Source organism: Mirounga angustirostris, unplaced genomic scaffold (genome assembly GCF_029215605.1).
Source record: "Mirounga angustirostris isolate CCGP_5_RB_7025 unplaced genomic scaffold, mMirAng1.0.hap1 SCAF_13, whole genome shotgun sequence".
Classification (NCBI taxonomy): Eukaryota; Metazoa; Chordata; class Mammalia; order Carnivora; family Phocidae; genus Mirounga; species Mirounga angustirostris.
In genome coordinates, this window is record NW_026991721.1 from 58,036,049 (window position 1) to 58,108,137 (window position 72,089).

The following is a 72,089-nucleotide window of genomic DNA, read 5'->3' on the forward strand; positions in this document are numbered from 1 at the left end:
AATTATTTTCCCCATGTAAAAATGAAGAAATGGAAGTGAAGTGGTTACATAATTGGCCCAAGGTCACACTTTTGGTGACAAAGCTGAGCTTTGGAGCCTGGGCTGGTTCTAAATACTTTGATTTTAACCAATGCTTTTTAACTCTAAATGGATAGGTGAGTGCAGAGAAGGTATTCAAAATATTCAAGCCCTGGGACAGGCCAATTAGAAGAGACACTCTATCAACAGAATGAACATTGGTTATTATGCCCTTTGTTTGTGTGTCCACTAATCATTAAACTTGGGTTATTGAATGGTTTAAATCCCTCAGTTTGCACTGGAAAAGAACCAGACGTTCTAACAATATACCATCTCTTGCAGCCCTGCTCGTGGACCAGTGCTCTTTAGATTGGAATGCTTAGCATGGCTAGCAAGATTTTCACATGTATATCCCTGTAATTGCCTGGGCATCCCCCTTTGCTTCTGTATCTTGGAAACACCTGTTTGAATTGTGCATTTTCTCCCCCCGAGTCTCAGTCATTTCATGGCAAACTTACCCAGGGCTGTGAAAATGTCTACCCCATCTGTTGAAGCGCTTTCTGTGGGAAGACTATTTTTCTATTAGTCCCAAAGATCCTAAATGGATAGCATATTTTATCAGGTTTTGGACGAACTCCTGGAATGAACTGTGTCTTTCCAGAGTTTCCTGGGGATCTAGAATCTTGTGACAGAAGAAAAAAAAATTAAACAGGATAATTAAGGCCTCTGCAGCAATGCTAATCACAATAAATCATTCTCTTTTTCTGTATAGCAGATCTTTGCAAGGTAATGTCCTCTTGGCGCATAGCTTTTTATGCCAAGAAGTATGTTTAATTAGTTAATGTTCTTGAAACTACCAACCCTCTCAATTTGCCAGTAATTGTGTAAGGTTGTATTAATGGCCAAAGGTTGGAGGCTACTTATGAGTATCCACATTTTTAACAGAAGCTGTCTGCCAAACATGGTTAATGTCTCCACCACAGAGCTGAATGTATTAGTGTCAGTTTTAGACCAGTTATCAGAGCACCCTAGTGCCTTTGTAAGATTGCAAGGGACATACAAGGGACTCACAAAATTTTGTATTCTTTTTTAGTTGCTTTTTGTTTTTAATAGACTATTTTTTTTAAAGATTTTATTTATTTATTTGACAGAGAGAGACACAGTGAGAGAGGGAACACAAGCAGGGGGAGTGGGAGAGAGAGAAGCAGGCTTCCCACTGAACAGGGAACCCAATGCGGGGCTTGATCCCAGGACCCTGGGATCATGACCTGGGCAGAAGGCAGACGCTTAACGACTGAGCCACCCAGGCGCCCCTAGACTATTCTTTTTTTTTTTTTTAATTTTTTATTTAAATTCAGTTAACCAATGTATGGTACATCATTACTTTCAGATGTAGTGTTCAATAATTTATCAGTTGTGTATAACACCCAGTTCTTTAGAGAAGTTTAGGTTCACAGCAAATTGAGTGGAAGGGACAGAGATTTCCCATATATCGCCTGTGCCCACATATCCATAGCCTCCCACCATTACCAACATCCCCTACCAGAGTGGTTCATTTCTTATAATTGATGAACCTTCACTGACACATCATTATCACTTCAAGTCCATAGTTTACATTAGGGTTCACTCTTGGTGTTGTGCATTCCATGGGTTTGGACAAATTTATAATGACCATGCATTCACCATTATATAGTATCACATGGAGTATTTTCACTGCCCTAAAAATCCTTAATGTGCTGCCTATTAATTGCTCAAGGACTCTTCCCTAGCCTCAGGCAAGCCACTGATCATTTTACTGTCTGCATAATTTGCCTTTTCCAGAATGTTACATAGTTGGAATTACACAGTATGTTGCCTTTTCTGACTGGCTTCTTTTACTTAATAATATGCATTTAGGTTTCTTTCCTAACTTTTCAGGGCTTAATAGCTAATGTCTTTTTAGTACTGAAAATACTCCATTTTGTGGTTATATCATACTTTATTTATCCACACCTACTCAAGGACATCCTGGTTGCTCCCAAATTCTGACAATTATGAATAAAAGCTACCGTAAATATCCGTGTGCAATTTTTGCATAGATATGTTTTCAACTCCTTGGGTGTGTATATAAGGAATGCAATTGCTGGATTGTATGGTAAGAATATGTTTAGTTTTATAAGAAACTTCCAGACTGTCTTCCATGGTGTCTGTACCATTTTGCATTTCCACCAGCAATGAATGGGGGTTCTTGTTGCTCCACTTCCTTGCCAGGATTTGGCAGTGTTGTCATGTTCTGCATTTTGGCAATTCTAAAGTCATTATTGTTTTACTTTGCATTACCCTGATGACATATGATGCGGAACATCTTTTCATATGCTTGTTTGCTGAATCACTTTCTTTTAAGTTATCATTTTGTATGCCTGTGTACAAGTTAGCAACACTCCCAAGATATTCTGAATGCCCAGGAACAGTCATGGGCTCTGAACCAAATACTATTGCACTAGCCTCAGTGAATATATTTATTCAGCAACTCCTTTCCTACCTGGTTCAATGTCATGATTTCTGTGACACTGGCAAATGCCTGGTGAGCAAACTCATGGGTGATCCATTAAATGCCGCTTCTCTCTTACTTTTACTCTGTGCAAAGCTTTCCTTTATAAACTTTACAGCTACCTGTTCAGGGGTCAGAAAGCTCTTGAATGAGACTGGACCCCTGGAATCTCCAGGATTTTTCTTTGGTGCAGTTAAGAATGAAGCTAGACTGCAAAGAAATTGCCCTTCATGGTCTGCTTTTCAGGGCACAAAGGGTTAGTGGGACACAGGTGTGTAGAGTTCTCTCCTAGGAGTTTGATTCTCTTTTGGGAAAATGGCTCTTACCAGGCAACTTCTGGGCCCCTTAGAAAGGCTGCTTTTCTGAGAGCTGATACCTGAGTATTCGCTATGAGTTTTCTTGGCAAAAGAGAACTTTGGTGTTGGCTTAAGGGGACAGGACTGATCAGGGAGTGTTTCCCTAGCCTTAGGACAGAAGGATCTTTCTGCCCATAAGTTTGTGAGGTTGAGATAATATCTCTCTCTCTCTGGCTTTAAAAGATTTTCTCCTGCCACCTTGGATGACTCTTCAAAGAGCAGGGCATAGGAGCAAATGACGTACCTTTCCAGACTCAAGATTTCTTCTTTGCATGAGGTCAGTGTTTTAGTGCATTGAAATCTTTTCTAAATACATCAAGAATTGTACAATCTTCAGATAGTTTATGAAACCAACAGGTCAGAGAAAATTGGTGAACTTGGTAGTACATATTCAACTAATTCATATATTATATATATTCATGTATTATATCAATTTTAAAACAATGTAATAAAATATACATTAAAGTCATGAAATTATGAGCATGTGTTCATTCAACATATTTTAAAAATTGAATTCCTTTTATTTTTTATTATTTTATTATTTTTATTTTTTAAAGATTTTATTTATTTATTTGACAGAGAGGTAGTGAGAGCAGGAACACAAGCAGGGGGAGTGGGAAAGGGAGAAGCAGGCCTCCCACTGAGCTGGGAGCCTGATGTGGGGCTTGATCCCAGGACTCTGGGATCATGACCTGAGCCGAAGGCAGCCGCTTAATGACTGAGCCACCCAGGCACCCCAAAATTAAATTCCTTTTAAATAAGTAGTGGCAAAACAGAATTTGAAGTCAGAGAGAACAGTTTAATTCTTGGATTTGCCATTGTCATGTTGGATAAATGTGAGAAAGCAACATGATTCCTCTGAGCCTTGGTTTTCTAATCTTAGCTTCAGTTTTCTCATCTGTAAAAAGGAGCTCATAAGACCCAGTGCATTTTGTGATAGTGATGGATGCAAAGCTTTGTAGTAGGGTCAGTCTATATGTTCTTGGTAGCCTGGTTACAAGGATGCGTAAGTCATACAAGCCCTTGTCTTGTCTTGGAAGAATTCTCCATTGGGGAGAAAGAGACATTTAAGTATATCTTTCCATGAATAGTTATTTAATATTTGCTCATTAGTTTTAGTGCAAGAAGACCCAAGGGGGGTTAATACTCATAGAATTAAAAAAAAAAAAAGCTATTCTTTTCCCACAAGCTTTACTAATGGAGTTTCCTGCATTAGAATAGTCCTACTCTGTTTCCCTTTCAAAAAGAGACCTTTAGAAGCATGCAAAGCAGTGGAAAGAGGATTCAGAGAAAGAGATACAATGAAGTAAATGGTTTGTTACATAGTAGGCATTTAATACATTATCACTATTGTTATTACATAGAAGACTAGTTTGGATACTTAGATAATCCATTGGGGTCTCTTAATTTATTTAACTGTAATAAAAAGAGCATTAACTTGAGACCCTGCTTCCTCATCTTCAAAATAAAGAGGATATGATTTAAGGTCCTTACAACTTCACATAGAAAAACTTATTTTTATCACCAGGTCTGTCTTTGAGCAAAGTCATAGTACCAAGGATAAATACCAGATTAATCAGAAAAATGTTAGCTGATCTCCTATTTTAATATATGCCCATATGGTTATGAACTTTATTCATAATTCAAAGGGGCTATCTGTCAGGAATCACAATATATGCCTGATATTAAGTGTCTAGGGCCTATTACTGTTATCAGATACAATGAATTCATTCATTGAACAGATACTCTTAGAAACTGTTTTGCCAGGCATTTTTCCTGGCTCTGAGATCAGAGGTCTGACAAAAACTGATGAGAGCCTTGTGTTTTCTTTCCTGGGAGTTATTTTCCCTTAGTGGCATGCTTCTGCAGTCTCATCACTAGGTGCTGCTACTGTCTTTTTGGAAAATACTGCTATTCTCCAGGGCTCTTTCTTCTGACCTCCTTTTCACTGCTCCTGTGACTTTAAACAAGCCATCAGTTAGACAGCTCATAAGCCTTATTATCAAGGCAGGAGTCCCTTTGTAGGGAAAGTAAAGGTAAGTACATATTCCCGTTCTTGCATGGAAGTCACAGGTGAAAAAATCAGGTTTGTCTTCCAACTGAGGTCCAAGCATTGACACAAAACTCATGGATTTTATTTTGTTATACATTGCCCCACAATTCAAAATTTCTTTTTCTTTTTTATTTTATTTTATTTTTATTTATTTATTTTTTATTATTTTTTTAATCTTATGTTAATCCCCATACATTACATCATTAGTTTTAGATGAAGTGTTCCATGATTCATTGTTTGTGCATAACACCCAGTGCTCCATGCAGAATGTGCCCTCCTCAATACCCACCACCAGGCTAACCCATCCTCCCACCCCCCTCCCCTCTAGAACCCTCAGTTTGTTTTTCAGAGTTCATCGTCTCTCATGGTTCGTCTACCCCTCCAATTTCCCCCGCTTCATTCTTCCCCTCCCGCTACCTTCTTCTTCTTCTTTTTTTTCCTTAACATATATTGCATTATTTGTTTCAGAGGTACAGATCTGAGATTCAACAGTCTTGCACAATTCACAGTGCTTACCAGAGCACACACCCTCCCCAGTGTCTATCATCCAGTCACCCCATCCCTCCCACCCCACCCCCCACTCCAGCAACCCTCGTTTGTTTCCTGAGATTAAGAGTTCCTCATATCAGTGAGGTCATATGATACATGTCTTTCTCTGTTTGACTTATTTCCAGAGCCAACATTTAAAACTATATTTACCTTACCCTGCAACCATATTAGTGACTTTCTGTAATTAGAGGAGAGAGTTAACTCAAGGTAGTCCTGCACAGGACCTGCAGAAGGCTCTTACAATGGGACTGGACTATTGTTTTTGTATAAGAGAGAATTACTATCAAGAAATGAGGGAGGCACATAGAAAGTTACCCTAAAATAGTAGCACAAGTCTTTCTTTAAAAAAAACCCAACACACACACAGACACACACACCTACCTCATTTTATAGGACTAAAAGAGTTCACTGAGATTCTTCCAATAGTCACCTGTGTAATCTGAGGCCACACAACCTGAATTAAATGCACAAGGCTGTAATGTGTCGAGATCCTGATATATTTCCAGAATCCCTTGTCAGTTTACAACTCTTGGATTTAATTTTATCAAAAAATACCTATTGATTTCCCACACTGCACAATACAGGGCATGGTAACAGGAATATAATGATCAAAAGCAATGGTCTACCTGCCAGTAGCTGATTTCAGTTGGAGAGGCATATTTTCAAATAACTTATGATCATGCAATGGAATTAATGCTATTCTAGATGTATAAATAAAAAAGAATGTTACTCCAGAGGAATAAGTAATTCTTTCTGCCTTGACATAGAGAAAGTGATGCCGCAAAATCCTTCCTAAAGATAATATACTAATGTTGAATTTATGAATGGATCCATGGAGCAAACAATATGTCTAAAGAATTTAGGCTCACTCAAAGAAGAGTGGGAGGTATATGAATTAAACAAAGCACAGCACTATGAAATAACTTGCTATATTTGGTAGTTTGGTGAAGTAGGAAAGGTCCAGGCGGATCATATCAAAAGGTCCCTTGGGAAGAAAGAAGTTGGGCAGCAGGAGAAGTAGATTTCAGTCAGACTGAGAAGATCCTTGACTGCTGTAATAAAGGGGGAAAGAGTTTTGACTTCATGCTGAAGGCAATGAAGGCCTCTGTATGAAGATGTACTTTTGAGAGATCATGCTGGCATCAATATGGAGAAAGTATGTAAACACTTGAAACTCAGGACAGGGAAATTACGTATGAGAAAATTGCTGTAGTTCCTGCAAAAACTAATGAGACTGTTATTACAATAGAGGTGATAGAAGTGGAAGGTAAGGATGGTCAGTCAAAGGACATTTTAGAAGTCAAACCCATAAAGGTTTGTAGATTGGCTGGCCTAGACAGTTGTGGTAGGCAGTATTCTAAAAGGGCCCTCATGATGACTGTCTTCTATGAGTACAGTGCAGTATGCAACCCACCCCTTGAGTGTGAGTGGGCCTCTGAATGTGATGGGATGTGTTGCGTTGTATGTATGGCAAAGAGACTTTGCAGATGTCAGTAGGGTTTGTGATGACTTGATGTTGAGTTAATCAAAAGGGGGATTATTCTGCTGGGCCTGCCCCAATCATGTGAGCCTTTAAAAGAGACAAGAAGCAGCAGAGAGATTCCTCTGCTGGATTGGAAGTTGCCCCCTGTCATGTGGTGAGAGGTCCACATGACTGGGTGGAGGGCAGTCTCTAGGAGCTGAGAGCAACCTACAGTCCACGGCCAGCCAGGAAGAGGAGACCTCAATTCTATGCCACAAGGAATGTAATGCTGCCAACAGTCTGAATGGGTCTGGAAGGGACCCTGACCTCTGGATGAGCACACAGTCCTGGCTGAAAGCCTGATTTTAGCCTTGTGAGACCCTGAGCAGAGATCCTGCTGATGCTGTGCTCAGATGTCTGACTTGCTGAAATGTGAGGTAATGAATGTCTTGTTTCAAACCATGACTTTGTGCTAGGTTTTTATGCAGCAATAGAATGCAACAGAGTTTGCTTCAGTTCAAGAAAAAGCAAATTTCAGTGATAGGTGTGAACCATTTAAGAGAGAAATGAGGATAGACAAATGTTTAGTAAGTTGTTGGTAAAGGAAAGGAGATATGTACAACAGGAAAGAGACCATGTTATGATTAGGTTGAGAAAGAAGTTGAAATATTTATAGACTGTGGTAATGGTACAAATGAAAATGAACAAATTTTAATAAAGAAAGAAAATTGGTGGGGTTATTTCACAGGGCAGAAAGAAATCTATGTATTTTTTATTTTTTCAGTGTTTAGAAAAAATCCAAATTCCTTACCCTTTGATGGTGATAAAATAATTCTATACTGGATTCTTGCTACCTTTAAACACTTTTAGCACTTTGTATCTCAGATCTTCATGACATTTCTGATATCTGAAATGACACTTGGACATGCTTAGGATACTGTCACGGTGATTTTTACTTATCATCCCTGCACAAGTGTTCTTCATGTGCTCAAGGAAGCCTTTCTTGACCTTTCCCCCACATGATGTTCTAATATAGTCAACCTGTGTATTTTAAACACAAACTCATTATTTTATATATCACATTGCATTTTATTTGCTCATTTACATTTTTGTTTTTCTAAGTATCTTATCCTTTTTTAAGTATCCTTGATGGCAGGTGCCATGTTTAATTTGTTTCTGTATCCCTCTATTGGTTTACAGCATGCATTCAGTAATTTAATGTTAAACTATACAAATATCTAGAATTGATTCAGAGGCAACATAGTGGGTAGGGTTGTCTTTGGAAGTGAGCAAGAGTTCTTTTTCTTCTGAATCATGTAAGAATGAAGAAGAAAATCTTAGCTGTGGAGGAAGAAAGGAATATGAAGAAGAATATGAAGAAGTTATTAACCAGCAGTCATTGCCAAATTCAGACTTAGATAATATTTTCATCTTTTGTCTCAGCTCAGACAATAAGACCCATGACTAAGGAGGAGTGGCATGCAAATAGATGTGGGAGAGGAAGGAAAAGAAATGATTATATAATATTTTAAATTTAATTTTTAAAAATATAATAGCTGGTACTTGGTGACTTTTATATCACAGTGAAATACCCCCTGAGTTTTTCATATACATTAACTAATTTAATCCTTATAATAATTCTATGGGGTATGTATGTTATTATTACTTTAGAGATGGAGAAGTTCAGGGCACACATAATTTAGGAACTTATCATGTGAGTAACTTAGCCAATATATATATCAGTCCATGCTTTGAATGCATCAGCATGTAGAATATGCAGTCCTAAAAAATTGATTTGGGATGTCAAATAAAAATTTAAAACATCAAAGTATCCATAATACTTACCTTATTTTTTTAAGATTTTTTTTATTATTTATTTTTTTAAAGATTTTATTTATTTATTTGACAGAGACACAGCGAGAGAAGGAACACAAGTAGGGGGAGCCGGAGAGGGAGAAGCAGGCTTCCCACGGAGCAGGGAGCCTGATGTGGGGCTCAATCCCAGGACCCTGGCATCATGACCTGAGCTGAAGGCAGCCGCTTAACTGACTGAGCCACCCAGGCGCCCCTAATACTTACCTTTGAGACCTTCTGTACTCAAATAGTTCTGTTTGTAATTGTCTTGATGGCTTACACTAGTTATGTGATATGAAAGTTAATTAGATACAGTTCAAGTTATGATACTACAAATAAACTGTATGTCCATACAGGATATTATTACAACTACTAACAGCTACCAGATAGTAGGGCTCAACAAATGTAGGCTATTATGACTGGAGATATTCAACCTGCTTCAAAAAACATATCCAGGAGATGAAGAGAACATTCTTTTTGGGCCCTCAGAAGCCAATTTACTTGATTTACTATACCAGAATCCCTACATGTACTGTTTGTTGTTCATCTAAGATTTCATACAACCCAATATACACATTTCAAAAAGTATTTATTGACTGTATCCATGTAAAGTCAGGAAGTGATGGGTGTAGTCTGCTTAACAATGAATTTAAATAAGATGGTCACTGCTAGATTTGTTTATATACAAATTCCGTATCCTCACATAATTGTTCATTTCCTGTTTTCTGCTTCTTTATTAGATGTAATCTTAGTTTTCTTCCTTTATTTTTAACCACTATTCATAAGGTCTTTCTATAATACAGATGTTGTCCTTTCTAAATGTTTACTAGGTGAAATAATTACTTTCAGGTCAAATTCATTATAAAAAAATACAGTTTATCATTGCAGGATGCAGTTTGAGTTCAACATGTCAACTTTCCAGAATACCACATCCTCTTCCATCATTTTCCTGCTAACTGGTGTTCCTGGGCTGGAAGCCTTCCACACCTGGATCTCCATTCCCTTCTGCTTTCTCTACATAACCACCCTCTAGGGAAACAGCCTGATCCTCTTTGCCATTGTCACCCAGCCCAGCCTCCGTGAACCCATGTATTATTTCCTGTCCATGCTGTCTGCCACTGACCTCGGCCTGTCCATATCCACCCTGGTCACCATGTTGGGTATATTCTGGTTCAACTTCAGGGAGATCAGCTTTAATGCCTACTTGTCACAGATGTTTTTCATTCAACTTTTCACTGTCATGGAATCCTCAGTGCTGTTGGCCATGGCCTTTGGTCATTTTGTGGCCATCTCTAATCCACTCAGGTATGCCACCATTTTAACTGATTCCAGAATAGTTCAATTTGGAGTGGCAATTGTCATCAGGGGGACACTAAGGCTGACACCAATGGTTGCACTTCTTAAAAGACTGTCCTTCTGCCACAGCCACGTGCTCCACCACTCCTACTGCTTCCACCCTGATGTAATGAAGCTCTCGTGTACAGAAACCAGGATCAGCAATGCAGTTGGGTTGACAGCCCTGATCACCACTGCTGGAGTGGAATCCATCTTCATTATTTTTTCCTATTTTTTAATCATTAAGACTGTCCTCAGCATTGCATCTCCAGAAGAGAGGAAGAAAGCCTTTAGCACATGCGTCTCACATATTGAGGCAGTTGCTGTATTCTATATTCTGTTGATTAGTCTGTCCTTTGTACACAGATTTGGGAAACAGTCTCCACTTTATGTACATATTCTGATTGCCAGTGCCTACCTGCTAATCCCCCCCTGTGCTGAACCCCATCGTCTATAGTGTGAAGACCAAACAGATATGCAGAGCTGTGTTAAAAGTTCTCCAGCCCAGTGCAACAAAGGAATAGATGGGGTTTTCACCTTTTTTTATTCCTTGTTATTGTATAGATGAGCAAAATGCCCATCATAGAAGTTAAAATCATGAGACTTATGTTTGGGATAAAAGCATCTCAAAAGATCACTTTAGCTTTAAGTAAGAAGACCATGAGCTAAGAGAAAAATTTAGGCTACAATTATCTATCATTATTTACTCAGGCAACCACAATGATATTAACATTTATTCATTTGTGATAAAAGGTTTTCAATTATTAGATAACCAAAATGTTTGTTTTAAAGAAGAAGGCAGGAATAAAAAGTGTGTTAACAATAGCCGGTTACTGAATTTTATCATCTAAATCTGACACATGAAATTGGCGTTGCCCATGGTTATGGAATTGTTCCAAATATTTTTACTTTTTCTCTGCCTCAGACCTATATAACCTTTTATATAATAGCTAGTGTTATCTTCAATACATGTTTTACTGCTTTGTCAGTAACCTGAACTTTTTTGATCAAATGTTCTTACTTTCTCCCAACTCTTCAGGGAAGATTTATAGCATAAGCAGCCTATGAAAAATAGCTCTTCTTTTTTTATTATTATTATTTTTTTATTCTTATGTTAATCCCCATACATTACATCATTAGTTTTAGATGAAGTGTTCCATGATTCATTGTTTGTGCATAACATCCAGTGCTCCATGCAGAATGTGCCCTCCTCAATATCCACCACCAGGCTAACCCATCCTCCCACCCCCCTCCCCTCCAGAACCCTGTTTGTTTTTCAGAGTCCATCGTCTCTCATGGTTCGTCTACCCCTCTGATTTCCCCCCCTTCATTCCTCCCCTCCCGCTACCTTCTTCTTCTTTTTTCTTAACACATATTGCATTATTTGTTTCAGAGGTACTGATCTGAGATTCAACAGTCTTGCACAATTCACAGCGCTTACCAGAGCACATACCCTCCCCAGTGTCTATCACCCAGTCACCCCATCCCTCCCACCTCACCCCCCACTCCAACAACACTCAGTTTGTTTCCTGCGATTAAGAATTCCTCATATCAGTGAGATCATATGATACATGTCTTTCTCTGTTTAACTTATTTCACTCAACATAATACCCTCCAGTTCCATCCACGTCGTTGCAAATGGCAAGATCTCATTCCTTTTGATGGCTGCATAATAACTCTTCTTTTTAAAAAAAATTTAAATTCAATTAGCCAACATATAGTACATCATTAATTTCAGATGTAGAGTTCAGTAATTCATGAGTTGTGTATAACACCCAGTGCTCATCACATCACGTGCCCTCTTTAATGCCCATCACCCTGTTACCCCATCCCCCCACCCACCTCCCCTCCCTCAACCATCAGTTTCTTTCCCATAGTTAAGAGTCCCTGATGGATGGTCTCCTGCTCTGATGACTTACCATTCCATTTTTCCTCCCTTGCCCTGTGATCCTCTCTGCTGGTTCTTATATTCCTCATATGAGTGAAACCATATGATAATTGTTTTTCTCTGACTGACTTATTTCGCTCAGCATAATACCCTTCAGTTCCATCCACATTGATGTAAATGGTAAGAGTTCATCCTTTCCATAGTTTGGCTCTTGTGGACATTGCTGCTATAAACATTGAGGTGCAGGTACTCCTTCAGATCACTACATTTATATTTGTTTCCTGCCATTCTGACTGGTGTGAAATGGTATCTCATTGTATTGTTGATTTGTATTTCCCTGATGCCAAGTGATGCTGAGCACTTTTTCTATGTCATTGGCCATTTGTATATCTTCTTTGGAGAAATGTCTGTTCATGTCTTCTGCCCATTTCTTTACTGGATTATTTGTTTTTTGGGGTATTGAGTTTGATAAATTCTTTATAGAACTTGGATGCTAGCCTTTTATCTGATATGTCATTTGCAAATATTTTTTCCCATTCTGTAAGTTGTCTTCTAGTTTTGTTGACTGTTTCCTTAGCTGTTAAAAGCTTTTTATCTTGATGAAGTCCCCATAAGTTCATTTTTATTCTTGTTTCTCTTGCCTTTTCTTGATTAAAACTCTCCACAGTATAGGGATAGAGGCAACATACTTCAATATCAAAAAAGCCATCTATGAAAAGCCCACAGTGAGTATCATTCTCAATTGGGAAAAACTGAGAGCTTTTCCCCTAAGGTCAGGAACACAACAGGGATGCCCATTCTCACCATTGTTGTTCAACATAGTAGTAGAAGTCCTAGACTCAGCAATCAGACAACAAAAAGAAATAAAAGGCATTCAAATTGTCAGAGAAGAAGTCAAACTCTCACTCTTTGATGACATGATACTTTATGTGGAAAACCCAAAAGACTCCACCCCAAAATTGCTAGAACTCATACAGGAATTCAGCAATGTGGCAGGATATAAAATCAATGCACAGAAATCAGTTGCATTTCCATACACTAACAATGAGACAGAAGCAAGAGAAATTAAGGAGTCGATCCCATTTACAATTGTACCAAAAACCATAAAATACCTAGGAATAAACCTACCCAATGAGGTATAGGATCTGTACTCTAAAAATGATAGAACATGAAAAAAATTGAGGAAGACACAAAGAGATGGAAAAACATTCCATGCTCATGGATTGGAAGAATAAATATTGTTAAAATGTCTATGCTACCCAAAGCAATCTACACATTCAATGCAATCCCCATCAAAATACCATCCACTTTTTTCAAAGAAATGGAACAAATAATCCTAAAATTTGTATGGAAGCAGAAAAGACCCCACATAGCCAGAGGAATGTTGAAAAAGAAAAGCAAAGCTGGCGGCATCACAATTCCTGACTTCCAGCTCTATTATAAAGCTGTCATCATCAAGACAGCATGGTACTGGCACAAAAACAGACACATAGATCAATGGAACAGAATAGAGAACCCAGAAATGGACCCTCAACTCTATGGTCAACTAGTCTTCAACAAAGCAGGAAAGAATGTCCAATGGAAAAAAGACAGTCTCTTCAACAAATGGTGTTGGGAAAATTGGACAACCACAGGCAGAAGAATGAAACTGGACCATTTCCTTACACCACACACAAAGATAAACTCAAAATGGATGAAAGACCTAAATGTGAGATAGGAATCCATCAAAATCATAGAGAAGAACAAAGGCATCAACCTCTTCGACCTTGGCTGCAGCAACTTCTTACTAGATATGTCTCCAAAGAAAAATAACTCTTCTTAATTCAACACAATGTGTATGGTTTTTTTTTTTCCAGAAGTACTAATGTCATGTCTAATGATTAATAAGTCTGTTTTGTTTTTGACAAATATAATCTCACAAGTACCAGGAACCAGAGGCAGAGATATTTTAATCTGGTTTGATTTGTGATGCTTTATTGGACTTTCTCTTCAAGGAATGTTGAAGTGGGTATGTTAATCATGCTCTAGTTAGGAAGACAGAAATCATACCAGTGGTTAACACTGGGAGTATTTAATCCAAGGAACTTGATAAACAAGTTTAGGTGGACTGAAGGCACAAAAGGAATACAGAAATAATAGAGGTAATAATTGCAGATGTTACTTCCACCTGTATGTCTATGGGAACAAAGAGGAGTTTGAATTTATGAAAACCTAGAAGCTTGGTGGAAGCTCTTCCTAGAGCTGACACTCAGACCCATATGAGAAGGTGCTATCCTGCTGGTTGTAGTATCTCAGGAACTGAGAGAATGGGTCACATAGAATCCAAGACCGAAACCGCTGTGAAGGGGCATTTTATAGCTGGAGCTCATGCCTTAGGAGCAAAGAGGAGGATCCCTCAGGGACCTGAGAGTCAGATTCCTGAAAAGCACCCCACTGGTGTCTGGTTCTGTTTCTTCCAAGGAAGCATGATGAGATTTTGCTGGGAGTGTGGGAAAAAATAAAACTAGAATGTGGAACCAGTGATGTTGGCATTGTTGTGTGACATTGACAGGAATAACAAGCAAACATGCTGGGATACTCATCCTTCCAGTAGCTTCCAGTTTCCTTTTAGCATATTCCAATTAACGGAACATAGCAGGGAACCAGCTGGCAAATGATAATCGTGCTTCCTGATTTCCAGCTTTCATATCAAAGCATAGTAGAGAATAGTGATTCTAGAGCTGAGATACAGTATTTTCATGGCCAGCATGGTGGGGTAATATAAATGTAACACAGTTAAGTTTGATATAGCCATGACAGGGGCTGCTTAGTTGCTCTAATCTGGACTGCTGATTATAGCAAAAGTATCTAGTAATTATAGGCAAGTGCTTCCATGGTTCACCACATATTTCTACATATAATCTTCTGGAATGCACCTAGTTGACGATTTCCAGGAAACATTGGACTTGAACTATTTGTTACCCGAATGTACCTCCCTGACATATACGAAACATTTTTTCCGATAGAGTCAGAATACATCTTCTCAAACACATAGGGAACATTTTCTGGGATCAATCATATGTTAGAAAACAAGTCTTAAGAAAATTACATTTCAGCCTTGTTAGGGATTCTGAGGCAACTCAGATCTTTTGCCCGGATGCTACTGCTCACATATTTTGTTTCCTCTTGGGGAGGGGAGTTATTCTTAAGATTGTATGCCTTCTCTCTCTCTTTTTTTTTCAATGTTTGTGGTTTTGCCTTTTTAAAAAAATTTAAGTAGCCTCCACATCCAACGTGGGGCTAGAACTTCTGACCCTGAGACCAAGAGTGGTATGCTCTACCAACTGAGCTAGCCAAGGGTCCCAAGATTATTTGCCTTCTCTTGATCCTGCAGAGACAGGCTGGCTGCTGCTAGCCTCTCATCACTTTCTCTAGGATGGTTCTTCTAGTTCAATTTGTGTGCTTTCTCCCAATCCTGCAGAGTCCATCCACTGTTCTTCATGTGTCCACTGGCCATCTGCAAAAAGCTTGCACAGTCTACCCATGGGGATGCATATAGGGACCTAGTCACAGAGGATGTATGCTGAGGTATATGCAGTACTGAGAGTGTCCATAGGTCAGATAAGGGGTCTGAGGTGAGGCATCCCCACTAACTTGTGGGGAGTTTTCCCAATGGAATCCACAAAGTGGTTAATAGGATCTGCACCTGTATCCCTTCTATGAGTTCCAAACCCTGGCTGCAATGCTCCCAGCCTCTCCCTGTCCCTAAATCATGCATATCACCTCACTATTCTGGGTGGGTTGAGAAAGACATGGTCCTCTTTGGCAGCATCCTACACAGATGGGAAAGCTAGATGCTCCCTCACTATCCTCTTTCCCTTGTAGAAGAGGGGATCTCTCTTGGCACTGAGTTGTGCCATCATGGGATAGTGTGATGCAGGTAAGTTGAAACCGTTCTTATCCTTTCTAATGCATCTATTTCCACATTTTTTGCTCCAGTGGTGTAGTGGAACTTCTCCACTGGACTCCTGGACTCCCATAAAGTTACTCTTGTCTGTGGGTGACTATCAAAATCAGTGTTCTTTGGAGGGAGGGTGGTGGAATCGACTGTCTTGCTTACATTCAAAGTCTTGACCCAGAGCTATGTTTACCTCTCTCATATAGTCTGAAGAGACCTGGAGCAATAGGACATCCCATAGACCATCACATTGCCCATTATATTGATGCAGTGATGAAACTATGCTAATCAAGTGGGATGGACACGAAGTACACTCCAGAGGGTGGCTTGCAAACCTACAAAGATGCAGAATCCTGCCACATTGGTTACAACTATTAGTGGCCCAGGGTTCTGGAGCATGCTAGGACATCTCTGTCACCACAAATGGAAAGTTACTGTCTCTTGCTTCCAAGCATGAGGAGGATGCACAATGCTTAGCAGGCCACTTTGGGTTCTGAGGTATGCACACTGACTATGCTTCTCTCCCCATTTCTTTCTACACATAATTAGGTGTGGCCTCGCTGACACTGAGCTTTTCTTGACCACCAAGAGGATCCTTAGACACTTCTATGCATTTTCTGTTAAACGGTTAGCTTATCTGTGTACATTCCTTCTGAAAGAAGATGAAATCTCTAAGTATTCATGGGCCTAAGGACTATGGCTGGTGAAGAAATGAGGCTGTGGTCTGACCTTACCCTAACATGTGCAGATAGTTGTCAGCAGCTTTGTTTCCCCTCCCTTCCCCCCACATTAATGTTTCTGGGGCATAAGGGAAGGTACTGTAAGATATGCTACATGTATAGCCTGATATGGGGACACTTCCAAAAATATTCTGGATTTAATATTCTGTTACTTAATCTACTGTATGTTGTGTGTTAGCACAGGTGTGAATGTGTGCAGGTGTGGGTGCCCATACATGGGACTATTTTCTGTCAATTTATAGCCACCTGAAATGATGTCTTTAGAGATATTTCACTGTGTAGTCTTCCATATATTGAATATATTCTGTTCATATTTTCATGGCTATTGTTTATATAATATAGACTTACCACATCCAGTATAAGAGGAAGGGGTGACATATCCTGTCATGGAAAGGGAGGGACAATACATGACTAGCTCTTCATCTGGGCACATGGATTCTCTATTTCTCCTGGATGTTGGCAGAACTATTCATATTTATTTTTTCTACCCTTAGGCAAATTACTCTGTGGCATAAAATGTGGCACAAAGAAGGTCAGGTTGTGGCCAGTGGGACAGAGGTAAAATGAGTATTTCAATGGAATTCTCCAGTCTAACCCGCAGAACTTGGAACATCCCTTAGAGTAGCCTCCTTCACGTATTCTCCTTTATGTATTTTGAGCTGCAGTTTCATTGCTCAGTGTTATTTTATCCTTGTTCTATATTTCATGGATTCCTGAAATTTACAGATCACTGATTATACTTATATACCAGGGTTACTATTAATTTAATCTTTATTCCAAAGGTATTTTGTCCTTTTCCTAGAATGAGAGTAGTTTGGACATATGTGCTCTCTCCACCTTCCTTATGTAATCACCAATCTTCTTCCTTTTTGTAAAATATAATAGTTTTATTGTGATACAATTCATATATAGTACAATTTTCCCATTTAATATGTAAAAGTTTAATGATTTTTAGTATATTCACTGAGTTTTGCAATTATCATTACAGTAAATTTTAGATCATTTTTATAATCCACAAATGGAACACCTTATCTGCAATCTCATCTCCATACCTTCCATCCCACCCAGCCTATGCAACCACTAATTAACTTCTGTCTCTGTAGATTTGCCTGTTTGAGACTTTTCATATAAATTGAATCATATACTATGTGGTCTTTTGTTATTGGCCGTTTTCAATTAGCATAATATTTTTAAGGTTCGTCCATTTTGACTTTTTTTTAAATTTAAATTCATTTTAGTTAACATATAGTGTATTATTAGTTAGAATTAAGTGATTCATCAGTTGCAGATAACACCCAGTACTCATTACATCAAGTGCTCTCCTTAATGCCCATCACCCACTGACCTCCCCTCCAGCAACCTGTTTGTTCCCTATAGTTAAGAGTCTCTTATGGTTTGTCTTCCGCTCTGTTTTTATCTTTTATTTTGCCTTCCCTTATGTTCACCTGTTTTGTTTCTTAAATTGCACATAAGAATGAAATCATATGGTATTTGTTTTTCTCTGACTGAATTATTTTGCTTAGCATAATACCCTCTAGTTCCATCCATATAGTTGCAAATGGCCAGATTTTATTCTTTCTGATGGCTGAATAATATTCCATTGTGTATATATAACAAATATATATATATATATATATATATATATATATATATATATATATACATATATATATATACACACACCACATCTTCTTTGTCCATTCATCTTTTGATGAACATTTGGGCTCCTTCCATATTTTGGCTATTGTGGACATTGTTGCTATAAACATTGGGATGCATGTGTCCCTTTGAATTACTATTTTTGTATCCTTTGGATAAATGGGTGATAGTGCAATTGCTGGGTGGTTCTATTTTTAACTTTTTGAGGACCCTACCTACTGTTTTCCAGAGTGGCTGACTTCTGGGCATTGATTTTGTATCCTGTGATTTTGCTTAATCCTGCATCAGTTCTAGCAGTTTTTTTTGGTGAAGTCTTTCAGGTTTTCTACATAGAGTATCATGTCATCTGTGAAGAGTGAGAATTTGACTTCTTTGCTGATTTGGATGCCTTTTATTTCTTTTTATTGTCTGATTGCTGAGGCTAGGGATTTCTAGTACTATGTTGAATAGCAGTGGTGAGAGTGGACATCCCTGCCCTATTCCTGACCTTAGGAGAAAAACTCTTAGTTTTTCCCTGTTGAAGATGATATTTGCTGTGGATCTTCTGTATATGGCTTTTATGATGTTGAGGTATGCTCCCTCTATCCCTCAATGGTGGAGGGTTTTTATCAAGAAAGAATACTATATTTTGTCAGATGCTTTTCCTACATCTATTGAGAGGATCATACAGTTCTTGTGCTTTGTTTTATTAATGTGGTATATCACATTGTTTGATTTTGTGTATTTTGAATCACTCTTGTATCCCAGGAATAAATCCCACTTGGTCATGGTGAATAATCCTTTTAATGTAGTACTGTTGGATCCTATTAGCTAGTATCTTGGTGAGAATTTTTGCATCAATATTCATCAGGCATTTTGGTCTTAATTCTCTTTTTTGGTGGGGTCTTTGTCTGGTTTTGGGATCAAGGTAATGCTGGCCTCATAGAACAGGGAGAGTTTGGAAGTTTTCTTTCCATTTCTATTTTTTGGAACAGCTTCAGAATAGGTATTAACTCTTTTTAAATGTTTGGTATATTTCCCCTGGGAAACTATCTGGCCCTGGTCTCTTGTTTTTTGGGAGATTTTTGATTACTGCTTCAATTTCCTTGCTGGTTATGGGTCTGTTCAGGTTTTCTATTTCTTCCTGGTTCAGTTTTGGTAGTTTATACATCTCTAGGAATGCATTCATTTCTTCCAGATTATCTAATTTGCTGCCATATAGTTGCTCATAATATCCCTTTAAAACTACTTTAATCTCAGTGTTTCCCATTGTACTAAAGCCCTTCCATTCATCTAGTTGGAAGGCTGGAAGTCTCCTACCTGAAACTCATCATATTCTCAAGACCCTGCTTTCAATGAATCCATCAACAAATTCTACTTGCTGCATCTTCAAAGCATATCCCAAGTGTAATCACATTTCATTGACTCTCTTCTCCTGCTGGATTTAAGCTTTATTTGCTGTTCTTTTCCCAGCTTCTTTAGGTGTAAGTTTAGGTTATGTATTTGAGACTTTCCTTCTTTCTTGAGAAAGGCCTGTATTGCTATATACTTACCTCTTAGGACTGCCTTTGCTGCATCCCAAAGGTTCTGAACTGTTGTGTTTTCATATTCATTTGCTTCCATGTATTTTTTTTTAACTCTTTAATTTCCTGGTTGATCCATTCATTCTTTCATAGGATATTCTTTAATCTCCATGTATTCATGGTCTTTCCAAATTTTTTCTTGTGGTTGACTTCAAGTTTCATAGCATTGTGGTCTGAAAATATCCATGTATGATCTCAGTATTTTTGTTCTGGTTGAGACCTGATTTTTGACCCAGTATGTGATCTATTCTGTAGAATGTTCCATGTGCACTCAAGTAGAATGTGTATTCTATTGTTTTAGGATGAGATGCTTTGAATATATCTGTGAAGTCCATCTGGTCCAGTGTGTCATTCAAAGCCCTTGTTACCTTGTTGATCTTCTGCTTAGATGATCTGTCTATTGCTCTGAGTGGGGTGTTAAATTCCCCTACTATTATTTTATTATTATCAATTAGTTTCTTTAATTTTGTTATTAATTGGTTTATATATTTGGCTGCTCCCAAGTTAAGGCTATAAATATTTACAATTGCTAGATCTTATTGGATGGATTCCTTTTTTTATGATATAGTGTCCTTCTTCATCTCTTATTACAGTCTTTGGTTTAAAATCTAGTTGTCTGATGTAAGGATGGCTACTCCAGCTTTCTTTTGATGTCCATAAGCATGATAAATAGTTCTCCACCCCCTCACTTTCAATATGGATTTGTCTTTGGGTCTAAAATAAGCCTCTTGTAGACAGCATATCTATGGGTCTTTTTTTTTTTTTAATCCATTCTGATACCCTATGTCTTTTGATTGGAGCATTGAGTTCATTTACATTCAGAGTAATTATTAAAAGATGAATTTTGTGCCATTGTATTACCTGTAAAGTCACTGTTCCATTCTCATGTTTGTTACTTTTGGGCTCTCTCTCCACTCAAAGGATCCCCTTTAATATTTCTTGTAGGGCTGGTTTAGTGCTCATGAATTTCTTTAGTTTTTGTTTGTCCTGGAAACTCTTTATTACTTCTTCTATTCTATTCTGAATGATAGCCTTGCTGGATAAAGTATTCTTGGCTGCATATTTTTCCCATTTAGCATATTAAATGTATCATGCCATTCCTTTCTTGCCTGCCACATCTCTGTGGGCAGGTCTGCTGCCAGCCTTATGTGTCTACCTGTGTAGGTTAAGGACCTCTTGTCCTGAGCTGCTTTCAGAATTTTCTCTTATCTTTGTAATTTTCAAGCTTCTCTATAGTATGTTGAGATGTTGACCTATTTTTGTTGATTTTGAAGTGGGTTCTCTCTGCCTCCTGGACTTTTTTTAAATGTATATTGTTTTTTAGTACTCTAATTTCCAGTAGTCTAATTATTATTATTTCTTCTTTTGTTGTTGATTTAAGACCAGTTTGCTCTTTTTTCCCCCAGTATTTTAAAGTGGATGTTTAGGTAATTGATTTGAGGTATTTTCTTTCTCAATAGAGGCATTATGGCTATAAATTTTCCTCTAAGCACTCTTTAACTTCACCTCACAGTTTTGGTATGTTGTGTCTTTATTTTCATTCATCTCAATGTATTTTCTAATTCCTTTTGTGATTTCTTTTTTGGCCCATGTATTAGGAGTGTATTGTTTAATTTTCTAATATTTGTGAATTTCCAAATTTTTGTTATTGATTTATAATTTAATTCCCTTGCAACCCACTTCTCTTGGAGTTAATCCCCTGATTTACATGCATAGAATGGCAGGATAGCATATGGCCTTTTCAGCTTGCCTCTCTTATCTTGAATCCTGTTCCTTATGATAGAGCTAAGGAAAGGCTGATTGAAGCCCCAGTATTCTCTGATTCCCATGCCTGGGATAGAGCTTCTGCCATATGAGTAGGGCTGGGTGCATGAAAACAGCCACTGACCTCTTGATTGTACTCACCTAGAATTTAGCTTCCACAACTGGAGCTGAGGTGGGAAGAATGAAGAATATGGTGGTCTGCCCTTTCTGGGAGATATCATAGCCTTAGGCTGAGAGCTGGTGGGGTTGAGGGTGGGGAAGGGGCTAGGGAACAAAGCCCTATGTTCTTGACTACACCTATTTGGAATGGAGTTATCTATATACTGCACTGTGGGGAAAGGGAGGAGTGAATACTGGCTCTGATTCAAGTGCCACAGACTCCCATGTTCTTTTTTTAAAAATTAATTTATTTTTTAAAAAGTAGGCTCCACACACAGCGTGAGTTCAGACCTGAGCTGAGATCAAGAGTTGGACACTTAACTGAGCCAGCCAGGTGCCCCCAGACTCCTACTGTTCTTACAGTAATTTAATAGATTTTCTTGAATAGTGGTTTTTCTTTTGCTCTATGCACTTAGGGTAATTTTCAGAGAATTTAAATGTTTATACCCATGTCTATATAAATATTTACTGTTTATGGTTGTTTCCCTAAGGGAAAGTGTCCACAGATATCCTCATGCTACCATTCTAAAAGTTGACCTCTCCAGTTTTTAACTTTACAGTTTAAACAACACATTGTGATGGTTTCCTGATCTTCCCAGGTTGGACTGAATGTTGTTCTTATAAATTCTATTAATCCTTTTGCTCATATCTATATGTTGTAACATATCACATAGTATATCAGATTTTGATTGGTTGCTTTCTTATCTACATATTTTACTAATTATGACAATATCTTCTTGTTTGTCTCTACCACCCTATCATATTGTACAGTGTCTAGCAATAGTAGACAGCAAATGAAAGAATGAATCAATGGTGATTAAATTGTATGTAAGAATAATAGAGAGCTGCATCTAATTGAAAATTAAACAAAACTTAATAACTATTATATATACTTTAAGAAAACAAAATGAGACAGAAAGATATGAGTTACTGTTTTAAGCATAATTTTGGAGGCTTGGTCTAATGGGCAAGGTGTTCATTTTAGCCATTGTCATTCATGCTTTCAAAACTTTATATTAAGATATATAATACTCATTATATTAGTATATTTTATTGCTTATTTCTAAAGAGTAGATTAGTAATAGTTCTATTAAAAAAAAATTTCTGTCAAACTGCATCTCCTACCCATCCTACCCAGATATCTAGGTTTTTGGTGTCAGGCCACTGATAGAAGAAAGCATATTGATTAAATGCTAGGTCTTGAAAGTGATTACTAAGGAGTAGATTTTACTATAGAGGTATTAGAGTCAGACCTCAGATCCTTTGGCAAAGAGGACTTTTTTAATGGCCCTAATGGATCTGCTTGGTCTTCACACTATAAATAATGGGATTCATCACTGGTGGAATAAGCAAATACACATTGGCCATAAGAGTGTGTATGTAAGGAGGTGCCTTTTTCCCAAACCTATGAACAAAGCACAAGCTAATGAGAGGAATGTAGAAGATGGCAATAGCACTTATGTGGGAGATAACAAGTGCTAAAGGCTTTATGCCACTCCTCTGGGGAAGCAATGCTTAGGGTGGTCTTAATAATCAGAGTATAGGAGAGAAGAATAAAGATTGCGTCCACTCCTGCAGTAACTGCAAGGGCAATAAGTCCTAAAACACTGTTGATCTTATTGTCAGAACATGACAGCTGGATTATATCAGGATGGAAACAGTAAGAATGATGAAGCACATAGTTTTGGCAGAAGGATAAATGTTTAAGAAGCAGGACCAGATGCATTAGGATCACTGTACCCCTGACAAAGATGGCAAACCACACTTTGACAATTCTGGAATCAGTCAAGATGGCAGCATATCTCAATGGGTTACAAGTGGCAATGAAGTGGTCAAAGGCCATTGCTAGGAGCACTGAAGACTCCACGACAGTAAAGAGTTGAATGAAGAATGTCTGGCCAACACAGGCATGGAAACTGATCTGTCTTGCACTGAACCAGAATATGCCCAGTGTAGTTACCAGCATTGAAATACACAAGCCCAAGTCAGTGGTAGAGAGCATAAAGAGGAAATAGTATACAGGTTCATGGAGACTTGACTCAGTGAGGATGATAAACAGGATTATACCATTCCCAGAGAAGGCAGTCACAATACAGACAGCAAAAAGGGATGGAGATCCCGGTGTGGGCAGCTTTGAGTCCTGGAACTCCCATCAGGAAAAAGGTCAGAGAAGTGGAAGGGATGTTTGGAAAAGATGACATGATTCCTTTGGAGAAATAATTCTTTTTAAATAAAATATCCTAGAAGGAAAAATGAAAACACCATTCAGCAATTTCTTTGGGATTTCTATTAACTGTAACTAGATCAATCAAATTAGAGATTATTCTTAGGACTTTATCCTTTTCTTTTTGCTTCTCAATTATGATTTTTCTTTTTTCTTTTTTTGGTGTATTGAACTTTCCCTCTATGACTTGTATTTCCTAATTCACAAAAGAGAATAGGGATTTTTTTTTTAATCTCAGTAGTACTTTTTGTCATCTTCCACTTTAACCTAAAGTATTTTCTTTCCTCCCTCCTTGTACTTCCTATTTAGAGAATTGTAGCAAGATAATCTGAAAATGTCAAGAATTTAATGGATATCTCAAAGTAATATTAATTTTTAAAAGTAAGATTTATTATTTAATAAAGAATGTATGTGTGTTTGAGTGTTTATGTTGATACTAGTGCATTATCATGAAACTTTATCATACATTTTAAAGACATATCTTTTCAGAAAATAATTTAAGGAAATAATTTGATACATCAGTTCAAAATAGCCTATTCATTATTTCTTGGTCAGTGGATCTTATCCTTGTCTTGCTAAGGTTGTTTCTAGTCTGGGGTTACATTTCTGATATTGACTTTTTATTTTCTTATCTGTTATCACTGTAGTGTTGATACATAATTGTTACAGAAGATTTTTCCTTAGCATTGTCTTCAGCAGTTGGTCCCTTTCAGAGACAGCTATATTAAACTTCAAGGCTAAGAGTGAATGAACTATGTGTACAGAGGCCAAATATTAGATACTTCCCTCTGCAGTCTGGTGTTGTTGCAATTATTGCCACCTATTACTTATGTGTAGCCTCAGAAGAGTACACTTACAGAGGGTATCTTCATCGAAGTAAATACACATTTGAGCTTTCAGCTCCACCATTAGGTAGCATCTGAAATAAGACTTATTATTATGTAGATGAGGTCCTGGGTACGTTTTCTTCTCCTTCCTTTCTTCTTTCTCTGTACTGACTTAACTCTTTTATGATCGAGTCCCCTTAATGTACTGGAAAGTCTTGCTGAGATGTTCATTAAGCCAAATGGTAGTGCTCTGAATACCCTAAACTGTCTTCTCTTTGGCTTCTCAAAGACTGGTTACTTTTCTCATAGTCCTAGTCATTGGCTGGAATCCCATTGGTCCTTCATGGACATTGGAGCCACTGTGTCTCCAACGACTCGATTTGGAGAATGTATTCCTGCAGCTGTGTTATACCTACACAATTTTACTTCCTTAGTTATTGAAACATTCCAGCTCCAAGTTTGTGATACCTCTTGTGACTACCTGTTGTATTGTTGACTACTTATTTTTAAATCTCTAGCTACTATTGCTGTCTAGTCTCAGCTTTATTCCTGCTCTTACAGGCTGCTGAGATTCCAACATATCTTACATCTGAGGCTGCTCAGTTTGGCACATGTCCTTGGTCTTGTCATTTAATGTTGATATTAAGGATGACTGAATTAGATCTCCATTATTTTTTTTTCTTATTCTATGCAGCAGTTTAAAAAAAAAATCACAGAAACAAGCTTGTGGGCTTTACTTAATATCCTTAAATATTTGAGAGATTACTGAAAGGGCCCCATGCAGAAATTTCAATTGTGTACTATAGTCATTATGGAATAGTTACTATAGTGATTATGAGATGATTGATTCATGCTCCATAATTATTTGACTGGAAAGTGTATTAGGTGGAATGAAATCAATTTCTCAGTCTTGTGGCATCATTCAAAAATCAGTATGCAAAAATAAAAATAAAAATCCCTGTGTATCAGATAATTTTTAAAGAGCATTTTAAAGGCTATATGTATATATATATATATATAGAAGGTTAGGGAAATTATTAGAAAAATAATGCCCTATGGCTGGAATCATCAATATAAATTTAAGTAGATTTAATTTAAATAAAATAAATACTCAAGAAAATTAATATTTAAAACCAGTGTCCATTAGCAGGACAATAGCAGCAGTAGGGTTCAAGAAAACATACTATTTTGGTTTTTGAAGTTCTTCTAAGGCAGCATAGGACATTGGCTTTAATTTGTAACCCTTTTAGAGTAATGTAGAATTCTAGAATTTTTATTTATTTATTTATTTATTTATTTATTTATTTATTTTTAAAAAATATTTATTTATTTGACAGAGAGAGGCACAGTGAGAGAAGGAACACAAGCAGGGGCAGCAGGAGAGGGAGAGGCTCGATCCAAGGACCCCAGAATCATGACCTGAGCCAAAGGCAGACACTTAATGACTGAGCCACCCAGGTGCCCCAAATCCTAGAGCTTTTAAATTAGAATGTACCTGAGAGATATTTTAATTTCTTCCATAGAATGACATTAATTTTATCACATGGTCTTCTTGTGATAAAAGCAACTGCTTAATTTTATTAGTCTTAGTCCTCTTTTTTTTTTTTTTTTAAAGATTTTATTTATTTATATGACAGAGAGAGACAGCGAGAACAGGAACACAAGCAGGGGGAGTGGGAGAGGGAGAAGCAGGCTTCCCGCGGAGCAGGGAGCCCGATGTGGGACTTGATCCCAGGACCCTGGGATCATCACCCAAGCCGAAGGCAGACGCTTAACGACTGAGCCACCCAGGCTCCCTATTAGTCTTATTCCTATCAAGTTTAATTGAAGGGATGGGTGTATAAAGAAAAAAAGAATGGTTGGAAATGATAAAGTTTAGAATCAGCCAGGAGAAGAGAAAACTAAGAGCAAACACATGGTTGTGTTCAAATGGCTGAAATGTTATTATATTTGAGAAGAATTACATTTGATCTTGTGCCATACCGAAGGCAAACCTAGAGCCAGCAGGAGGGAACTTATAAAGCACTAAGGATGGAATGATCCAGAAACAGTGGAGGACCGAGCTTCCAGTACTACATGTCAAAGCAGTCACTTTAAGCACAAATACTGAAAATTCATTCAGTCATTCAGAAAATATGTACTGCGCATCTACTATGGATCAGAAACAGGAAATTAAATGTTAAGCACAATGATGTCTCCGACCCTGAAAATTCTTAGTTGACTAGGAGACACAGACAAGTAACATGGAATTACATAGCGTAAAGAATAAATCTAGAATGCTATGAGAGCACATAAAGAAGACAACAAGCTCACTGTGAGGGATAAGGAATGGTTTCCAGTAAATAATGGTGTCTAGATTGAGACCTGAATTCTAAGCAGAGTTGGCAAAAAATGGATTTAGGTATGTGTATGCGTGACAGTTAGTTTTATATGTCAACTTGACTGAGCCACAGAATGTCCATATATCTGATTAAATGTTATTTCTTGGTGTGTCTGTGAGGGGTTTAGCATTTGAGTCAGTAGATTTGAGTGAAGCAGATTACCCTCCCCACTGTGGATGGGTCTCATTCAGTTAGTTGAGGGCCTGGATAGAACCAAAACGCAGAGGAATGAAGAGTTCTCTCTTTCTGCCTGACTGCTGAGCTGGGATATGGGTCTTCTGCCCTTGGGCTGGGAGTTACACCATCAGTGCTCCTGGTTTTCAGGCCTTCATGTTTGGACTGGTACCATAGCACTGGCTTTCCTGGATCTCCAGCTTATAGATGGCAGACTGTGGGACTTCTCAGCCTTCATGATTGTGTGAACCAATTCCTCATAATAAATCTCTATATCTGTCTATCTATCATCTATCTATCTATCATCTATCTATCATCTATCTATCTATCTATCTATCTATCTATCATCTATCATCTATCAATCTATCTATCAATCATCTATCATCTATCTATCTATCATCTATCAATCTATCTATCATCATCATCTATCATCTATATATCTATCTATCATCCATCTATCATCTATCTATCAATCTATCTATCATCTATCTATCTATCTATCAATCATCTATCTATCTATCATCTATCTATCTTTTTTAAAAATTATTTTTATTTTTATTTTTTTATTTATTTGAGACAGAGAGAATGAGAGACAGAGAGCATGAGAGGGAGGAGGGTCAGAGGGAGAAGCAGACTCCCTGCCGAGCAGGGAGCCCGACGCGGGACTCGATCCCGGGACTCCAGGATCATGACCTGAGCCGAAGGCAGTCGCTTAACCAACTGAGCCACCCAGGCGCCCCTATCATCTATCTATCTATCTATCTATCTATCTATCTATCTATCTATCTATCTATCTATCTATCTATCTATCTATCTATTTATCTATCATCATCTATCATCTATCTATCATCTATCTATCATCTATCATCTATCTTTCTCATTGGTAAATTGGAGATAATAATATAGTTGCTTGGAAAAGTAACTATCATTTATGAAATCCCCCACAATCTGTCAAGCTTTACATGAATTTTGTGCTTTATGTGATTATCTTAATTAATTTGAAAACCATATTGTATATAAGCTTCCAATTTTTCATCCCAGGAAGGTAAAAATTAGATAAACAAACTGCAATGTTTCATACAGTGGGAAAGCTAGGATTTGAATTCCATTTATGTAATTTAAAATTGGTTAAAATTCCACTATGCTGCATATCAATACTTCTTGATGTGGTGAAATTTGTAGAATAACATTAAAAAAATAAACTTTTGGGCGCCTGGGTGGCTCAGTCAGTTAACCATCTGTCTTTGGCTCAGGTCATGATCCCAGAGTCCTGGGATCAAGTCCTGCATTGGTCTCCCTGCTCAGTGGGGAGTCTGCTTCTCCTTCTCCTTCTGCCCCTCCCCTCTGCTCATACTCTCTCTCTCTCTTTCTCAAATAAATAAAATCTTTTAAAAAATAAACTTTTATGTTGCATATGCATGTGAATTACTAAAATGTCAAGTATTCATGTGATATTTTCCCCCCTTCAACAGTCTTGCACTACCATTGTTCCTTGGCTCTAAATACTCATATAAATGCATATGTATTATGGGTTCAAACACTTGATATTTGATAGATTTGTTTTTCACTTCCTGATTTTTGTTGCATTATTTAAAACTTATTTCCTTGTCAATTGAGGTCCTTACATGCTAAATTATTAAGACCACTGGTAAAATTAATCATGTATGTTAGATAATGATGTCTCCTGGAGTCATGGATTTGAGCTATGGATACTTCTATTAGTGCTGCTCATTTTTATAGCCACTGCTGACATATTTTACCTAAGTTAATTGACTTCAAATGCATCTCCTCATTATCAGTCTGGCTTGAATGTCTTGGTCTCTTTAAGAATATTATAGTAACACTACATCAAAAACTTATGATGTACTATGTGCTGGCTAACTGAACATAATAATAATAAAAAATAATATTATAGTTTGTTATTCTGAAAGGACCAGCATCATCCCCACTATAAGAAAAAGAACTAAAATCTCATGCCTTACTAATAATAAATCTCTATTATTTTTGGATGACTTATTTATCTCTTTGGAAATTCAACATTGGGAGTTGGGCATATGACCCTAGATATCCCATATTTTATGTGTTTGCTTAAAGAAATTATATTGTTCTTACTTTTTATGACAGAATTCTACATTGACGACTCAAATTCAATTTTGGGGTTATTCAGATTCCCCATGTCTAGTACCATGGACAATACAGTTTGGATATTTTATCTTATCTAGGGAATCCTAGCCAGATTTTAAACTGACCACATGTTCTGGGTTTTTTTATTTTCAGAATTTTACTGTTTATGAGTTTTTTTTCAGAATTGAGATTCAGTACATTGGAAGAATCTCTATTTTTTATTTCTAAGCTTTGTTGAGAACTCTACAATACTAGGACATTTCCAGAGTAAATGCTTAAATCAAAGGCAGTTCCACAGAATCTTATGTTTGCATCTTAGAAATACTTCCTCTAATAAAGCCAGATTTCTTGTTGCAAGATGAGCCCACATAAACCTAACATTAATGTATATCCACTGTCTCTCTGATGCCCCTATACTTACATCAAGTGAAGATGATGAGGAAGAGACAAGGATCTGAGGTTATCATTCACATCTGAGGGGAGGGTATCTAGGAGAAACCCATTCTCAGGAGAATCATTTGCCTCTTAGAAAAATCTATTCCTAAGGGATCTCTTTCTGGTCAGCTGGATTTTCTTGTTTTGCCTTTGTGCTTCAAAAATACTCTGCATTGCCTAAATCTGCTTGCTGTCCCATGTGGTTTAAGGTACTGCAATTGCTAAGGTGGTTTTCTTTTTAACTTGCTATGAATAATATTGAAATATATGCCAGGGAAATATAAATATTGAAGAAACATGGAAAGTGTATGAATATAGTTTTCACACCTACTTTGGGAAGGAGACCACTGAAATCACTTGATATACTCTGGTATTTTAGATCCAGTTTTTCCACAGAGAGAAAGATTTAAAGATTATTCTCTCCCGCCACAATTCCCTACAGAGATCAAAACAAATAAATATTGTATTGAAGATAGTAAACAAACAACAGAGAGATATACAGTTATACCTTGTTATAGTTCAGTGGCTTCCCAAACCGGCTGAGTATTAGACATACTTGGGGATTTTGTTATAAATACAGATTCATAGGCCTCATCCTTGAACTAGTAAAATAAAATATTTTAGGAGTGGGACTCAGGAATCTGCACTTTCATAGATTTGGGGTTTTTAAGAGCAGTTTTAGGTTCACAGCAACACAATTCAGTGGAAATTACAGAGTTCCTGTATACCCCTCACCCCATCTTATGCATAGCCTTCTCTATCATTAACATCTCTGATCAAAGAGATGTGTGCATTTGTCACAATCAGTGAACTTGTCTTTGGCACCTGGAAATTTTTTTTTAAATTCTGTGAAACCATTCATGAAAAAAAAAATGGCTTAAATTACTCTTAGTCAAATTGGGCCATATCCAAACTGGGATAAATTCCAGAGACTGTGATCTCAAGTTCTAAAATAGCCCTTTGCCTATGTGGTTTGGAAAGTCAGAACTATGATCAGTTGCTGGATAATATAGGTAGAAAAATTGGGATCACTTGTAAGAAAATGTCTTACACATGCAAAATGAATTAAATGACACAAATTGTTCAGATGGACTATTTGATAGTCTGTTATGTTCAGTTCAATTCAACAACTATCATTGAGTATCTGCTATGTGAAAGGTATTCTGCTAAGAATTGTAGAAGCTTTAAGGCTTTTTTTTATTTAGGGCATTTATAAACTTGTGACAGCCTTTATATTCATGTTCATATTCATATTCATATTCATATCATATAGTCTAAAGTCCATAAATGCAAAAAGATATTGGAAAAGTGCTATAAAAGGCAAAATATGGGGCACCTGCATGTCTCAGATGGTTAAATATCTGCCTTCAGCTCAGGTCGTGATCCTCGGGTCCTGGGATGGAGTCCCTCATGGGGCTCCCTGCTCAGTGGGGAGTCTGCTTCTCCCTCTGCCTCTGCTTCTCCACCCTGCTTGTTATCTCTCTCTCTCAAATGAATGGAGTCTTTTTTTTTTTTTAAAGGCAAAATATGGGAAGGAGAGATCAAGTGTCATTGGGGAAATCATAAAAAATTTAATGAAGAAGATATTTAAAGATGAGCCTTGACATATAAATAGACTTTCAAGGTGGAAGATGGGTGTCAAGGTTGAAGTAGAGTTAACAGTGAAACTCACCATTAAGAAAGTTGCGTGTATATGAAGGAACAGTTAGCAGACTGGTATTCTATGACTGCGGACTATGTGAAAAGAGAAAGAGGTAAATTTTAAAGGAAATTTGAATCCAAATTGTGGAGGACTTTGTTAGAGATAGGAATGGTGTATGAGCAATAAACATGGAAGAGATGCTTATTGGTTTCTTATTAAATTTTATTTGTGCTGGATATTTGAAAAATTAATTCAAAGTGAATGTTGTGTAGTTTTGATAGAAATAGCAGAGAGATAGGAAGTCAATTAGTAATCTATAGGAATAGGGTAACTGAGAGGTACTGAGAATCTGACTTAGTATTTTGGTGGTAGGAAAGGTTAAATTGCCTTAGGTAGGACTAACAGCATTGTGGAGATGTTTGAATTAGATGACACCTAGTTCCACCCAACTCTAAAATTGCATGGGTTATAACTCCAATTTATGATCAAATTTCACTGACTTTGAAATAGGTCTTTATGGGCCAGTAATTGTTAATATGAGTTCCCTTAGAACATACAAGTTTGAGCACAGCTTTTTGAATCTGCTTTGTTTTCACACTGTAGATGATGGGATTCATCACAGGGGGAACGAGCAAATAAATATTAGCAATCAGTGTGGGCACGTATGGTGGAGAATGTTTCCCAAATCTGTGAACAAAAGACAGGCTGATTAAAGGGTTGTAGAATATGGCCACAGCTGTGATATGAGAAATGCAGGTGCTGAAAGCCTTTTCCCTCTCCTCTGGGGATGCAATGTTGAGAACTGAGCGAATGATCAGGACATAGGAAAGCAGGATAAAGATAGAGTCCACTCCAACGGTAGAGATGATTGCAGTTAGTCCAAATGCACTGTTGATCTTTGTGTCTGAACATGAGAGTTTCATTACATCAGGGTGGAAGCAGTAAGAATGACGGAGCACGTGACTTCGGCAGAATGATAGACGCTTGAGAAGCAAGACTAGTGGTGTCAGAATGACAGTCCCCCTGGTAATAACTGCCAAACCAATCTGTGTAATCCTTGCATGCAGAGTTAGAATGGTAGCATATCGCAATGGGTTGGAAATGGCCACAAAACGATCAAAAGCCATAGCCAGGAGCACTGAAGATTCCATGAAAGTGAAGAGGTGAATGAAGAACATTTGTGATAAGCAAGCATTAAAGCTGATCTCTAGGGCACTGAGCCAGAATATACCTAGTACTGTCACCAGTGTAGAGATGCATAAGCCAATGTCAGTGGTGGACAACATGGAGAGGAAATAGTACATGGGCTCATGGAGGCTTGGCTCAGTGAGGACTATGAACAGGATCAGGGTATTCCCAGAAAGAGCAGTTAAATAGAGGCAACAGAAGGGGATCGAGATCCAGGCATGGGCCCATTCAAGTCCAGGGACCCCAGTCAAGAGGAAAGTAGGGAAAGTAGAATTATGGGAAATTTGCATTATGATCTGCAGGAGCTGAATTCTCTTGTTAAGATCTTGATTTTCTAAATTTAGAATTTAAAAGTTACTTTTCAATTTTTTTTTTAAAAGATTTTATTTATTTGACAGAGAGAGATACAGCGAGAGAGGGAACACAAGCAGGAGAGTGGGAGAGGGAGAAGCAGGCTTCCCGCCGAGCAGGGAGCCTGATGCGGGGCTCAATCCCAGGACCCTGGGACCATGACCTGAGCTGAAGGCAGACGCTTAACGACTGAGCCACCCAGGTGCCCCTACTTTTCAATTTTAATACACATTTAGTCAAGTGCTCAAAACTTTAGAGTACAGCTTAATACACCTGTATGCACTCATATAACTACTTTCAAGATAACTGATAGAACATTACCAGCAACCCAGAAGGCTTCCTAATGCCTCATCCTCATCAATATCCTCTCCTGTTGTAACCATTATTCTGACTTCTGTTACCATAATGACTTTTTCCTGTTCTTGATCTTGATATAAATAGAGTCATGCAGTATATACTACTTGCATCTGGCTCCTTTCACTTAGTATTATGTCTGTGGGATTCATCACTGAACTAAGATATTTAATTAAGTTCAATTTAATTTCATACTCAGCTAAATTTGTTGTTTCTCACTTACTAATTTGGACTCATCGATATTTTTTGTTACATTTTTTATCCTTCAACTAGATTATAAGTTTACACTTATTAATATGGTCTCATGAGAATAAGAGTTTATTTTTAGCTAAACTTTGCTTAGTATAATTCTTTGCTCATAGAAGATATTCAATATGTTTTTGCTAATTTCTATTTTATTTGCCCTTCCTGAAATACTCTAATGATGAGTAGGTCTAAGCCTAAGAAAATAATTGATTAATTTTGCCTTGCAATTTTAGAATTATTAAACCCATATTCTAAGTGAAAATTTATTTTAACTTAGCAGGGAAACATTTCTTTTCGGGGATAATCTAAGAATCCACCATAGATAATGCCAGTTCATCCTGTCTCATGACATAAGTTTACTAAAGGGAACTGAGGGAAGATGCTTCAGTTCCATGGATCTGAAGCTTGATACTCTTCTTAATTTATAAACTAAAATACCACCTTGTTTACCATTATGGAACCTGCCCCTGTCATGGTAAAAATCAATGAGGAAAATGATAATCTTCTTTTGTAGCATGTATACCCTGGTCTTTAATCTGACTTTTGATTTCTTATAGGGTTATTTGGTTATATATTATATGAATGATAAGAAGATGTTCCATACAATGATCTAAGTATTTTACATAGATTACTTCATTTGAGCCTTGGACAAACCTAAGGGAGAAGTATTTTTATTTGTTACAGATGCATAAGGTGAAGTTTAGAAGTTTGGATAAATAGCTGAAGGTCATAAAATCTGAAAGAATTGATGCTGGGAATAAGAGAAAATAAGACTTTAGAACCTGTGCTATTAACAACCACACTGCACTTTTGGGGGTGGGAGGATGGGTTAGCCTGGTGATGGGTATTAAGAAGGGCACATATTGCATGGAGCACTGGGTGTTATAACAATGAATCATGGAACACTACATCAAAAACTAATGATGTACTGTATGGTGACTAACATAACATAATAAAATAAAATTTAAAAAACAAAAGAAAACAAAAAGCAAACAAACAAAAAACAACTACACTACACCTTTCAATGATAATAATAATGATATAATTCTACTTCAATAATAATATAATACCATATCAATAAATAAGACCAATGTGTTAGAGATATCTAGGTTTGCAAATCTCCTAATTATTTAATGTTTCTATGGTTCAGAGTCAAAACAGTTTTATGTCAGGATTGCATATGTATTGTATACTATGTAAATAAACTAATGAGGTTTAGTTTTATTTTATTTATTTATTTTTTAAAGATTTTATTTATTTGGCAGAGAGAGAGACAGCGAGAGCAGGAACACAAGCAGGGGGAATGGGAGAGGGAGAAGCAGGCTTCCCGGTGAGCAGGGAGCCCGATGGAAGGGAGGCAGTTGCTGCACCCTATGAACATGCTGACCTGGGAGGCACCGCCATTTCCATGTCTGGGGCCTGGGCTGAAATATGCACTGGGTGAAGATTCGGAAGACCAGTGAGAGGGTAGCCCTCTTAGTATTCTTAGTGAGAAAAAAAATTAATATTGAGCCAGGTTCTTTGCCACATATCTGTACCTGTTGTTGCTTTAATTGAATAAAATCATTAATAGGCTGTGACTAACATTCTCAGCTTTTTGGTGAGAAGACTTTGGTTCAGAGTAAAGGTTCCCCTAGACAGACATAATAGGCCAGTGTGTGAATCCAGGTCTGTCTGACTCTTTAGGTATGCTCATTTCCCTGTACCATACTGCTTCTGCTGTTCAGACAAAATTAAAAAGAAACAAATCAGATTGCTGCAGTCTTAAGAAACTGAATGGAATGAAAGTGCTACAGTAAGTGTAAACAAATTAGAAACATAAGTAAAACAATAGAGAGGATGTACCAGTGATTTTGGGCTTTGGTTATTATATGTGTCAAGAAATATATACATAGAAGAAGCACAGTTTTGCTATGATGAGCTAAATAGATGAGAACAAAATGTCTTTATGGAATTTGGAATTTCTGAATATGTATCAGGTTCCTGGAAATGAACCAAACAGTAGAGAGTAAGTATAGTCAGTGGTTCCGAGGGTTTGGAGACCAGATACCGGAGGTAGGTAAGGAGAGTCTTACCTTTCAAGATGTGGAGAATTAGAGAGCATACAAATAAGATGTTGAAGGAGCAATGCCAGAGACTAAGTGAGTTATTGTCTTTCACTTCACTTCCAAGAAACCCTTCCTTGTGTTTATCTAAGCTAAATTACTCATGATGGAGCTTAAAGTCATCAGACACATTTTATTATAGACACAACCAAGTACTGGTTCTGATCGGAGCAGCTGCTTGACTTGTCCTTTAGACAGGGAGGAGAGCTTCTCTTACCCTTATTTAGAGTGGGGTATATGAAGGTCACCTATTTACCTCTATGTATGGAAAATTTTTATGAAGAACCTTGATGGTGTCACAGTCATTTACCCATCTGGGATAAATACACCCTTGGGGGATTTCAGTGCCATTCTATTATGCTTCACTTCTCTGGCACCAGGAAATGTGGAGGCGGAGAACCAAAGAAAAATGAACATATTGACAAGGTAACTCAGTGTTTATGTGTTTTAATTTAAAATGAAATTGAATCCTTACTTTGAACATGGATACACCATTTAAGATGAGGATCCAATATTTCTTCTTCATTTTTATTCTATGTGTTTCTTGTAAATAATCTATTATACAGATTTATGTGTACAACTAAGTGAAATAATGAATACTTTGAAAGAATCTCCAGGTAATAGCATAGTGCCTAGTATTTAGTACATTTTAAAAAATGAAATATTTGTTAAAATTAGCAAATAGATTCCTATAATTCAGAAGCAAACAGTAAAATAGAATTATGAAGTCAAGGGGTTCCATGAAGGTTATCCTTTCAATAGAAGGAAGATTTGTCAGCATAGCCCCTCAAATGGAAGCAACTCCATTTGAGGAAAAAAAGTAGATGGGCTCTTCTTCAGGGATTCTGTTAATTAATGTCTGTATAGTGATTAATTTTTCCAAGTAATTTCAGGTACACTATCTTATTTAGTCTTAGTTGTTCAGGTTAAAACAAACATTTTTAATTTACCTGACATATACTGATAAACAAAGTACTTGACACAAAATCATTGGTCAATAGTGTTTGTCAAATTAATTTATCCCTCACTCTTGCCAATCTATTTCACAGTCTAGAAAAAAGAATCATAAATAAGCAAAATAGAAGCCATTTTATTCAACTCTATTTTGGATGATGATTAGGCTAATTAGCTAATAAAGTTGGTTAAATATAGGAGTCATAAAAGTAATTTTAAACATTGAACATTTTCTTTTAACCTGAGAATTGTATTTATAATTTATTCATCATTGTTTTATATATAGATAGGACCTTTCAATGTAGTTATATAAATTGCAATTTTATATTAGCTTCCTTTGTAAACCATATCTTTAATACACTGTATACAATTTCCATTATAATAACTGTGATGGTGAAGGAAAAACAAGTAGCCCACAGTGCACTTGTTGGGGGGAAATGAAGACTTGCTAATTGGAGAAAGAGCTATGAGTGTTCAACTGGCTGCTAGCATCAGTCAGTATATTTTACAGAGGGAATATATATTGCTGTGTAATTTAGCAAGCTTATTCAGTAAAACTTTCATGGAAATATTTCTTTTGAACCATTTTATTGAGGTTTGATTGACATATAAAAATCTGTATATATTTAATGTTTGTAATTTGATGGATTTGGGAGTAAGTATACAACCATGAAACCATCATTATCATAAAGGCCATATACATATACGTCACCTCCAAAGTCTTCTCCTACCCCCTTTAGTATTATTTTGTGTGTGTATGTGGTAAAACACTTATCATAATACCTCCCCTCTTAGCAAATTTTAAGTATAGAGTACAGTAGTATTATATATAGGTCAACAGGTATGTGAAAAGAGCTCAACATTAATAATCATCAAGGAAATGAAAATCAAAATCGCAATGAGATATCACTTCACACTTATTAGGATGCCTACTTTGGGAAAAAAACAGTAGCAAAAAACCAAAAAATAACAAATGTTGGTGAATATGTGGAGAAAAGGGAACACTGGTACACCATTGGTGGGAATTTAAATTGGTACAGCCATTGTAGAAAACAGTATGGAGGTTTCTCAAAAAATTTTATTTTATTTATTTATTTATTTATTTATTTATTTATTTATTTATTTATTTTTAATATAATTTTATTATGTTATGTTAATCACCATACATTACATCATTAGTTTTCGATACTCTTAATCACTGTGCTGTCCTGCCTCTCACAGCAACTTATAAACCTTATTTTTCTAAGGTTCTTCTTAGCACTTTATATTAACCATTACTTGCTTCATCTACTACAAGGATTTTTTATTTATTTATTTTTATTCTTATGTTAATCCCCATACATTACATCATTAGTTTTAGGTGTAGTGTTCCATGATTTATTGTTTGTGCATAACACCCAGTGCTCCATGCAGAATGTGCCTTCCTCAATACCCACCACCAGGCTAACCCATCCTCCCACCCCATTCCCCTCTAGAACCCTCAGTTTGTTTTTCAGAGACCATCGTCTCTCATGGTTCGTCTACCCCTCTGATTTCCCCCGCTTCATTCTTCCCCTCCCGCTACCTTCTTCTTCTTCTTCTTTTTTTTTTCTTAACATATATTGCATTATTTGGTTCAGAGGTAGAGATCTGAGAGTCAACAGTCTTGCACAATTCACAGCGCTTACCAGAGCACTTACCCTCCCCAGTGTCTATCACCAGTCACCCCATCCCTCCCACCCACCCCCCACTCCAGCAACCCTCAGTTTGTTTCCTAAGATTAAGAATTACTCATATCAGAGAGGTCATATGATAAATGTCTTTCTCTGTTTGACATATTTTGCTCCACATAATACCCTCCAGTTCCATCCACATCGTTGCAAATGGCAAGATCTCATTCCTTTTGATGGCTGCATAATATTCCATTGTATATATATACCACCTCTTCTTTATCCATTCATCTGTCGATGGACATCTTGGCTCTTTCCACAGTTTGGCTATTGTGGACATTGCTGCTATAAACATCGGGGTGCACGTACCCCTTCGGATCCCTACTTTTGTATCTTTGGGGTAAATACCCAGTAGTGCAATTGCTGGATCATATGGTAGCTCTATTTTCAACTTTTTGAGGAACCTCCATACTGTTTTCCAGAGTGGCTGCACCAGCATGCATTCCCACCAACAGTGTAGGAGGGTTCCCCTTTCTCTGCATCCCCGCCAACATCTGTTGTTTCCTGACTTGTTAATTTTAGCCATTCTGACTGGTGTGAGGTGGTATCTCATTGAGGTTTTGATTTGGATTTCCCTGATGCAGAGCGATATTGAGCACTTTTTCATGTGTCTGTTGGCCATTTGGATGTCTTCTTTGGAAAAATGTCTGTTCATGTCTTCTGCCCATTTCTTGATTGGATCATTTGTTCTTTGGGTGTTGAGTTTGATGAGTTCTTTATAGATTTTGGATACTAGCCCTTTATCTGATATGTCATTTGCAAATATCTTCTCCCATTCTGTCGGTTGTCTTTTGGTTTTGTTGACTGTTTCCTTTGCTTTGCAAAAGCTTTTTATCTTGATGAAGTCCCAAGAGTTCATTTTTGCCCTTGCTTCCCTTGCCTTTGGCGATGTTTCTAGGAAGAAGTTGCTTCGGCTGAGGTCAAAGAGGTTGCTGCCTGTGTTCTCCTTTAGAATTTGGATGGACTCCTGTCTCACATTGAGGTCTTTCAACCATTTGGAGTCTATTTTTGTGTGTGGTGTAAGGAAATGGTCCAGTTTCATTCTTCTGCATGTGGCTATCCAATTTTCCCAACACCATTTGTCGAAGAGACTGTCTTTTTTCCATTGGACATTCTTTCCTGCTTTGTCAAAGATGAGTTGACCATAGAGTGGAGGGTCCATTTCTGGGCTCTCTATTCTGTTCCATTGATCTATGTGTCTGTTTTTGTGCCAGTACCATGCTGTCTTGACGATGACAGCTTTGTAATAGAGCTGGAAGTCCGGAATTGTGATGCCGCCGGCTTTGCTTTTCTTTTTCAACATTCCTCTGGCTATGTGGGGTCTTTTCTGGTTCCATACAAATTGTAGGATTATTTGTTCCATTTCTTTGAAAAAAGTGGATGGTATTTTGATGGGGATTGCATTGAATGTGTAGATTGCTCTAGGTAGCATTGACATCTTCACAATATTTGTTCTTCTAATCCATGAACATGGGACGTTTTTCCATTTCTTTGTGTCTTCCTCAATTTCTTTCATGAGTATTTTATAGTTTTCTGAGTACAGATCCTTTGTCTCTTTGGTTAGATTTATTCCTAGGTATCTTATGGTTTTGGGTGCAATTGTAAATGGGATTGACTCCTTCATTTCTCTTTCTTCTGTATTGTTGTTGCTGTATAGGAATGCCACTGACTTCTGTGCATTGATTTTATATCCTGCCACTTTACTGAATACCTGGGTGAGTTCTAGCAGTTTTGGGGTGGAGTCTTTTGGGTTTTCCACATAAAGTATCATATCATCTGCAAAGAGTGAGAGTTTCACTTCTTCTTTGCCAATTTGGATGCTTTTGATATCTTTTTGTTTTCTGATTGTTGTGGCTAGGATTCCAATACTATGTTGAATAGCAGTGGTGATAGTGGACATCCCTGCCGCGTTCCTGACCTTAGGGGGAAAGCTCTCAGTTTTTCTCCATTGAGAATGATATTTGCTGTAGGTTTTTCACAGATGGCTTTTATGATATTGAGGTATGTACCCTCTATCCCTATACTCTGAAGAGTTTTGATAAAGAAAGGATGCTGTACAAAGGCAGTCCTAAGAGGAAAGTATATAGCAATACAAGCCTTTCTCAAGAAACAAGAAAGGTCTCAAGTACACAACCTAACCCTACACCTAAAGGAGCTGGAGAAAGAACAGCAAATAAAGCCTAAACCCAGCAGGAGAAGAGAAATCATAAAGATCAGAGCAGAAATCAATGAAATAGAAACTAAAAGAACAGTAGAACAGATCAACAAAACTAGGAGCTGGTTCTTTGAAAGAATTAACAAGATTGATAAACCCCTGGCCAGACTTATCAAAAAGAGAAGAGAAATGACCCAAATCAACAAAATCATGAATGAAAGAGGAGAGATCACAACCAACACCAAAGAAATACAAACCATTATAAGAACATATTATGAGCAACTCTATGCCAGCAAATTAGATAACCTGGAAGAATGGATGCATTCCAAGAGAAGTATCAGCTACCAAACTGAACCAGGATGAAATAGAAAACCTGAACAGACCTATAACCACTAAGGAAATTGAAGCAGTCATCAAAAATCTCCCAACAAACAAAACCCCAGGGCCAGATGGCTTCCCAGGGGAATTCTACCAAACATTTCAAGAAGAATTAATACCTGTTCTTCTGAAACTGTTCCAAAAAATAGAAATGGAAGGAAAACTTCCAAACTCATTTTATGAGGCCAGCATTACCTTGATCCCAAAACCAGACAAAGACCCCATCAAAAAGGAGAATTACAGACCAATATCCCTGATGAACATGGATGCAAAAATTCTCACCAAAATACTAGCCAATAGGATCCAACAGTACATTAAAAGGATTATTCACCACGACCAAGCGGGATTTATCCCTGGGCTGCAAGGTTGGTTCAACATCCGCAAATCAATCAATGTGATACAATACATTAACAAAAGAAAGAACAAGAATCAGATGATCCTCTCAAAAGATGCAGAAAAAGCTTTTGACAAAGTACAGCATCCTTTCTTGATCAAAACTCTTCAGAGTATAGGCATAGAGGGTACATACCTCAATATCATAAAAGCCATCTATGAAAAACCTACAGCGAATATCATTCTCAATGGAGAAAAACTGAGAGCTTTCCCCCTAAGGTCAGGAACGCGGCAGGGATGTCCACTATCACCACTGCTATTCAACATAGTATTGGAAGTCCTAGCTACAACAATCAGACAACAAAAAGAAATCAAAGGCATCCAAATTGGCAAAGAAGAACTCAAACTCTCACTGTTTGCAAATGATATGATACTTTATGTGGAAAACCCAAAACACTCCACCCCAAAACTGCTAGACCTCATACAGGAATTCAGTCATGTGGAAGGGTATAAAATCAATGCACAGAAGTCAGTGGCATTCCTATACAGGAACAACAAGACAGAAGAAAGAGAAATTAAGTAGTCGATCCCATTTACAATTACACCCAAAACCATAAGATACCTAGGAATAAATCTAACCAAAGAGACAAAGGATCTGTACTCAGAAAACTATAAAATACTCATGAAATAAATTGAGGAAGACACAAAGAAATGGAAAAACGTCCCATGTTCATGGATTGGAAGAACAAATATTGTGAAGATGTCAATGCTACCTAGAGCAATCTACACATTTAATGCAATTCCCATCAAAATACCATCCACTTTTTTCAAAGAAATGGAACAAATAATCCTACAATTTGTATGGAACCAGAAAAGACCCCACATAGCCAGAGGAATGTTGAAAAAGAAAAGCAAAGCCGGCGGCATCACAATTCCGGACTTCCAGCTCTATTACAAAGCTGTCATCATCAAGACAGCATGGTACTGGCACAAAAACAGACACATAGATCAATGGAACAGAATAGAGAGCCCAGAAATGGACCCTCAACTCTATGGTCAACTCATCTTTGACAAAGCAGGAAAGAATGTCCAATGGAAAAAAGACAGTCTCTTCGACAAATGGTGTTGGGAAAATTGGATAGCCACATGCAGAAGAATGAAACTGGACCATTTCCTTACACCACACACAAAAATAGACTCCAAATGGTTGAAAGACCTCAATGTGAGACAGGAGTCCATCAAAATCCTAAAGGAGAACACAGGCAGCAACCTCTTTGACCTCAGCCGAAGCAACTTCTTCCTAGAAACATCGCCAAAGGCAAGGGAAGCAAGGGCAAAAATGAACTCTTGGGACTTCATCAAGATAAAAAGCTTTTGCAAAGCAAAGGAAACAGTCAACAAAACCAAAAGACAACCGACAGAATGGGAGAAGATATTTGCAAATGACATATCAGATAAAGGGCTAGTATCCAAAATCTATAAAGAACTCATCAAACTCAACACCCAAAGAACAAATGATCCAATCAAGAAATGGGCAGAAGACATGAACAGACATTTTTCCAAAGAAGACATCCAAATGGCCAACAGACACATGAAAAAGTGCTCAATATCGCTCTGCATCAGGGAAATCCAAATCAAAACCTCAATGAGATACCACCTCACACCAGTCAGAATGGCTAAAATTAACAAGTCAGGAAACAACAGATGTTGGCGGGGATGCAGAGAAAGGGGAACCCTCCTACACTGTTGGTGGGAATGCATGCTGGTGCAGCCACTCTGGAAAACAGTATGGAGGTTCCTCAAAAAGTTGAAAATAGAGCTACCATATGATCCAGCAATTGCACTACTGGGTATTTACCCCAAAGATACAAAAGTAGGGATCCGAAGGGGTACGTGCACCCCGATGTTTATAGCAGCAATGTCCACAATAGCCAAACTGTGGAAAGAGCCAAGATGTCCATCGACAGATGAATGGATAAAGAAGAGGTGGTATATATATACAATGGAATATTATGCAGCCATCAAAAGGAATGAGATCTTGCCATTTGCAACGATGTGGATGGAACTGGAGGGTATTATGTTGAGTGAAATAAGTTAAACAGAGAAAGACATGTATCATATGATCGCACTGATATGAGGACTTCTTAATCTCAGGAAACAAACTGAGGGTTGCTGGAGTGGGGGGTGGGGTGGGAGGGATGGGGTGACTGGGTGATAGACAATGGGGAGGGTATGTGCTGTGGTAAGCGCTATGAATTGTGCAAGACTGTTGAATCTCAGATTAGTACCTCTGAAACAAATAATGCAATATATGTTAAAAAAAAAAAAAAGAAGAAGGTAGCGGGAGGGGAAGAATGAAGCGGGGGAAATCGGAGGGGAAGACGAACCATGAGAGATGATGGACTCTGAAAAACAAACTGAGGGTTCTAGAGGGGAGGGGGGTGGGTGGGTGGGTTAGCCTGGTGGTGGTTATTGAGGAGGGCACATTCTGTATGGAGCACTGGGTGTTATGCACAAACAATGAATCATGGAACACTTCATCTAAAACTAATGATGTAATGTATGGGGATTAACATAAGAATAAAAAAAAAAGAAAGGATGCTCTACTTTGTCAAAAGCTTTTTCTGCATCTTTTGAGAGGATCATCTGATCCTTGTTCTTTCTTTTGTTAATGTATTGTATCACATTGATTGATTTGCGGATGTTGAACCAACCTTGCAGCCCAGGGATAAATCCCACTTGGTCATGGTGAATAATCCTTTTAATGTACTGTTGGATCCTATTGGCTAGTATTTTGGTGAGAATTTTTGCATCCATGTTCATCAGGGATATTGGTCTGTAATTCTCCTTTTTGATGGGGTCTTTGTCTGGTTTTGGGATCAAGGTAATGCTGGCCTCATAAAATGAGTTTGGAAGTTTTCCTTCCATTTCTATTTTTTGGAACAGTTTCAGAAGAACAGGTATTAATTCTTCTTGAAATGTTTGGTAGAATTCCCCTGGGAAGCCATCTGGCCCTGGGGTTTTGTTTGTTGGGAGATTTTTGATGACTGCTTCAATTTCCTTAGTGGTTATAGGTCTGTTCAGGTTTTCTATTTCTTCCTGGTTCAGTTTTGGTAGTTGATACTTCTCTTGGAATGCATCCATTTCTTCCAGGTTATCTAATTTGCTGGCATAGAGTTGCTCATAATATGTTCTTATAATGGTTTGTATTTCTTTGGTGTTGGTTGTGATCTCTCCTCTTTCATTCATGATTTTGTTGATTTGGGTCATTTCTCTTCTCTTTTTGATAAGTCTGGCCAGGGGTTTATCAATCTTGTTAATTCTTTCAAAGAACCAGCTCCTAGTTTTGTTGATCTGTTCTACTGTTCTTTTAGTTTCTATTTCATTGATTTCTGCTCTGATCTTTATGATTTCTCTTCTCCTGCTGGGTTTAGGCTTTATTTGCTGTTGTAAATAGGTGTAGGGTTAGGTTGTGTACTTGAGACCTTTCTTGTTTCTTGAGAAAGGCTTGTATGGCTATATACTTTCCTCTTAGGACTGCCTTTGCTGCATCCCAAAGATTTTGAATAGTTGTGTTTTCATTTTCCTTTGTTTCCATGAATTTTTAAAATTCTTCTTTAATTTCCTGGTTGACCCATTCATTCTTCAGTAGGATGCTCTTTAGCCTCCATGTATTTGAGTTCTTTCCAACTTTCCTCTTGTGATTGAGTTCTAGTTTCAAAGCATTGTGGTCTGAAAATAGGTAGGGAATGATCCCAATCTTTTGGTACCAGTTGAGACCTGATTTATGACCTAGGATGTGATCTATTCTGGTGAATGTTCCATGGGGACTAGAGAAGAATGTGTATTCCATTGCTTTGGGATGGAATGTTCTGAATATGTCTGTGAAGTCCATTTGGTCCAGTGTGTCATTTAAAGTCTTTATTTCCTTGTTGATCTTTTGCTTAGATGATCTGTCCATTTCAGTGAGGGGGGTGTTAAAGTCCCCCACTATTATTGTATTGTTGTAGATGTGTTTCTTTGCTTTTGTTATTAATTTGTCTTATATACTTGGCTGCTCCCATGTTAGGGGCATAGATATTTAGAATTGTTAGATCTTCTTGTTGGCTAGACCCTTTAAGTAGGATATAGTGTCCTTCCTCATCTCTTATTACAGTCTTTGGTTTAAAATCTAATTTGTCTGATATAAGGATTGCCACCCCAGCTTTCTTTTGGTGTCCATTAACATGGTAAATGGTTTTCCACCCCCTCACTTTCAATCTGGGGGTGTCTTTCGTTCTAAAATGAGTCTCTTGCAGACAGCATATAGATGGGTCTTGTTTTTTAACCCAGTCTGATAGCCTGTGTCTTTTGAATGGGGCATTTAGCCCATTTACATTCAGGGTAACTATTGAAAGATAGGAATTTAGTGCCATTGTATTGCCTGTAAGGTGACTGTTACTGTATATTGTCTCTGTTGCTTTTAGGGTCTCTCTTTGCTTAGAGGACCCCTTTCAAGATTTCTTGTAGGGCTGGTTTTGTGTTTGCAAATTCCTTTAGTTTTTGTTTGTCCTGGAAGCTTTTTATCTCTCCTTCTATTTTCAAGGACAGCCTAGCTGGATAGAGTATTCTTGGCTGCATATTTTTCTCATTTAATGCTCTGAATATATCCTGCCAGTCCTTTCTGGCCTGCCAGGTCTCTGTGGATAGGTCTGTTGCCAATCTAATGTTTCTACCCTTGTAGGTTACATATCTCTTCTCCCGAGCTGCTGTCAGGATTTTGTCTTTGTCTCTGAGACTCGTAAGTTTTACTATTAGATGTCGGGGTGTTGACCTATTTTTATTGATTTTGAGAGGGGTTCTCTGTGCTTCCTGGATTTTGATGCCTGTTTCCTTCCCCAAATTAGGGGAGTTCTCTGCTATAATTTGCTCCATTATACCTTCTGCCCCTCTCTCTCTTTCTTCTTCTTCTGGGATCCCAATTATTCTAATGTTGTTTCGTCTTATGGTATCACTTATCTCTCGAATTCTGCCCTCGTGATCCAGTAGTTGTTTCTCTCTCTTTTTCTCAGCTTCTTTATTTTCCATCATTTGGTCCTCTATATTACTGATTCTCTCTTCTGCCTCATTTATCCTAGCAGTTAGTGCCCCCATTTTTTATTGCACCTCATTAATAGCCTTTTTGTTTTCTACTTGGTTAGATTTTAGTTCTTTTACTTCTCCAGAAAGGGTTTCTCTAATATCTTCCATAATTTTTTCAAGCCCAGCTAGTATCTTTAAAGTGATGATTCTGAACTCTAGATCTGACATCGTACTAATGTCCGTATTGAGTAGGTCCCTGGCAGTCGGTCCTACCTCTTGTTCTTTTTGTTGAGGTGATTTTTTCCATCTTGTCATTTGTGCAGAGGAGAACAGATTAGTGAGAGAACAAAATGCTAGCAGAGTAAGAACATCCCCAAAAAATATACTCTAAACAAATCAGAAAAGACCTGAAGCAGTGGAAAAAGAAACAGAAAGAGAGAAAAAAAAGAAAAAGAAAAAAAAGGAAAAAGAAAAAGATAAAGGTAAAAACAAACAAAACCAAACAAAACCAAACAACAACAACAAAAAAACCCAGAATGTGATCAAATATGATCAGGCTGGTATATAGATCAGTGCCACACACTAGATTTGGGGTGTATTTTGGTCTGTTAGAAGAAAGTGCCTCCCAAAATTTTAAGGAAAGAAAAACTTATATATGTACAAAAATAATGGTTGATATGATGAAGGGATGGAATATGACTGTAAAGATGGAAGTTATAAAAAATTTTATAAAAGGAATTGATAAGAAGTTGTTTGAAAAAAGAAAGAAGAGGATTTTAAAAAAGAAAAAAGAAAAAAAAGGGAGAGAATGTGTTCAGGCAGGGGAGTAGAAAAAACCATATACTAGAGATTTAGGGTATATTTTAATCTGTTAGAAGAAACTATCTCAAAATTTTAAAGAGAGAACAACTTATATATATATGCCAAAAATACGGGTAATACTATGAAGGGATAGAATATGACTCTAAAAATGAAAAATAAAAATGTTTTTTTAAAAAAAGGGATTGATAAGATGTTGGTTGAAAAAGGAAAAAAGAAAAATTAAAAAAAAGAAAGAAAGAAAGAAAAAAAGACAGTTAAAAAGAAAACTTGGGTGCCTGGGTGGCTCAGTTGGTTGAGCAACTGCCTTCGGCTCAAGTCATGATCCTGGAGTCCCAGGATCGAGTCCCACATCGGGCTCCCTGCTCAGCAGGGAGTGTGCCTCTCTCTCTGACCCTCCCCCCTCTCATGCTCTCTGTCTCTCATTCTCTCTCTCGCAAATAAGTAAAATCTTAAAACAAAACAAAACAAAACAAAAACAAAAAAACTCAACTTTGAAAGACTAAAGAATCATGGAAATAAAGCCATGAATTCTACGTGTAGTATTCCCCTTAGCGCTGGAGTTCTGCCGTTCTCATTGATGGGTAAACTTGGTCTTGGCTGGCTGTTGTCGCTGATCTTCTGGGGGAGGGGCCTGTTGCTGTGGTTCCCAAATGTCTTTGCTGGAGGCGGAATTGCCCCGCCCTTGCCCCCTCCCAGCTAAGTAATCTGCTCGGGTTTGCTCTCCAGAGCTTTTGTTCCCTGCGAGCTTTTGGAACAGCTTTGGAGGCGGAGAGTGAAAATGGCGGCCTCCCAATCTCTGCCCCAGAGGAGCTGAGAACTCGCAGCCCCACTCCTCAGTGAGCCCCCAGGGAAAAGCCGTCAGTCACTCCCATCTCCCCGGTCTCTGGCCGCACTCCATGCTCACCCGGCCCGTGACCGCGCGTTTCTATCTCTGGCACCCGACCCCTAGTGGAGTCTTCAAACCCAGCAGATCCCTGCGGTGTGCTCCCGTACTGCTCCTCCTGGGAAGGAAGGGGAGTCTCCCTGGATCTGCCACTTGTTGGGTCCCTGCTGGAGGAGCAGTGGCCCGGCTGTGCCGCGGATCACGGTTTATGGCAACCCCGAGCTGAGAGCCCGCGCCTGCACTCTGCCTCTGCAGCTGGCTTCCCTGCTCCATTACCTAGGAGCTCTGCCACACTCAGGCACCCCCGGTCTTTCTGTGACCCCGAGGGTTCTGAGACCACACTGTCCCTGAGGGTTCCACACCCTGCTTAGCCACCAGAGTGACGTCCCTCAGCGGAGCAGACTTTTAAAAGTTCCGATTTTGTGCTCTGTGGTTCTATCACTTGCCAGAAGCGGCCAACGGAGGCCCCTCCCTCGCCGTCTATCCTCCCGAATATCGCCTCAGATTCACTTCTCCCCACGTCCTACCTTCCAGAAAGTGGTCGGTTTTCTGATGAGAGAGTTGTTGCTATTCTTTTCTTCGCTCTCCTGTTGAATTTGTAGGTGTTCAGAATGGTTTGATCCCTATCCAGCTGAATTCCTGAGAGGAGACCAAATCCAGGTCTCCTACTCCTCTGTCATCTTGCTCCGCCCCCTCCTCAAAAAATTTTAAAAAAGAGTTAGCATATGACCCAACAATTCCATTTCTGGGTATTTATCCAAAGGAATTGAAATCAGGATCTCGAAGTGATATTTGCTATTAGAACTCTACTACCTGCTTCTCTCAAAAATGGAGATGCTTCAGCCTTTTACCTGCCATCTTTGATGTGTTTCTTTTTACCTTGTTTTTCCACTTTTCTAAAAATGTACAAAAATTCTAAGTATAAAGATTTCTGTGAATAATTATGAGAGAGCAAATCTCACTTTGAGATCTACTACCCTGATATCCAGGATTAGAACATAATATTTTCTTGGCTGGCGGAATTTGTGTACAACTTGGACAACAAGAGAAGCTATTGAAGATTATTTTAAGCAATGTTGTGATTCTATTATAAGATTAATCTGATATTTGCATAGAAGATAAATTAGAGTGAAGAAAGATTGGAGGTAGGGACACCTGGCAGAGTGTGAATGTAGTACAGGTAGATTCTGAAGGTACAGAATAGTGGAGTTGGAAATGAGAAAAGTATATTAAGTACAGCATCAAAGAAGTTGCATCATGTTATATGTTACCAGTTTCAGTGTGGAAAGACATGTTGCCAGGGGTTGGAGGAGGCTGGTTGAGTTTTTTCAAAGTAAAACTTTTAATCACTTTACATCATTCACTATCAAGGATAATTTCACTCAACCACAGAAGAATCAGAATGTAAAAGAAACAAAATAAATTTGGTTTTGGACTTGCTAAATTTGAGGTAGTGGTGGGACTTATGAATTATTTTAGTAGGAAGACATAGTTAGAAATGTTTCATGAGAGTATACGCTGTTTTATTTATTTTTACACGTAGTAGGTCTTGATAAATATTCAGTGAATGAATAATGAACAAATTATAATTTTGTGGATATTAGTTTTGCATAATGGACTTCTTTTCTGTCTGTTTAACATAGGGCAGTAAGTACAGAAACATAGAGTTAAATTGCTATGGACATTTTGTAGTTGTTTTTCCATATTTTCTTCAATTCTCATAAATTGTCCCAGACTAAGAATTATGTTTTCTTAAGGTTTAATGGTGTATAGCATTATTTGATATTAGTAGCAAAGCATCTAGCATTATATTGAATTCATAAAATAGTAATTGTCAGAATAAGTAATTCTTTAATATAGTAAACATGAAAATTTCATGAAGAATCTAAATGTAGACATGAGAAACATTTTATTGTTCCTGTGTCTAACAAAGTAGATTTTTAATCTTGATTATTTTTTAATCATTGCTTCAAAATATCTGAATCTGTCTCTGCTGGCCTGCAGGAAATACATGACATGCTAATATATGTGTTTACATCTTATAAATTTACATAACTGTCTTGTTATTCATTTTGTAATCCTTGGTACATTTGCCTTGAGAAGTTTGCTAAAGGGAAATTTTCAAATTGAAAATATTCTTCTGTATAGTCAATCATTTAATTCTTACGATACTGGCCACTGTCTTAAAGACATTTGCTATTAATCAGGGCACCTGGGTGGCTCAGATGGTTAAGCGTCTGCCTTCGGCTCAGGTCATGATCCCAGGGTCCTGGGATCGAGTCCCGCATTGGGCTCCCTGCTCCTTGGGAGCCTGCTTCTCCCTCTGCCTCTCTCTCTCTCTCTCTGTCTCTCATGAATAAATAAATAAAATCTTAAAAAAAAAAAAAGACATTTGCTATTAATCAGATGTTCTTTTTTTTTATTATGTTATGTTAATCACCATACATTACATCACTAGTTTTTGATGTAGTGTTCCATGAGTCGTTGTTTGTGCATAACACCCAGTGCTCCATGCAGTACGTGCCCTCTTTAATACCCATCACCAGGCTAAAGCATCCCCACACCACCCTCCCCTGTAGAACCCTCAGTTTATTTCTCAGAGTCCATAGTCTCTCATGGTTCATCTCCCCTTCTGATTTCCCCCATTTCATTCTTCCCTTCCTGCTATCTTCTTCTTCTTTTTTTTTTTTTTTAACATATAATGTATTATTGTTTCAGAGATACAGGTCTGTGATTCAACAGTCTTACACAATTCCCAGCGCTCACCATAGCACATACCCTCCCCAGTGTCTATCACCCAGCCACCCCATCCCTCCCACCCCTCACCACTCCAGCAACCCTCAGTTTGTTTCCTGAGATTAAGAATTCCTCATATCAGTGAGGTCATATGATACATGTCTTTCTCTGATTGACTTATTTCGCTCAGCATAATACCCTCCAGTTCCATCCACATCGTTGCAAATGGCAAGATCTCATTCCTTTTGATGGCTGCATAATATTCCATTGTATATATATACCACCTCTTCTTTATCCATTCATCTGTCGATGGATATCTTGGCTCTTTCCATAGTTTGGCTATCGGGGTGCACGTACCCCTTCGGACCTCCATTTGTATCTTTGGGGTAAATACCCAGTAGTGCAATTGCTGGATCATATGGTAGCTCTATTTTCAACTTTTTGAGGAACCTCCATACTGTTTTCCAGAGTGGCTGCACCAGCATGCATTCCCACCAACAGTGTAGGAGGGTTCCCCTTTCTCCACATCCCCGCCAACATCTGTCATTTCCTGACTTGTTAATTTTAGCCATTCTGACTGGTGTGAGGTGATATCTCTTTGAGGTTTTGATTTGGATTTCCCTGATGCCGAGCGATGTGGAGCACTTTTTCATGTGTCTGTTGACCATTTGGATGTCTTCTTTGGAAAGATGTCTGTTCATGTATTCTACCCATTTCTTGCTTGGATCATTTGTTCTTTGGGTGTTGAGCTTAAGAAGTTCTTTATGGACTTTGGATACTAGCCCTTTATCTGATATGTCATTTGCAAATATCTTCTCCCATTCTGTCAGTTGTCTTTTGGTTTTGTTGACTGTTTCTTTTGCTGTGCAAAAGTTTTTATCTTGATGAAGTCCCAATAGTTCATTTTTGCCCTTGCTTCCCTTGCCTTTGGCGATGTTTCTAGGAAGAAGTTGCTGTGGCTGAGGTCGAAGAGGTTGCTGCCTGTGTTCTCCTTTAGGATTTTGATGGAGTCCTGTCTCACATTGAGGTCTTTCAAGCATTTGGAGTCTATTTTTGTGTGTGGTGTAAGGAAATGGTCCAGTTTCATTCTTCTGCCTGTGGTTGTCCAATTTTCCCAACACCATTTGTTGAAGAGACTGTCTTTGTTCCATTGGACATTCTTTCCTGCTTTGTCAAAGATGAGTTGACCATAGAGTTGAGGGTCCATTTCTGGGCTCTCTATTCTGTTCCATTGATCTATGTGTCTGTTTTTGTGCCAGTACCATACCGTCTTGATGATGACAGCTTTGTAATAGAGCTTGAAGTCCGCAGTTGTGATGCCACCAGCTTTGCTTTTCTTTTTCAACATTCCTCTGGCTATGCGGGGTCTTTTCTGGTTCCATACAAATTGTAGGATTATTTGTTCCATTTCTTTGAAAAAAGTGGATGGTATTTTGATGGGGATTGCATTGAATGTGTAGATTGCTCTAGGTAGCATTGACATCTTCACAATATTTGTTCTTCCAATCCATGAGCATGGAATGTTTTCCCATTTCTTTGTGTCTTCCTCAATTTCTTTCATGAGTATTTTATAGTTTTCTTAGTACAGATTCTTGGCCTCTTTGGTTAGTTTTAAGCCTAGGTATTTTATGGTTTTGGGTGCAATTGTAAATGGGATCGACTCCTTAATTTCTCTTTCTTCTGTCTTGTTGTGGGTGTATAGGAATGCCACTGATTTCTGTGCATGGATTTTATATCCTGCCACTTGACTGAATTCCTGTATGAGTTCTAGCAGTTTTGGGGTGGAGTCTTTTGGGTTTTCCACATAGAGTATCATATCATCTGCAAAGAGTGAGAGTTTGACTTCTTCTTTGCCAATTTGGAGGCCTTTGATTTCTTTTTGTTTTCTGATTGCTGTGGCTAGGATTTCTAATACTATGTTGAATAGCAGTGGTGATAGTGGACATCCCTGCCATGTTCTTGACCTCAGGGGAAAGCTCTCAGTTTTTCCCCATTGAGAATATTTGCTGTGGCTTTTTCATAGATGGCTTTTATGATATTGAGTATGAACCCTCTCTCCATATACTCTGAAGAATTTTGATCAAGAAAGGATTCTGTAGTTTGTCAGATGCTTTTTCTGCATCTATTGAGAGGATCATATGGTTCTTGTTCTTTATTTTATTAATGTATTGTATCACATTGATTGATTTGTGGATGTTGAACCAACCTTGCGGCCCAGGGATAAATCCCACTTGGTCGTGGTGAAAAATCCTTGTAATGTACTGTTGGATCCTATTGGCTAGTATTTTGGTGAGAATTTTTGCATCCATGTTCATCAGGGATATTGGTCTGTAATTCTCCTTTTTGATGGGGTCTTTGTCTGGTTTTGGGATCAAGGTAATGCTGGCCTCATAAAATGAGTTTGGAAGTTTTCCTTCCATTTCTATTTTTTGGAACAGTTTCAGAAGAACAGGTATTAATTCTTCTTGAAAGGTTTGGTAGAATTCCCCTGGGAAGCCCTCTGGCCCTGGGCTTTTGTTTGTTGGGAGATTTTTGATGACTGCTTCAATTTCCTTAGTGGTTATAGGTCTGTTCAGGTTTTCTATTTCTTCGTGGTTCAGTTTTGGTAGTCGATACATCTCTAGGAATGCATCCATTTCTTCCAGATGATCTAATTTGCTGGCATAGAGTTGCTCATAATATGTTCTTATAAGTGTTTGTATATCTTTGGTGTTGGTTGTGATCTCTCCTCTTTCATTCATGATTTTGTTGATTTTGGTCGTTTCTCTTCTTTTTGATAAGTCTGTCCAGGGGCTTATCAATCTTGTTAATTCTTTCCAAGAACCAACTCCTAGTTTCATTGATCTCTTCTACTGTTCTTTTGGTTTCTAGTTCATTGATTTCTGCTCTGATCTTTATCATTTCTCTTCTCCTGCTGGGTTTAGGCTTTATTTGTTGTTCTCTCTCCAGATCCTTTAGGTGTAGGTTTCGGTTGTGTACTTGAGACCTTTCTTGTTTTTTGAGAAAGCCTTGTATTGCTTTATACTTTCCTCTTAGGACTGCCTTTGCTGCATCCCAAAGATTTTGAATAGTTGTGTTTTCATTTTCCTTTGTTTCCATGAATTTTTAAAAGTCTTCTTTAATTTCCTGGTTGACCCATTCATTCTTTAGTAGGATGCTCTTTAGCCTCCATGTACTTGAGGCCTTTCCACCTTTCCTCTTATTATTGAGTTCTAGTTTCAAAGCATTGTGGTCAGGGAATGATCCCAACTTTTGGTACTAGTTGAGACCTGATTTATGACCTAGGATGTGATCTATTCTGGAGAATGTTCCATGGGAACTAGAGAAGAATGTGTATTCTGTTGCTTTGGATGGAATGTTCTGAATATATCTGTGAAGTCCCTTTGGTCCAATGTGTCATTTAAAGTCTTTATTTCCTTGTTGATCTTTTTCTTAGATGATCTGTCCATTTCAGTGAGGGGGGTGTTAAAGTCCCCCACTATTATTATATTGTTGTATTTGTGTTTCTTTGCTTTTGTTATTAATTGCCTTATATAACTGGCTGCTCCCCTGTTAGGGGCATAGATAGTTACAATTGCTAGATCTTCTTATTGGATATACCCTTTAAGTAGGATATAGTGTCTTTCCTCATCTCTTATTATAATCTTTGGTTTTAAAGTCTAATTTGTCTGATATAAGGATTGCCACCCCAGCTTTCTTTTGATGTCCATTAGCATGGTAAATGGTTTTCCAGCCCCTCACTTTCAATCTTGGGGTGTCTTTGGGTCTAAAATGAGTCTCTTGCAGATAGCATATCGATGGGTCTTGTTTTTTTATCCAGTCTGATAGCCTGTGTCTTTTGATTGGGGCATTTAGCCCATTTACATTCAGGGTAACTATTGAAAGATAGGAACATAGTGCCATTGTACTGCCTGTAAGGGGACTGTTACTGTCTATTGTCTGTGTTCCTTTCTGGCCTATGTTACTTTTAGGCTCTCTCTTTGTTTACAGGACCCCTTTCAATATTTCTTGTAGGGCTGGTTTCGTGTTTGCAAATTCCTTTAGTTTTTGTTTGTCTTGGAAGCTTTTTATCTCTCCTTCAATTTTCAATGACAGCCTAGCTGGATATAGTATTCTTGGCTGCATATTTTTCTCATTTAGTGCTGTGAAGATATCATTCCAGTCCTTTCTGGCCTGGCAGGTCTCTGTGGACAGGTCTGTTGCCAATCTAATGTTTCTACCATTGTAGGTTACAGATCTCTTGTCCCGAGCTGCTTTCAGGATTTTCTCTTTGTCTCTGAGACTTGTCAGTTTTACTATTAAATGTTGGGGTGTTGACTTATTTTTATTGATTTAGAGGGGGCTTCTCTGTGCTTCCTGGATTTTGATGCCTGTTTCCTTCCCCAAATTAGGGAAGTTCTCTGCTATAATTTGCTCCAATATACCTTCTGCCCCTCTCTCTTTCTTCTTCTTCTGGCATCCCAGTTATTCTAATATTGTTTCATCTTATGGTATCATTTATCTCTTGAATTCTGCCCTCTAATATTGTTCCATCTAATGGTATCACTTATCTCTCGAATTCTGCCCAGTAGTTGTTTATCTCTCTTTTTCTGAGCTTCTTTATTTTCCATTATTTTTCTTCTATATCACTAATTCTCTCTTCTGCCTCATTTATCCTAGTAGTTAAAGCCTCCATTTTTTATTGCACCTCATTAAAAGCCTTTTTGATTTTGACTTGGTTAGATTTTAGTTCTTATATTTCTTCAGAAAGGGTTTCTGTAATATCTTCCATGCTTTTGTCAAGCCCAGATAGTATCTTTAAAATCATCATTCTGAGGGCGCCTGGGTGGCTCAGTCGTTATGCATCTGCTTTCAGCTCAGGTCATGATCCCAGGGTCCTGGGATTGAGCCCCGCATAGGGCTCCCTGCTCAGCGGGAAGCCTGCTTCTCCCTCTCCCACTCCCCCTGCTTGTGTTTCCTCTCTCATTGTGTCTCTGTCAAATAAATAAATAAAATCTTTAAAAAAATCATCATTCTTGTCTATAGTAGCAATGTCCACAATAGCCAAACTGTGGAAAGAGCCAAGATGTCCATCGACAGATGAATGGATAAAGTGGATGTGGTATATATATACAATGGAATATTATGCAGCCATCAAATGGAATGAGATCTTACCATTTGTAACGACGTGGATGGAACTGGAGGGTATTCTGCTGAGCAAAATAAGTCAGAAAGAGAAAGACATGTATCATATGACCTCAGTGATATCAGGAATTCTTAATCGCAGGAAAGAAACTGAGGGTTGCTTGATTGGGGGGGGTGGGAGGGATGGGGTGACTGGGTGATAGACACTGGGGAGGGTATGTACTCTGGTAAGCGCTGTGAATTGTGCAAGACTGTTGAATCTCAGATCTGTACCTCTGAAACAAATGGAATATATGTTAAGAAAAAAAAAAGAAGAAGAAGGTAGCAGGAGGGGAAGAATGAAGGGGGGGAAATCGGAGGTGTAGATGAACCATGAGAGACGATGGACTCTGAAAAACAAACTGAGGGTTCTAGAGGGGAGGGGGGTGGGAGGATGGGTTAACCTGGTGATGGGTATTAAAGAGGGCACATTCTGCATGGAGCACTGGGTGTTATGCACAAACAATGAATCATGGAACACTACATCAAAAACTAATGTTGTAATTTATGGTGATTAACATAACAGTAAAAAATTTTTAAAAAGTCATCATTCTTAACTCTAGTTCTGACATCTTACTAATGTCCGTATTGATTAGGTCCCTGGCAGTTTGTACTGCCTCTTGTTCTTTTTTTGAGGTGATATTTTCCATCTTGTCATTTTGTCCGGAGGAGAATAGATGAATGAGCAAACCAAATGCCAACAGGGTAACAATGTCCCCAGAAAAATATACACTAAATAAATCAGAAGAGTCCTGAAACCGGGGAAAAGAAAGGGAAAGAAAGATAAAAGAAAAAAAAAGAAAAAGAAAAACATAAAAACAAACAAACAGAATATGATCAAATATGATCAGGCTGGTGCATAGATCAGTGCCACACACTAGATTTTTGGCGTATTTTGGTCTGTTAGAAGAAAATGCCTCCCAAAATTTTAAAGAAAGGAAAACATATATGTACAAAAATAAGGGTTAATATGATGAAGGGATGGAATATGACTGTAAAGATGAAAATTATAAAAGATTTTATAAAAGGAATTGATAAGATAAGAAATTGGTTGAAAAAAGAAAGAAGAGGATTTAAAAAAAATGGAAGAGAATGTGATCAGGCAGGAGACTAGAACAAAGCCATACACTAGAGATTCAGGGTATATTTTGGTCTGTTAGAAGAAACTATATCCCAAAATTTTAAAGAGAGAACAACTATATATATATATATACCAAAAATAAGGTTAACTACTATAGAGGAATAGAATATGACTATAAAAATAAAAAATAAAAAAGATTTTTTAAGAAAGGAATTGATAAGATGTTGGTTGAAAAAGGGAAAAAGAAAAATTCAAAAAAAAAGAAAAAGAAAGGTAAAAAAAAAAATTAACTTTGAAAGTCTAAAGAATCATGAGAAAAAAGCCATGATTCTATGTGCAGTATTCTCCTAGCGCTGTAGTTCTGCCATTCTCATTGATCAGTAACCTCTCGGCCGGCTGTTCTTGCTGATCTTCTGGGGGAGGGGCCTGTTGCCTTGGTCCCCAAATGTCTTTTCCGGAGGCGGAATTGCCCCGCCCTTGCCGGGTCAGGGCTAAGTAATCTGCTCGGGTTTGCTCTTGGGAGCTTTTGTTCCCTGCAAACTTTCCATACAGCTTTGGAGGACAAGAGTGGCCTTCCAATTTCTGCCCCAGAGGAGCCGAGAACTCAGGGCCCCACTCCTCGGTGCCCCCCCAGAGAAAAGTAGTCAATCACTCCCATCTCCCTGGTCTCTGGCTGCACTCTATGCTCACCCGGCCAGTGACTGAGTGTTTCCATCTCTAGCACACAGCCCCGCTTGGAGTCTCCAAACCCAGCAGATCCCTGCGGTGTGCTCCTCCCAGGGGAGGAAGTGGAGTCTCCCCAGATCTACCACTTGTTGGGTCCCTGCTGGAGGAGCACTGGCTGGACTGTGCCGCGGATCACGGTTTATGACAACCCTGAGCTGAGAGCCCACTCCAGCTCTGTCTGCAGCTGGCTTGCCCAATCCGATACCTGGGAGCTCTGCCACACTCAGGCACCCCCTGTCTTTCTGTGACCCTGAGGGTCCTGAGACCACACTGTCCCAGCGAGGGTTCCACCCCCTGCTTAGCTCCTGGAGCGATGTCCCTCAGCAGAGCAGACTTGTAAAAGTTCCGATTTTGTGCTCTGCTGCTCTATCACTTGCCGGTAGCGGCTGACGGAGGCCCCCTCCACCACCGTCTCTCTTCCCGAATATTGCCTCGGATTCACTTCTCCACACATCCTACCTTCCAGAAAGTGGTTGCTTTTCTGTTTGGAGAGTTTCTGCTATTCATTTCTTTGATCTCCTGTTGAGTTCGTAGGTGTTCAGAATGGTTTGATCCCTATCTAGCTGAATTTCTGGGACCAGATGAAATTTAGATCTCCTACTCCTCTGCCATCTTGCTCCTCCCCTAATCGAATGTTCTTAGTACACTCTTTTGGATAAAAAGCAAATATATGAGTGTCGAGATGAGTCTCAAAAAAAAAAAAAAAAGCAGATATGTGAGTGTTGTTGGGTGGTTCTTTGATAAAATATTTCCCCTTTTCTGATAGACCCAAATGTAGAAGTGGGACCAGTATACTGGTCCTTTACACATGAACCTGATTGAGCACTACCCAAGAAAGGTCAATCAGATGTTTTCTCATGAGAATTTTTAATTTTTTTATTTTTTAGAGAGAGCACGCACAAGTGGGGGTTGGGGAGGGGCAGAGGGAGAGAGAATTTTAAGTAGGCTCCATGCCCAGCACAGAGCCTGACATGGGGCTCAATCTCGGGACCCTGAGATCATGACCTGAGTTGAAATCAAGAGTGAGATGCTTAATTGATTGAGCCACCCAGGCACCTCTCTCATGAGAATTCTTAACATTGTATTTCAAAATAACTTCTGTTATAGAAAAGCTGCAAAACAATACTAAAATTGTCATATCCTTCACCTGATACTCCATTTCTTGAGTATTTGAAACTTGGAGGGAAGCCCATGAACCTGAGAACATGGCAGGCTCTTAAGCTTCTCCTGAGCAGCCCAGAGCTGCTCTGGCTTCTCTATCACAAGGTTAGGTTGTTTGGCTCCTCCTTGTATTGCCCTACATACTTTCCTCTTAATTTGTTAGATGTGCTTATTATTAAATGTGCCCTTCATGTCTCTGATTATCTCAGTAGTCCTAGTTCTGAGCTCTTAATCCATCATCACATTCCACAGAGGTCACATTTCCATGAGCTCTTTTCAGCTAGTGACTGAATGTGACAGGGAAACTAAGGCAGGCCCATTCCTAGAAGACAAAGAATTCCTCTGACAGATGACTTTGACTTGGGGATACCCAATGGCCTTGACTAATTCTGTTTAGAACTGCCTGACAGTCTCAGATGATTCTTTCTACCAAAACTTCTTTTCTTATTTTTCTCCTTAACTCAAGGTGAATCTTATATCAAAGTATGACAGTTCTTCCAGTCTCCTTTTTGTCCATTCTTGTCTCCTTTTTGTAATGTTACCTAGCCCCTTGTTGGCTGTTTGTCTATTTTGCCCCAAGGATGTCATGCTCTATTTAACATCCCCACAACTGCTTGTCCTTTAAGCTCTCTTGCCTGCCCTTTGGACCTTGGCAGTTCTTTTTTTTTTTTTAAGATTTATTTTTTATTTGACAGAGAGAGAGAGACATAGCGAGAGAGGGAACACAAGCAGGGGGAGTGGGAGAGGGAGAAGCAGGCTTCCTGCTGAGCAGGGAGCCCCATGAGGGGCTTGATCCCAGGACCCTGGGATCATGACCTGAGCTGAAGGCAGATGCTTAATGACTGAGCCACCCAGACGCCCCATTGACCTCGTCGGTTCTTATAATAACTGCAGCCCTCTGGTTTTTGGTGATTACCTGGCCTCTGTTTTGTCCAGACCTTATCATATACATGGTTATTAATGAGCCTGGCTCCCCTCCGGTTTTTGGTGATTACCTGGCCTCTGTTTTGTCCAGACCTCATCATATACGTGGTTATTAATGAGCCTGACTCAGTGACTGCATCTCATATTGTCCCTGGTCAGCAGAGAAGAGCCACTCCTCAGTGATGCTGGTATCATTTTCACAGCTCATTTCTAATGAGCTTAGCAGATGCTGTGTCCTCTAGGCTTCTCAATCTAGGGTAGGTGTTCTAACCTTATATAATCTATTCATCCAAGTGTGCTTACTTTCCTCAGCCACTTTATTTTATTGGTTAAAGAATTGTTCATAAAAGAAGTAGAATCATGAATACAATGTGTATTAAAAGAAAAAGTGGAAGGAATGTGGTATTTTAGGATGGGAAGAAGCATGAGTCAATTTGAAGTCAACCTGTTGCATTCAATGAATGGTAAGAATACAAGTCTAATTGGAACACATGGCTAATGAAGTAGATAAGCAAGCATGTTTTACTTCAAGGCTGACAGACTTGATCCATCCTTCTGAAGGAAACATTTTGATTCAATTTTTTCTATAATTGATCAGATGACAGCTTACTGGATGGATCAATTGAAGAGAGAAAAAAAGGCAAGGAACACAACAGATGTACATGAATGAAAGAATCAGGACATATACAGTGTATGGAAAAACTTAATGAAAATACACAAATGCCTTCACATGCATAGAACTGTATTTTTTCCTTTCTTGACAGTCTCTTTTATTTCTACATGTAACCTATAGGATGAACTATTCAGATCCTCAAGACTCTCCTTTGAGTATCTTTTTTTTTTTTAAAGATTTATTTATTTATTTGAAGAGGGGAGGGGAGAAGCAGAGAGAGAGAGAGAAAAAAACCCAAGCAGACTAGGTGCTGAGCCTGAGGTGGGGTTCGATCTCATGACCCTGAGATCATGACCTGCTGAAACCAAGAGCTGGATACTCAACCAACTGTGCCACCCAGGAATGCAATCCTATGAGAATCTTTTTAATGGTTCCCCCTTGAGCTACTGAACTTTATTAGAATGTTAATTTAATAAATTTACCTCAATCCCACTCTATACACTAAGCCAAGCGCTAGTTTATTCCCTTTAATGAATTATACTAAGTAACATGTATATGTAGTATCCCAGACATTTTGTAGATCAACAGTACAACTCAAACTAAATAAGGTTATCCAAGTTTTTGCTTGCAATTTATAAAGTCCCCAAAATACATTAAAAAAAAAATGTCACTTTTGCCATTACCTTGTTCTCTTGTTCAATTTCAGCTAAGTCTCCAGAGATATCTAGAGTCTTTTCTTGAGTAGGCTGTTAGGAGTAAACTTTGTAATATTGTAGCCCTTTGAGCATCTCAATGTATAAGTCCCTCAACTTTAGTATTCTCATGATGCTCTAGGCAGCTAACAGGAATATAGAATTACCATAACAAAAGTCCCCCATACATTCTGGAAGCACACCCAAATTTCTAAACCAAATCTACAAATCAATTCCTTTATAGAATAGGATTGTTCAAGTAAAAGATGCTCTTTAAGCAACTAATACAAACCCTACCATCTAAATTCACTTAAAAGAATCTGATGGATAGAGAAAAGAGAAGAAAAAAGGAAGTAAAGTTTTATGTTTTTATATTCTTCAACACTATATCCAGATCAGACCTATGAATTTAAAACTCAGGGTGTATTCTCCCACGAAGGGTAAAATGGTGACACGGTACTTCTCACATTCTTCCACAGAATTGCTTCCAAAATACACTTCTCTATTTACCTTTGGAAACATTTTCAACTTAGATGGCAACACAAACAAGGGGTATAATTTTGCATTATCAACCATCACAACATAAGTACATTACTTTATAATTTTTTGTCTATGTCACAGCTTCACACACTAGACTTTAAGCCTCTCAAGTGCAGGGAATATGTTTTTTTCCAGCTTTTAATTTCTATTGCTTCTTACAAAGCCAAACATAAAGTTGGCTCACAGTCACTGGTATGCTGGAAAACTGAATCTCTGAAAAATAAAAAGTCCTCATTTGTAGTATTTGTCAGTTCCTAGGTATAAATGGTGATCTCAAACTGCCAATATGACATCATTGAACACAAGAGTTGAGATGAGTTGCACAGTATGGCTGCTTGCAAGCTGATGTGTTCTGGCTCCAGCACATTGCTCCCTCCAGTGTTTGTGGGATACATGAAACATCCCTCTTATTTGTTACTTTTCCAACTGCAATAAAATTGATATGATTCCCATCAGGTTTCCACCTCCACTTTCCTCTGCATTTTTCTGCCATTTTATACAACTGAGTTTTAAGCTTCTGCCTGCCTCTTAAATTACTATGGTTACCAAAAAATTCTTTTTTTTAGGAACCATATTTTAGGTATGGCTATGTATAACCATTTATAGGCTGAGCATAATGAATTATTTACTTTGGTTCTTTGGTTGGTTAAGATATCTATAGTAGGTCCTTTGTGTCATTTGTGAAACCTCTGAAATTTTATGGAAAATATGAATGTGTTTATATGTGATTTTTCTGTGGAGGAGGGTTCATAGATTTCATTAGATTCCAAAGGGATCATTATGTTTAAAAAAGGTTAAGAAATGCTGCCTCAAACTTTTCCCAGTTCTCCAAAGTTCCCATTTCTTTTTTTTCTCTTATTCCAGCTTTTTAAAAAATTTTATTTTATTATGTTATGTTAGTCACCATACAATACATCATTAGTTTTTGATCTAGTGATCCCCCCTTCATCGTTTTCTTGTAATGAATTAACAAATGCCACTAATTCTTAAAGCTGTGCTATTGACCGTTCAATACTAGATACTGATCTATGGCTTACATGGCATGACATATCTATTCCTACCTCTTGAACTATTAACTATGAATGAAGAAAACAAGCTAAAGTATACTCTAGGAAGGACAACACAAATTTTTTATTTTTTTAAAAGATTTTATTTATTTATTTGACAGAGAGAGACACAGCAAGAGAGAGAACACAAGCAGGTCATGTGGGAGGGAGAGAAGCAGGCCTCTCATGTAGCAGGGAGCCTGATGCAGGGCTCGATCCCAGGACCTTGGGATCATGACCTGAGCTGCAGGCAGATGCTTAATGACTGAGCCACTCAAGCACCCCACAACACAACTTTTTTAAATGCATGATGCATGAACAAGAAGACTCAGTGCTTACTTTTGATCTTGTAATATTTTTCTAGATGCTTTTGGCAGAGTATTAGGACACTAGTGAAGAGTGTGGCATCTAACATGCAGAGAGCCTGGATTCAAATCTCATCCCTGAGCCAACTTAGATGTCTGGTTGATGGTCTACATGTCTTTAGGCCTCAGTTTCTTCAGCTCTAAAATGTAATTAATATTATTATATATTTCATTGAGCTGTTTGAAGATTAAGTGGAATATGTCTTAAAAGCTGTTAGTAGAACACATAGTATAAAGTAGTCTCTAAATGTTAATTACTTTGAGTACTTTTATTATTTTATTACTAATGTTTTCATGTTTCCCTTATTGGACTATAAAATTCTTGGGGTGTAACATATTTTATGACTGAAGACACAAAAATGCCCCCTAAGTATTTGTTGAATAAAGGGATAAAATAACAAAAACATATCTGATATACAGTAACATACCAGAGTTGCTTTTCTACAGTGAAAGTCACTTTTTCAGGTTTTTCTCAAGCAGTTATCTCTGTTTATTTTGTAAGGAGAAGACTGATTATATAGCCTTGCGAATCTGTTTTGTTTTTACACTATAGATTATGGGGTTGAGCATGGGAGGCAAAAGCAGATATATATTGGCCATCACCGAATGGACAACTTTAGGGGCTGATGGGCCATAGTGATGTACCAAGGACAGGCTCATCATGGGGATGTAGAAAACAGCCACTGCTCCAATATGGGAGACACAGGTGTTAAAGACCTTATGTCGCTCTTCAGGGGAGGCAATACTGAAGACAGAACGAATGATCAAGATATAAGACAGGACAATGCATGGTGTATCTACTCCTGTGGTCAGGATGAGATCAATTAATCCACAGATGCTGTTGGCCTGAGTATCTGAACATGCTAATTTAATCACATCTGGGTGGTAGCAGTAGGAGTGGGAAAGGACATTTGCCCTACAGAAATGGGCTTAAAGAGCAAAAGTAGTGGTACTATTAATACTACAGTGCGTATAATCATTAACAGGCTCATCTGAATGATTCTAGAATTAGTGAGAATGGTAGCGTACCTCAGAGGATCACAGATGGCCACATAGCGGTCAAAGGCCATAGCCACCAGCACCCCAGATTCTATGAAGGTAAATCCATGAAGAAAAAACATCTGGATAATGCAGGTATTTAGATTGATTTCAACTGCATCAAACCAGAGGATACCTAATGTTGTTGACATTGTAGAAACAGTCAAGCCCAAGTCAGCAGCTGAAAGCATGGAGAGGAAATAGTACATGGGCTCATGGAGACTCTGCTGGGTAAGGATGACAAATAGGATCATGCCGTTCCCAGAGAGGGCAATGGCACAGAGACAACAGAAGGGGATAGAGATCCACACATGGACAGACTCTAGGCCAGGAATGCCAGTCAACAAGAAGGTTGGAAATTTAGATGTCAAGTTGCTTAAGATCTCCATGTTTTTCTGGATTTGTAGCATTTGTCCTCACAATTATCACATCCTATAGAAATAATAACTTACATTGTCACGCACAAATACCTAGATAAATTTTCTTTTGATTAGGAAAGCTATCTAGGTCATGGATAAGTACTCTATCATTGAGAAAACTCTAAATCAAACTCTATTTTAATTATATATATAATTATATATATATAAACATTTTTACTCTTAAATTCAAGGAAAATGTCTAAATAATCTTATACATTTTGATGATAATTACATTGACAGATTTATTTTTTTAATTAATTATTTATTTATTAAAAAAATTTTATTATGTTATGTTAGTCACCATACATTACATCATTAGTTTTTGATGTAGTGTTCCATGATTCATTGTTTGCGTATAACACCCAGTGCTCCATTCAATACGTGCCCTCCTTAATACCCATCACCAGGCTAACCCATCCCCCCACCCACCTCCCCTCTAAAACCCTCAGTTGTTTATCAGAGTCCATAGTCTCTCATGAAATTGGAAGGGGAGATGAACTATATTGACAGAATTTTAAACATCATTAGATCGTAAGATTCTTTTTTTTTTTTAAGATTTTATTTATTTATTTGAGAGAGAGAGAATGAGAGAGAGCACATGAGATGGGGGAGGGTCAGAGGGAGAAGCAGACTCCCTGCCGAGCAGGGAGCCCAATGCGGGACTTGATCCAGGGACTCCAGGATCATGACCTGAGCCGAAGGCAGTTGCTTAACCAACTGAGTCACCCAGGTGCCCTAGATCTTAAGATTCTATGAATAGATAATTAATATATAATAAATAATAAAAATCAATGCATTCAATTTTGAATATGTTGTTTGTGAAATGATTATGGGAAACCCACCTAAAGATTTCCATGGATCTTCAGTGCCCACGTGGGTGTGAATTTCCAGGCAAAAATCTCCAGGAGGTTTCAGAGTTGTCACTGTATACGTGCCGTTTTAATTCAACAGTGTGGGTGAATCACTTCAGAGAGTACATTTACAAGAGAAAACCAATGAAGACAAACTCCATAGAAGTTATTGGAAAGGACTATATACACTGAAACAAGATGAGGCTAGACAGCTTTACAGGAATCATTAAAACCAAGAGAGATGGTGTTATGACTGGGTGTTACATGAACAACAATGTCAAATTGCTTAAGTGGTCAGGTCCTCCAAGGATTAAAAATTTCAAATGTTTATACTCTATGTGGAAAACCTAACGACTCCACCCCAAAATTGCTAGAACTCATGCAGGAATTCAGTAAAGTGGCAGGATATAAAATCAATGCACAGAGCTATTAATGAGGTGCAATCAAAAATGGGGGCACTAACTGCTAGAATAAATGAGGCAGAAGAGAGAATCAGTAATATAGAAGATGAAATGCTGGAAAATAAAGAAGCTGAGAAAAAGAGAGATAAACAACTACTGGATCATGAGGGCAGAATTCGAGAGATAAGTGATACCATAAGACGAAACAACATTAGAATAATTGGGATCCCAGAAGAAGAAGAAAGAGAGAGGGGGGCAGAAGGTATAATGGAGCAAATTATAGCAGAGAACTTCCCTAATTTGGGGAAAGAAACAGGCATGAAAATCCAGGAAGCACAGAGAACCCCTCTCAAAATCAATAAAAATAGGTCAACTCCCCGACATCTAATAGTAAAACTTACAAGTCTCACAGACAAAGAGAAAATCCTGAAAGCAGCTCGGGAGAAGAGATATGTAACCTACAATGGTAGAAACATTAGATTGGCAACAGACCTATCCACAGAGACCTGGCAGGCCAGAAAGGACTGGCAGGATATATTCAGAGCACTAAATGAGAAAAATATGCAGCCAAGAATACTCTATCCAGCTAGGCTGTCATTGAAAATTGAAGGAGAGATAAAAAGTTTCCAGGACAAAAAAAAACTAAAGGAATTTGCAAACACAAAACCAGCCCTACAGGAAATCTTGAAAGGGGTCCTCTAAGCAAAGAGAGACCCTAAAAGCAACATAGACCAGAAAGGAACACAGACAATATATGGTAACAGTCACCTTACAGGCAATACAATGGCACTAAATTCCTATCTTTCAATAGTTACCTTGAATGTAAATGGGCTAAATGCCCCAATCAAAAGACACAGGCTAACAGACTGGATTAAAAAACAAGATCCATCGATATGCTGTCTGCAAGAGACTCATTTTAGACCCAAAGACACCCCCAGATTGAAAGTGAGGGGGTGGAAAACCATTTACCATGCTAATGGACACCAAAAGAAAGCTGGGGTGGCAATCCTTATATCAGACAAGCTAGATTTTAAACCAAAGACTGTAATAAGAGATGAGGAAGGACACTATATCATACTTAAAGGATCTATCCAACAAGAAGATCTAACAATTGTAAATATCTATGCCCCTAACATGGGAGCAGCCAATTATATAAGGCAATTAATAACAAAAGCAAAGAAACACATCAACAACAATACAATAATAGTGGGGGACTTTAACATCCCCCTCACTGAAATGGACAGATCATCTAAGCAAAAGATCAACAAGGAAATAAAGACTTTAAATGACACACTGGACCAAATGGACTTCACAGACATATTCAGAACATTCCACCCCAAAGCAACGGAATACACATTCTTCTCTACTGCCCATGGAACATTCTCCAGAATCGACCACATCCTAGGTCATAAATCAGGTCTCAACCGGTACCAAAAGATTGGGATCATTCCCTGCCTATTTTCAGACCACAATGCTTTGAAACTAGAACTCAATCCCAAGAGGAAAGTCGGAAAGAACTCAAATACATGGAGGCTAAAGAGCATCCTACTGAAGAATGAATGGGTCAACCAGGAAATTAAAGAAGAATTAAAAAAATACATGGAAACTAATGAAAATGAAAACACAACTGTTCAAAATCTTTGGGATGCAGCAAAGGCAGTCCTAAGAGGAAAGTATATAGCAATACAAGCCTTTCTCAAGAAACAAGAAAGGTCTCAAGTACACAACCTAACCCTACACCTAAAGGAGCTGGAGAAAGAACAGCAAATAAAGCCTAAACCCAGCAGGAGAAGAGAAATCATAAAGATCAGAGCAGAAATCAATGAAATAGAAACTAAAAGAACAGTAGAACAGATCAACGAAACTAGGAGCTGGTTCTTTGAAAGAATTAACAAGATTGATAAACCCCTGGCCAGACTTATCAAAAAGAGAAGAGAAATGACCCAAATCAACAAAATCATGAATGAAAGAGGAGAGATCACAACCAACACCAAAGAAATACAAACAATTATAAGAACATATTATGAGCAACTCTATGCCAGCAAATTAGATAACCTGGAAGAGATGGATGCATTCCTAGAGATGTATCAACTACCAAAACTGAACCAGGATGAAATAGAAAACCTGAACAGACCTATAACCACTAAGGAAATTGAAGCAGTCATCAAAAATCTCCCAAAAAACAAAAGCCCAGGGCCAGATGGCTTCCCAGGGGAATTCTACCAAACATTTCAAGAAGAATTAATACCTATTCTTCTGAAACTGTTCCAAAAAATTGAAACGGAAGGAAAACTTCCAAACTCATTTTATGAGGCCAGCATTACCTTGATCCCCAAACCAGACAAAGACCCCATCAAAAAGGAGAATTACAGACCAATATCCCTGATGAACATGGATGCAAAAATTCTCACCAAAATACTAGCCAATAGGATCCAACAGTACATTAAAAGGATTATTCACCATGACCAAGTGGGATTTATCCCTGGGCTGCAAGGTTGGTTCAACATCCGCAAATCAATCAATGTGATACAGTACATTAACAAAGGAAAGAACAAGAATCATATGATCCTCTCGATAGATGCCGAAAAAGCTTTTGACAAAGTACAGCATCCTTTCTTGATCAAAACTCTTCAGAGTATAGGGATAGAGGGTACATACCTCAATATCATAAAAGCCATCTATGAAAAACCTACAGCAAATATTATTCTCAATGGGGAAAAACTGAGAGCTTTCCCCCTAAGGTCAGGAACGCGGCAGGGATGTCCACTATCACCACTGCTATTCAACATAGTATTGGAAGTCCTAGCCACAGCAATCAGACAACAAAAAGAAATCAAAGGCATCCAAATTGGCAAAGAAGAAGTCAAACTCTCACTCTTTGCAGATGATATGATACTTTATGTGGAAAACCCAAAAGACTCCACCCCAAAACTGCTAGAACTCATACAGGAATTCAGTAAAGTGGCAGGATATAAAATCAATGCACAGAAGTCAGTGGCATTCCTATACACCAACAACAAGACAGAAGAAAGAGAAATTAAGGAGTCGATCCCATTTACAATTGCACCCAAAACCATAAGATACCTAGGAATAAATCTAACCAAAGAGACAAAGGATCTGTACTCAGAAAACTATAAAATACTCATGAAAGAAATTGAGGAAGACACAAAGAAATGGAAAAACGTTCCATGCTCATGGATTGGAAGAACAAATATTGTGAAGATGTCAATGCTACCTAGAGCAATCTACACATTCAATGCAATCCCCATCAAAATACCATCCACTTTTTTCAAAGAAATGGAACAAATAATCCTAAAATTTGTATGGAACCAGAAAAGACCCCGCATAGCCAGAGGAATATTGAAAAAGAAAAGCAAAGCCGGTGGCATCACAATTCCGGACTTCAAGCTCTATTACAAAGCTGTCATCATCAAGACAGCATGGTACTGGCACAAAAACAGACACATCGATCAATGGAACAGAATAGAGAGCCCAGAAATGGACCCTCAACTCTATGGTCAACTAATCTTCGACAAAGCAGGAAAGAATGTCCAATGGAACAAAGACAGTCTCTTCAACAAATGGTGTTGGGAAAATTGGATAGACACATGCAGAAGAATGAAACTGGACCACTTCCTTACACCACACACAAAAATAGACTCCAAATGGTTGAAAGACCTCAATGTGAGACAGGAGTCCATCAAAATCCTAAAGGAGAACACAGGCAGCAACCTCTTCGACCTCAGCCACAGCAACTTCTTCCTAGAAACATCGCCAAAGGCAAGGGAAGCAAGGGCAAAAATGAACTATTGGGACTTCATCAAGATAAGAAGCTTTTGCAAAGCAGAGGAAACAGTTAACAAAACCAAAAGACAACCGACAGAATGGGAGAAGATATTTGCAAATGACATATCAGATAAAAGGCTAGTATCCAAAATCTATAAAGAACTCATCAAACTCAACACCCAAAGAACAAAGAATCCAATTAAGAAATGGGCAGAAGACATGAACAGACATTTTTCCAAAGAAGACATCCAAATGGCCAACAGACACATGAAAAAGTGCTCAATATCGCTCGGCATCAGGGAAATCCAAATCAAAACCTCAATGAGATATCACCTCACACCAGTCAGAATGGCTAAAATTAACAAGTCAGGAAACGACAGATGTTGGCGGGGATGCGGAGAAAGGGGAACCCTCCTACACTGTTGGTGGGAATGCAAGCTGGTGCAGCCACTCTGGAAAACTGTATGGAGGTTCCTCAAAAAGTTGAAAATAGAGCTACCATATGATCCAGCAATTGCACTACTGGGTATTTACCCCAAAGATACAAAAGTAGGGATCCGAAGGGCTACGTGCACCCCGATGTTTATAGCAGCAATGTCCACAATAGCCAAACTGTGGAAAGAGCCAAGATGTCCATCGACAGATGAATGGATAAAGAAGATGTGGTATATATATACAATGGAATATTATGCAGCCATCAAAAGGAATGAGATCTTGCCATTTGCAACGACGTGGATGGAACTGGAGGGTATTATGTTGAGTGAAATAAGTCAAACAGAGAAAGACATGTATCATATGATCTCACTGATATGAGGAATTCTTAATCGCAGGAAACAAACTGAGTGTTGTTGGAGTGGGGGGTGGGGTGGGAGGGATGGGGGGACTGGGTGATAGACACTGGGGAGTGTATGTGCTCTGGTAAGCGCTGTGAATTGTGCAAGACTGTTGAATCTCAGATCTGTACCTCTGAAACAAATAATGCAATATATGTTAAGAAAAAAAAAAAAAAGAAGAAGAAGAAGAAGGTAGCAGGAGGGGAAGAATGAAGCGGGGGAAATCGGAGGGGTAGACGAACCATGAGAGACGATGGACTCTGAAAAACAAACAGGGTTCTAGAGGGGAGGGGGGTGGGAGGATGGGTTAGCCTGGTGGTGGGTATTTAGGAGGGCACATTCTGCATGGAGCACTGGGTGTTGTGCACAAACAATGAATCATGGAACACTTCATCTAAAACTAATGTTGTAATGTAAGGGGATTAACATAAGAATAAAAAAATTAAAAAAAAAAAAAAATCAATGCACAGAAATCAGCTGTATTTCTATACACCAACAATGAGACAGAAGAAAGAGAAATTAAGGAGTCGATCCCATTTACAATTGTACCCAAAACCATGATACCTAGGAATAAATCTAACCAAAGAGGGAAAGGATCTGTACTCAGAAAACTATAGAATACTCATGAAAGAAATTGAGGAAGACACAAAGAAATGGAAGAATGTTCCATGCTCATGGATTGGAAGAACAAATATTGTTAAAATGTCTTTGTTACCTAGAGCAATCTACACATTCAGTGCAATCCCTATTGAAATACCATCAACTTTTTTCATAGGACTGGAATGTTGAAAAAGAAAAGCAAAGCTGGTGGCATCACAATTTCAGACTTCAAGCTCTGTTACAAAGCTGTCATCATCAAGACAGTATGGTACTGGCACAAAAACAGACACAAAGATCAATGGAACAGAATAGAGAACACAGAAGTGGACCCTCAACTCTATGGTCAACTACTCTTCAACAAAGCAGGAAAGAATGTCCAATGGAAAAAAGACAGTCTCTTCAACAAATGGTGTTGGGAAAATTGGACAACCACAGGCAGAAGAATGAAACTGGACCATTTCCTTACACCACACACAAAAATAGACTCAAAATGGATGAAAGACCTCAGTGTGAGATAGGAATCCATCAAAATCCTTGAGGAGAACATAGGCGTCAACCTCTTCGACCTTGGCTGCAACAACTTCTTGTTAGAAATGTCTCCAAAGGCAAGGGAAAGAAAGGCAAAAATGAACTATTGGGACTTCATCAAGATAAAAAACTTTTGCAAAGCAAAGGAAACAGTCAACAAAACCAAAAGACAACCTACAGAATGGGAGAAGATATTTGCAAATGACATATGAGTTAAAGGGCTAGTATCCAGAATCTATAAAGAACTTCTCAAACTCAACACCCAAAGAACAAATAATCCAATCAAGAAATGGGCAGAAGACATGAACAGACATTTTTCCAAAGAAGACATCCAAATGGCCAACAGACACATGAAAAAGTGCTCAATATCACTC

At 38.2% G+C, this 72,089-nt stretch overlaps 2 protein-coding genes and 2 pseudogenes across 2 annotated transcripts; 1 reads left to right on the plus strand and 3 right to left on the minus strand.

Moving 5' to 3' along the window:
- Positions 1–9,697: 9,697 nt before the first annotated feature.
- LOC123842077 (olfactory receptor 51F2-like) lies at positions 9,698–10,681 on the plus strand (annotated as a pseudogene).
- Positions 10,682–23,113: 12,432 nt separating this feature from the next.
- On the minus strand, positions 23,114–24,067 carry LOC123856670 (olfactory receptor 51F2-like; annotated as a pseudogene).
- Positions 24,068–32,158: 8,091 nt separating this feature from the next.
- On the minus strand, positions 32,159–33,188 carry LOC123856493 (olfactory receptor 51F1-like). Its single transcript, XM_045892679.1, has one exon. The coding sequence runs from the start codon at positions 33,149–33,151 to the stop codon at positions 32,159–32,161; it is 993 nt and encodes a 330-aa protein (XP_045748635.1). The 5' UTR covers positions 33,152–33,188.
- Positions 33,189–63,772: 30,584 nt separating this feature from the next.
- LOC123841728 (olfactory receptor 51F1-like) lies at positions 63,773–64,686 on the minus strand. The gene is given in 2 exon segments (XM_045871257.1): positions 63,773–64,188; positions 64,191–64,686. Coding segments are annotated over 2 exon segments (912 nt in total).
- Between the last annotated feature and the right edge of the window lie 7,403 nt (positions 64,687–72,089).

Coding starts and splice junctions, on each gene's coding strand:
- LOC123856493 (XM_045892679.1), bottom strand. CDS start 33,151: ATGCAAATTTCCCATAATTCTACTTTCCCTACTTTCCTCTTGACTGGG.